This window comes from Lathyrus oleraceus, chromosome 1 (genome assembly GCF_024323335.1).
Source record: "Lathyrus oleraceus cultivar Zhongwan6 chromosome 1, CAAS_Psat_ZW6_1.0, whole genome shotgun sequence".
NCBI classification, from domain to species: domain Eukaryota; kingdom Viridiplantae; phylum Streptophyta; class Magnoliopsida; order Fabales; family Fabaceae; genus Lathyrus; species Lathyrus oleraceus.
Window position 1 is genome coordinate 427574627 of NC_066579.1, and position 69938 is coordinate 427644564.

Consider the following 69938-nt stretch of genomic DNA (forward strand, 5'->3'; position numbering starts at 1 on the left):
CTACATTTCAGAATGTACCGTACGCTAGGTAGTATCTGAGGGGATGAATATCCAAATGGGTCGTACGCTAGACCGTATTGGAACAGTTGAAGGAACCATACGTTAGGCTAAATTAGAATGAGTCGTACGTTAGGCTATATCTGATAATATTTGTATATGTTGTATTTGCAATAAATGTCTGGGATGAGCTAAAAGATGCCATCATTAGGAGGATATCAGAATGCTTGTCAGAATGAATATTCATGTGGATTATATCTGAAAGATGTATCTGAATCTTGAATGTAATCTATAAAGATATTCGTCTGAACAAATCTTTATTTTGACTGTATCAGGAGGATAATTAACCTGGAAAAAAAAAGAGTTAGCCTCATGCCATGTCATGATGCATGAGATGTTTTATGCTCTTGAAAATAAATGCGAACATTGCATGCATGTATATGCTGTGAAATGATGCATGAATGAATTATGCGTCTGAAAATTTCTGCCATGGGAAAATAAATCCCGATATTCTGGTTGGAGATATTTGTATTGATGACCCTTTCTTAGCTGGGGATATTTGATTTCTGTCTGATGGTAGAAATATTCAACAGAACCTGGTTGGGGATAAAAGAGATTATGACCAGTCTGTCTAGTAGTGCCAATTTCTTCTGGGAATAACTGGTTTTGCTGGGGAATAAGATTTGAAACCGGATTTGTTAGAACGCATGGTTAAACCTTATCCTTGATCCTAAAGTCTTTTAGTAATTGTTATTTCTATTTTATGCATGTATTTTCGGTAAACATCAATCATATTCAAATGCATATGTTAATTCGAATTAAATCAATGGACGTTTATGCAAACAAAACGGAGAAAGTAAAACAAAAGTATCTTTTTGGAAATAAAATTGTATTGATTTTGAAAGAGGGCCTATAAACAAGCAATTTTAATACAAGGAGACAGAAATCCTAGTAAGAGGAAATTATCAAGAAAGCAAAGAAAAAACAACTATGAAAAAAAGTCCTATTGATTTTAATTCTACTACTGCTATTATGTCTTCAAGCATCTCATCTCTTGTTGTCGGATAGAAGTGATTGGCTTGTTCAGTCTCTTTGACTTTGGTGAAGCTGACCGAGAACGGGACATAGTCATACGCTTTAATCCCTAATTTTTGCCTGGATCGCCTTTTCAGGTTTTCAGTCCACCAGGATACCCTTTTTTGCCCAAGCCGCCTTTTCAGGTTTTCGACTTGCCGGGTGTACATTTTTATATGTTTATCCCTAATTTTTGCCCGAACCCTTTTGGTTCGCCGGGATGCCCTTACTTTTGCCTAGATATGTCGACCTAGCGGGTCTCTTTTATGCGTAGTATTTTTTAACTATGTCCGCGTTCACGGGATGCGGGAAATCTTCGCCATCCATTGTAGCAAGCAACATGGCTCCACCAGAGAATACCTTCTTAACTACAAATGGCCTTTCGTATGTGGGAGTCCATTTGCCTCTAGGATCACCTTGTGGTAGAATGATACGCTTTATCACCAAGTCGCCAATTTGATACACCTATCTCTTGACTTTTTTATTAAATGCCTGGGTCATGCGCTTCTGATATATCTGCCCATGACAAACAGCCGCAAGTCGTTTTTCATCAATCAAATTTATCTGATCGAGTCGAGTATGAATCCATTCATCTTCATCTAAGCCTGCATCTTTCATAATTCTTATAGAGGGAATCTGAACTTCCACTGGTAAAACAACTTCCATTCCGTAGACTAAAGAGAAAGGAGTTGCCCCTGTCGAAGTGCGTACTGAAGTGCGATAACCATGAAGAGCAAATGGTAACATCTCATGCCAGTCTTTGTATGTTACTGTCATCTTTTGTATAATCTTCTTAATATTCTTATTAGCAGCTTCTACGGTGCCATTCATCTTTGGCCGGTACGGAGAAGAGTTATGGTGTTTTATTTCGAACTGCGTGCAGAGTTCAGTAATCATCTTGTTGTTCAAATTAGTACCATTATCAGTGATAACTCTTTCAGGGATGCCATACCGACAAATAAGACTATTCTTGATGAACCGTGCCACCACATCCTTGGTGACAGAAGCAAATGAGGCTGCCTCTACCCACTTCGTAAAGTAATCAATAGCAACAAGAATGAAACGATGTCCATTAGAAGCAGTAGGTTTAATATCTCCAATCATATCAATGCCCCACATTGCAAAGGGCCAAGGGGCTGTCAACACGTTCAATGGAGCAGGAGGTACATGTACTTTGTCCGCATAGATCTGGCACTTGTGATAAGTTCTGGAGTGATGGTGGCAATCAGCTTCCATGGTAGACCAATAATACCCTGATCTCATAATCTTCTTGGCCATCGTATGTCCACTAGAATGAGTCCCAAAAATACCGTCATGCATGTCTTCCATAATCTTTTCTGCTTCCTTTTTATCCACACAGCGAAGCAAAGTCGAATCATGATTACGTTTGTATAATACTCCATTACTCAAAAAGAATTTAGCAGAGAACTTCCTCAGAAATTTTCTGTCATTGATGGATGCCCCTTCAGGGTATTCCTGAGTTTCTAAATATCTTTTTACTTCGTGGAACCAAGGTTTCTCTTCTACTTCATCAGCATTAAGTTCATAACAATATGCTGGTTCATCTAATTGTTCAATGGTGATCATGGGAGCTTCATTGTCCCATCTGACTCTGAACATAGATGACATGGTAGCCAATGTGTCTGCCAACTGATTCTCTTCTCATGGAATATGTTCAAATGTAATCTCTTCAAAGTATGGGATTAATGTCAACACCCGCTCTCGATAAGGGATGAGATTCGGATGTTTAGTGTCCCATTCTCCTTTAATCTGACTGATTACTAAGGCTGAGTCTCCGTACACACTCAAAAACTTGATTCTCAAGTCTATAGCAGCTCTGAGTCCCAAAATACATGCTTCATACTCAGCCATATTATTGGTACAATCAAAACATAGTCTAGCAGTGAAAGGCGTATGGCAACCCTTAGGAGAAATAATTATAACACCAACACCATTGCCCAATGCATTAGAAGATCCATCAAAAACCATAGTCCATCGGGATCCCAGTTCAGGTCCTTCATCCGGTCCAGGTTCTTCATAATCAGTAACAAGCATAACATCCTCATCAGGGAACTCAAAATTCATAGATTGGTAATCATCAACTGCTTGATGAGCCAAATGATCAGCTAACACGCTTCCTTTGATTGCTTTCTGGGTAGTATACTTGATATCATACTCTGTTAAAATCATTTGCCATCTTGCTATTCTTCCGGAGAGAGCAGGTTTCTCAAATATATATTTGATAGGATCCATCTTAGAAATCAATAAAGTGGTATGATTCAACATATACTGTCTTAGTCGTCGAGCAGCCCAAGCCAAAGCACAACAAGTTTTCTCAAGCAGTGAGTATCTTGTTTCACAGTCGGTAAACTTTTTGCTAAGGTAGTATATTGCATGCTCTTTTCGACCAGACTCGTCATGTTGCCCCAGCACACACCCCATCGAATTTTCTAACACAGTCAAATACATTATTAGAGGTCTTCCTTCAACTGGTGGCATCAGAATTGGAGGTTCTTGGAGATACTTCTTGATTTTGTCAAAAGCTTCTTGACATTCATCATTCCATATTATCTCTTGATTTTTCCTCAGTAATTTGAAGATGGGTTTGCAAGTAGCAGTCAAATGGGAGATAAATCGGGCAATGTAATTCAAGCGTCCCAAGAAACCTCTGACTTCTTTATCTGTACAGGGAACTAGCATTTCTTGAATAGCTCTCACCTTAGCCGGGTCAACCTCAATTCCTTTACCACTAACAATAAAGCCCAAGAGTTTACCGGATCTTACTCCAAAGGTGCATTTGTTCGGGTTCAATCTCAATTTGTATTTCTTCAACCTCTCAAACAGTTTGTATAAATGATCGAGATGTTCTTCTTCAATATGAGATCTGGCTATCATGTCATCCACATATACCTCTATTTCATGATGGATCATATCATGGAACAAAACCACCATAGCACGCTGGTATGTTGCCCCTTCATTCTTTAAACCGAATGGCATTACTTTGTAACAGAAAGTGCCCCATTGCGTCACAAACGTAGTTTTCTCCATGTCTTCAGGTGCCATCTTAATCTGGTTATAACCTGAGAATCCATCCATGAATGAGAATACCTTGTGTTGAGCGGTGTTATCTACCAGAATATCAATGTGCGGAAGTGGAAAGTCATCTTTGGGACTTGCTTTATTCAAATCTCTGTAATCTACACACATTCGCACCTTACCATCCTTCTTTGGCACTGGTACCACATTAGCAACCCATTGAGGATAAGAAGTAACAGCTAGAAAACCTGCATTAAATTGTTTCATAACCTCGACTTTGATTTTCTTAGACATTTCAGGATGCATGCGACGAACCTTTTGCTTAACAGGATGATAATCTTCCTTCATCGGTAAACGATGTACTACTATATCAGTATCCAGTCCTGGCATGTCTTCATAAGACCAAGCAAAAATCTCTACATAGTCATGTAACATCTGAATCAATCTTTCTTTGACACTGTTTTCCAAGCCTGCTCCTATTTTGACTTCTTTCTTGTCTACTTCAGTACCCAGATCTACAATTTCAATTGATTCCTCATGCGGCTGTATAGTCTTTTCTTCTTGCAGTAACAGTCTGGCAAGCTCTCCAGGCACTTCGCAATCTTCCTCACTTCCATCCTCGACTTGGTAGATCGGATTTTTAAAGCCATAATTAACAGTAGCAGAATTATTATCAACAGGATCCAAAGTGGATATGGATCTGCAATTTGTTACGTGAGTGTGTGTAAGAAAACATAGCTTATTTGAAAGATGACAGGAAAGATAAAGAGCACAATATTTAAATGCAAAAAGTCCATTGATTTATTGAATGTGAATATGCTTATGAAAATGACAAAACCCTTAACAAATTAGCTATCGTGCCCCGGGCATAGACACAATGCTTTAAGAAGTTCAAAAATTACAAAATTTGAAACACTAAAATAAGCAATAACAATTACTCCTGACTAAAGGAAATCGGGATAGTGTCTTCAGCCTTCCAATTATTGAGTTTGTCACCAATTGTTGGGAAAATCCAGATATCCAAGTCGCAATCGCTATCAGCATCTTCTACAGCACTAATCTGATCTTTGACTATCTTTTCAGAGCTAAACCCCAGGCCAAATTTATCAGACTTGTACGGTACCTCGATCAGTTGACCCCAGCCAGTACGGCCACCATCTTCAACCACGGCTTGAGCATATTTCAGAGAAATCATAGCAGGAGGAGCACGAATAACCTTGGGCACACGGGAAGTTGGCTTAAGGACAGGACTGGTCGGAGGAACTACTTCAAATGACTGAGAAGGAGTCTCAAAGAATTCACCATCCATCTCGACGTATCTAAAGGTATGCACACTACTGACAATATACTCTTCTTCTCCACACACAGTGACAATCTTGCCCTCTATTGGATACCTCAGCTTTTGATGGAGAGACGAAGCTACAACACTTGCCCCATGGATCCAAGGGCGTCCCAGCAAGCAGGAATAGGCAGGACGAATGTTCATTACGTAACAGGTAGTGTTGAAGACTTGAGGTCCTATCTTGATAGGGAGAACCACTTCACCATGGACAACACTCTTCGCACCATCGTAAGCACGCACCACAACGTTACTAGGTTTCAGTTCAATGCTTTTACAGTCAAGCTTATCGAGCACAGCTTTCGGTAGCACATTCAAAGAAGAGCCATTGTCGATCAACACATGAGACAAGGTGATCCCCTTACACTCAATGGAGATATGCAGAGCTTTATTATGATTCTTTCCTGCTGGTGTCAGGTCAGCATCAGAAAAGCCTATGCCATTATCAACAGCCAAGTTAGCAACATAATTTTCTAACTGATCGACAGATGTCTCCTGAGGTACATGAGCGGTCTTCAAGAATTTTATCAATACATTGGCATGAGATTCAGAAGATAACAACAAGGATAACATCGAAATTTTAGACGGAGTATGCCCCAGTTATTCTACCACATCAAAATCACTCTTACAGATGATTTTTAGCATTTCTTCCATTTCCTGCTTGGCAACATCTTCGGTAGTAACTTCGACTGGTGTCTTTGACTGAGAAGGATTGATTACTGGTCCCTTTCCTCGAGTTTCAGGGGCGGGAGGTGAGATTTCTGGAGAGAATATCCTTCCACTTCGAGTAATTTTACCAGTCCCAACAATGTCAACGTCATTAGGATTAGCATAATTATCATCTTGCTTTATGTCGTGGATGTAAACATCACCTCCATAATTCTACGGAATGGCTTTGCTTGAGGAATACGGTACTGGGCCAGGTGCAGTAATAATTAGGGGAGCTACCTTGGGCTCAGCAGTAATCTTCACAGGCACTCTAGTAGCGGTAATTTTCATTGGAACTTTGGACCTAGCAATCTCAGATATTTCTTCAATAGGGTTTTCCACCTTAGGAATCTTTTCAAAGAGAATTGTACAATCATCCATCAGCCGTTGAATACCATTCCTTAACTTCAACCAATCATTGGGTCGGAGTATACAGAGATCACAATTTTCAACACAACCTGGAAATAAACCAGCTTGCAATAAATTCTTCTTGATGATCAGGAGAGGAGATGCTAAGTTAGCTACATTAGTAATGTGAGAATTGTCATCCACAACATTAACAGTCTTGTCATGATTAGGCATAGGAGCAGTGATGACATTAGGAGTCTCCGGAGGATCAAATTCAATTTCTCCAGCGTCGATCATATCCTGAATCTTATTCTTCAACAACCAACAATCGTTTGTATCATGCCCGGGGCTATCGGAGTGATATGCACACCTGGTATTGGGATTATAACGAGGAGAAGTAGTGTTGGGATTTGCAGGAGGATCTCTGAGGGTAATTAAATTTGCTTTTAGCATACCCTGCAGTGCTTATGCTAAAGTCATATTGATCTTGGTAAACTGCCTTCTTGGCCTGTCTTATCTGTGTTGGAAGTTTTGAGATGGCGGTGCTGCAATCGTAACTGCTCCAACAGTATGGTCACGATTTTTCTTGTTATGACCCCTTTGACCGTACACAGCATTTGATTCATTCTTCCCCTGATAGGACTTTTTGGTGCTTGCAGAGGTAGCCGCCTGTATCTTTCCACTTCGAATGCCGTTTTCAACACGTTCACCCATCAATATAAGTTCAGTGAAACTCGATGAGGAACTTCCCAATAGATGGCTGTAGAATGGGCCAGTCAGTGTACCCGTGAACATGTCCACTAATTCTCGATCAGTCATAGGGGGTTTGACTCTGCCAGCCAAGTCTCTCCATTTTTGAGCATATTCTTTGAAGCTTTCTTGAGAGCCCATAGTCATATTCTGCAGCTGTAGCCGAGTAGGCGCTAATTCAGAATTATACTGGTAGTACTTGTAGAAAGTTGTCGCTAAATCAGTCCAGGTGCAGATGTTAGAGCTCTCGAGCTGATAATACCACTCTAACTGTGTGCCATACAGACTCTCTTGGAAGAAATGGATCCATAGCTTCCTATCAGTGGTATACGGCTGGATCTTTCTCACATAAGCTCTCAGATGCATCTGAGGACAAGACGCACCATCATACTTAGTGAAAGCGGGGACCTTGAATTTGCGAGGAATGACCACATCAGAGACCAGACCTAAGCTTTCGAAATCCAGATCGGGCGCCTTCTGACCCTCCATAGCTAGCATGCGTTCTTCCAGCAACTTATACTTATCATCTTTCGGAGAGTACTGTTCATTTTCATAATTTTCATAGTCGTCCTCAGGGTTGAAGGGATCAGCATTCTCATCTTCCGAATCATTTTCTGTCTCATCTTTTTTATCCTTCGGAATTCCAATCTTGACTCCTGGAGCCTGTCCTTTAAGCCTTCTTCCTGGGTTAATGTAACTCACAGATTTCTTGTCCTTCTTCTTCTCGAGCAATAGAGTCTTCAGTTCCTCCTGCCCCTTGGATAAGTTCAAGATCATCTCCTGGAATTGAGCATTCTGAGCCTGGAGATCCTTGACAGTTTGTTCGAGGGCCATCTTTCTGTTTGAGAGGAAGACCGTGAGAACATTGATCCTTTAGAGTACCTGTTATGCAATGTTATGTTATGCTATGCAATGTATGAAATGTTTTCAAGGACTTTTGGAATTTAACTTTGCGTAAACCACCAAAAAGGGGAACTTTTATTAATAATTTCTTTAATCAATGTTCATTACAAGAAAAAATGAAAGCTCAAGTCTCCCAGGGACGGCTTCTTTTTGGGCGGAGATATGCATTGAGACTTCGTTCCTCATTAAGCTGGCTGGTGAGCTCTAATACTTTCTTCCTTTCGGCACAGAACTGAGCTTCAAAAGTATCCCTTTCCTCTCACAACTGGATCCAAGATTTCTTCAATTCTTCAACATTGGTAGGCATATCTGGATAAGGAATGATCTGAGGGGTACCTCCTTCAACTTTTGGTTCAACAATCAGAGGTCTGATTGCAAGATATGGCATGATAAGCTCACGAGCTCTGGCGCGTACCCATCTGAGATAAGGTTCCATAGGAATAGAGTTTTTCTGTCCTAAAGTACTTCTTTTCACCATGCCCCAAGCTCGTACAAACCTTTGACATAGACCTTGAGAATCGTTGTCATAGTCAAACACAGTGCCTTGGATAATTATTTCATGTGGACCATCTCTTCGAGCATAACCAAACTGACGTAGGGCTAAAGCAGGATTATCAGTAATACCTCCTCTTATCCCCAGGAGTGGTACGTTAGAGAATTCTCCACAACGGTCAATGATGATAACATTTTCTTTGGGTTGGGGACACCAATGGATGTCCGAATGGGAGAGCGACATTATCCTTTGAGACCATTTCAAATTTTGCTCATTCTTCAAGACTGATTGAGGAAGGTGCGAAATAAACCACCTAGATAATAAAGGTACGCAGCACATGAGAGTCCCTTGCCTTTTCATAGTACGAGTGTGAAGGGAATGCAAAATGTCTCCAAGCAAGGTGGGCACAGGATTATGAGTGAGAAATATCTTAACAGCATTCATGTATATGAATTGATCCGGATTAGGAAATAGCACCAAACCATAGATTAGTAATGCTAGAACATCTTCGAAAGCGTGGACACTCATAGCTTTTAGGAATTCTCGGGCCTTATTTATCAGAAATTTGGCAAGTAAACCCTTAACTTCACTTCTTGTTACCCAATTAGTTTCAATGTCGGACTTTGTCATGTGTAAAGTCGCGGCAACCTCTTCAGACCTCAGAATCTTTTCTAAACCACTGAAAGGTGTTTGGTCAAGGATAGGTATCCCAAGCAACCTGGAAAATTCTTTTAATGTGGGTACCAACTAATAATCTGGGAAGGTGAAGCAATGATGTTTAGGATCGAAGAACTGGAATAGAACTCTCATCATATCTTCCTTGAAACCGGTGGTAACTAAATTGAGGAGATAACCATGTTGCTTGATGAATTAAGCATGATCGGGAAGTTCCGACACTAAATCCTTGAGTTGAGGAGAGGTCGCTACAAAATTGATCCGGATGGTCTTCCTGGAAGCCATAGCCCTACAAAACAGAGCAAAGTTAAATCCCTAAGTCCTCGAAATGGTTAGTACAATGCCATGATGTCATGATGTTATGATGTTATGATGTCAAGTAAGTAACAAGCACAAACAAGTCACACCACAATCATTCCTAGGTTTTAAGGCTTGCATGAGTTCCATAGGTAAGTACCCTCCCCACTGAAGTTTGGTTGGTTCAACCTGTCCTAGAATAGTAACCGGGTTCTAGAAGGATCTCAAATCATTGACCTTTCCTTAAGTCCACTTCAGTGCAACACCAAGCGGTTGACCAAAATTTCCTTAAAGTCCAATCTCAAAGAGTGTAGTATCGAGTATCAACCAACCCCAGTCGGAACCGAAGTCAGTTATCTCACTACTTTCTAATGGCTACGATGAGTCAATTAGGGTTCTAAAGGTCTGGTTAATGCTTTAATGACACCACGCAGACGCCAAATTTTTCCTCAAGTAAACATGAGGAACATCAGGACATCCAAAGTGTCACATTAACCGTAGCCATCATTTTAACCATTCCAGTATACGCCGGACAGTCACGATGATCTCTTGCTACTTACCTAAGGTACACTAGATCCGGGTGTAGGATCTTTCACTCAAGCATAGAATACCAAAACAATCCCTTAAAAGTAAATCAGACAAAGAAACAATTTGAAAACATAAGTGATCTTATCTTTAAGGTAACCTCTCTTTTTAAGATTCCCCAGCAGAGTCGCCAGTTATGTGATACGGTGAACTGACTTTGTGTTTTTGCTTTGAAAAGCAATGTTGCGGATAGCAAGAGTCGCCACCGACTTTTCTTTTATCCAATAAGGAAAGGTGGAAAATAACAGGAAAGACCTTGATTAGATTTTGAGTTCGGGAGGTACATTATACAAAGGGAAGGTGTTAGCACCCTTTGTATCCATGGTTATCCATTGGCTCTTAATTGCTTAACTCACTTATGTTTTCCTTGTTTGAGAAAGTGTTCGAGAAATGTGGTGTGTTTAGAAAATATTTTGAAAGGAGATTTTAACTTTGTAATGATTCTTGTACGAATGTATACTAAGTGTTTATCTCGTTTGATTTTGAAAGATGTTTAGAAAAATATAACTCGGCGATGATTCTGGTGCAAATGTATACTAAGTGGTGATTTTCTAAAAGATGTTTTGAAAAATGTGAGGTGTGAAAAGTATTTTAAGCTGTGAGCAAGCATTTAAGAGTTATCCCTAACCAAGGTCTTTATAGGTATTTCTTATCCTTATGAGGGTAAAACTGTCCTTACTATTGAGAAGTAAGTAGTCTTATCCTTTGGATGTAAAGGGACGTTGTGGGGTCGTCGATTGGTCATTGAAGGCAACATTCATAAGGATACCTTAGCATTCGAAGAGACGATCATCATTTAATCATAGGCTACAACGAAGGGTCATCGAGGGACAGAGTCATATATTCGAAGGCAACGTTCGAGGGACAAGGTCATATATTCGAAGGCAACGTTCGAGGGACTATGATTCATCTTGTAGGGATATTAACCTTTTGATCGAAGGGACTATGACTTATCTGTTTAGAGATGATGATGATTTAATCGAAAGGGTCTTTGCTAAGGGTATCCCCACATTCGCGGAACATGACCATAATATCGTAAGGCAACAAAGAGAGGGTTACCCTGGAGGTGCAAGTGTGGAAATGATTGGATTCAGATATATTATCTTGAATTAATTTATCTAAGTTCGATTATTTATCTTTCCATGCAATCCTATTAGCATACATGTAGACAGTTATATTCACGGTATGGAAAAATTAAAGTGCGAAAAATAAGACTACGCTATTACATGGCTTCGGGATGGGGGTACATAATTTAAAAGGGGATATAAAATATCTAAATCTTAATTAACGAGTACAAAATTAAAAGGGCATACAAACTAATAAAACCTAATTAAACTAAAAAAAAATAGATTTTTATTATTCAAAATAGCCCATTTTAATTAATTAAGTGATATATGAAAATTTAATTAATAAACTAGATTAAATTATATCCTAGTTTAAATAACTAATATAATATATTAATTAGAAAATTAATTAATGGGTTTTATTTTAATAATAGAAAAATAGTGGTGAATTAATTATAGTGGAAAGGGAGTAAACATAGTAAAAACACTGAAAAGCTAAAAAATAGGTCATGGGGCTCGAACGAGGGGGGAGCTACCAACGAGCCATGTTGGTCCATTCGTTATTTATTCGCCTTCATTAAAATATATATTAATTCTACATGGATTTTTCCCTTTTGACACAACACCACCATGCATGTTACAGCTTTCTCTCTTACGGCAAACTACTTTATTTTTTCTCATGTTGTTTCTTTCATGTGAATATAACAAACTTGTAACTTCATCTTATATTAAACCACACACATAAAATAAGATCATATATAATCATCATGCAATAATAAAAATAGCCATGCACAAATCAAGAAGTTTATATTATTTTACTCATGTATTAGTTCTCTTTACTGCAAGTGATAATGATAAAACAAACTTTACACATACATGTTAAAGACAACCAAGGATTTATATTATCACCATTATATCATCATCATCATTATTATGTAATAACAACATGTGAAATAAACATAATCATGCTAGAAACAACACTCATATAATAATAATTAAATGGCAGATATAATTCTTTAATCATGCAAACAGAATTTCTCCAACATGCTATGACATATCAAGAACAGATGCATACTTGAATAAAGCAATATCAACATCCACCAAACCATGAATACATCATCTCAATGTATATATATTAAACCAATATTATTCATACATGAATTAAGGAGTATTGCAAGGTAATCATGATGGATGCAAATTCCCTAATGAACACTTATTGGGGATTTGATTCTTCTAGCTTGCTCACTGTATGTGTGTTGTTCTTATTCAGGCTATGAGTGCTTTATGGTTGCTTCTCTTTTTCCTGCCCGTGAACCTTCTTGCTTCTGCCTTGCCTTGTGTATCTTCTTCTGCTGTATCTCTCCTCTTTTCCGTCTCTCCTCTCGTTGCAGCCATATGAAATATTTATAATGGTGTGGATTAGGGTTTAACCTTGCTAAATATTTGGATCCCTTCCTATACTTTAGGGTTTAACCTTGCTAAATATTTGGATCCCTTCCTATACTCTAGGAGAGTTAGGGTTTAACCTTGCTAAATAATTGGATCCCTTCCTATACTTTAGGAGAGTTAGGGTTTAACCATGCTAAATATTTATTAAATACAAATATTATTATAAATAATGAATAAATGGAACATGAGTCACTAAATTATAAAAAATAGTTATTATAATTTATTGAGCTTTAACAAATAAAATTAATTTAAAATTTTAATTATACAATTAAAATTCAAATCTATTTTTATTTATCATTAAATTAAAACTATTTTATTTATATATATAAAATTTATTTATATCATACGGATAACCAAAATTATTATTATTTTTTATATCTGTATCACATAATAAATAAATTAAAATTTATAATTTATATGAGAATGTATGCTAATGAATGAATGCAAATGTGAAATGAATGCCATGCATGAATCAATTTATCATAAAAATTAACAGGCAAATTTTGGGGTATGACAGGTTGAAACGATCATATACCAATTTAGACGATCTCGACTTAACTTACTACACACGAAAGTTATTAGTAATCAACAATAAGAATGTCATAAACTTAACATACAATCAATAATACACTAATTAGATACAATTCCTCTTGCACGTCTAAAGAATACTATCAGTCTCTTCTTCATAAGGCTTCAGATGAACTTAAACGATGATGGTTTGTTTATCACTAATTGACACAACTTGTCAATCCTGAATAACTGATTCAACTCATTGACAATCATTACCCCTTCAATAAACACATTTATATCCTTGAATCTTTTGTAACTGTTGAAACTTCGGAGAATCATTGCCAATAGTCACAATCTTCCTTCATCTTCTTTTTACGATAACCTTGGAAGAATAGGTCACTAGAAAATGTTTTTGGTTTCTTTCTTCTATCTCTAAAAAACTTCAAGCACGTGGTTGTGTAAATGCATGTCCATCTTTAATTAGTATCAATAAAGAGAAAAATCTATGACATAATTTTAGATTTTCGACTATACTGCACATACCTCAAAATATTATTAGTTCAATCCTGGATGAATCAAAACTTAGAGAATATCTAAAATACAATTAATGTTTAAAGAATAACTAGTAAGGTTTTACTTTAAGTTAACCTATGTAATGTATGCAATAAATGATTAGACATTAAGAAATTATTGTAATATAATTGGAATTCATTAAATTGCTTAAGCTTCCAAACAGATAGAAAAACTCGTATAGTATCAAAGACCCGTATCCTCGACTTTGGAGTCACAAGACTTTGATCAAAAGTTCTCTATGGTACCAATTTTTTGGTGAGAGTATGTTCACAAATAGATCTAGAAGGGGGAGTTGAATAGGCATATTCCCTAAAAGACAATTTCAAAAATATTTTAGGTTCCATAAACGAAATCAAAGATTTTAAGAAATGCGGAAGCAAAACACAATACTAAGAGAGCTTGGAAGCATGTCAATGAAAAAAAACTGAGTGAAATATTACAAGATATTACTAAGGATTTGATTACTTTTAATGCAAGTCAATTACAAGATAACCAAATTCGCTTTAAACAAAGATATTTAAAACATTTTAAATATATGTCCATTCAATACATAATTGAACTTATGATGATCCAATAAGATTGATGCATCGCAAACCTAAGCTTACACATTAAATCCTTATAATCATGGTCAAACCTAAATGACATACAAACGATGAAATAATGCACTATCGCAATAGAAATATTAATAAATGCTGGAGAATTAAAGAGATAAGGGAAGAAAGAAAGATACACAAAGATATATAGTGGTTCGGAGTTCATCCTCGCTTTTCCTACTCCACTCTCCAACGGTGTTAAAGAATCATTGAAAAATAATCACAATTTTCCACTATTTTGATAAGTTTGATACAAGCATTTTGATTACAATAAAATATCACACGATAATTCCCTATGTTGATGAAGACACTCAAACTACTCACAAAAAATAAGATCCCTAAAGATCTTGTCCAATAACCTTGTTATCCACAATAACTCTGCTCCAAGTCTTCGTATGTGGCAATCCATCTTGATCCCACTAATTTTTTGTCTGAGCAATTGTCATATCTAAGCGTTGATTGGACAACTCTCAAATTTGTCTGCGACCAACCTTTGCACAATCTCACCAAAGTTGGACATCTTCCCACTCTAACTTGCGAATAATTTATATTGGGTTTTTCCAAAGTCTTCCATGGAGTATAATGAAACTCTTTTCTTGATAGATACTAATAAGAACCAAACAACATTCAAGAAATGATACTTGCACCTGTTATAGACAACAAACTTCACACAAAAACATTAGATACCCTAATGTACCACTAGTCTCCAACACTCAATCTTTAGAGATTTGAAGGTCCACAATAATGGAAAAAGATTTCAGATGAAGATGATAAATGGTGCCAAAGAAATCTCACAAACACTCTAATTCACAAGGTGTTAGTCACAAAAATCGATGTAGATAAATAAAACACACACACACAAAGTTCCATCAAATTTCTGGATAAATGGATCTTGGATCTTAATGGATATCATGAGCTTGACCAACCATCACTATAAGATTGATCAACTCACTCTCTCAAATTTATTCAAAACAACAACAAATTGCACCAGAATAAAGTGCAACAAAAAGAAGTGAATATGGCATGTATTCACACTCAAGAGGTTATTCTTAAAGCAAGAGAAAGGTTGAAGATGTTAGGAGTAGACACACTAAATAAGATAATACAAATTGACATTTTGTCTCTAAATGGATTTCACCCACATAATTTTACACACTTATATCTTTCATCAAAAAACAACTATTTAAATCTAAGATGAAAAATTGGATTTGTGAAGCCATGATTCGAGTCAAGAAGAAAGCATGATTCGAGTCAAGTTAAATTCATGATTCGGGTCAATTTAAATAGAGTCAAATCCTAGCTCTGTGGAGACTTGTGATTTGAGTCAGAATTATAACACGATTCGAGTCACATGAGGTTGTGATTCGAGTCAAATTCATTTTGTTATTCAAATCAAATCATCCAAGACAAATCCTAATTTTCACAAGGTTCCTAATTCAATTCACACTTACCACTTGATTCGAAAGAAATCACTTGACATATTGATCTAAGAGTTCTAACTTGTGATTCAAGCAAGACGTGATGAAACGATAAAAAGCAATTTACTAGGCTCATAAATGAACACTATCATGAATCAACTCTTTAATTTTATTGAGTAATGAATGATCTTAATAGTACAACGTTAAATAGCCGAAGCGGATACAATACAACTCAAATGCGGATGAAATACAAACACGTGAATAATTGAATGACAAACAAATTACAAATAAGCGAACAAACTATAACATATACACTTAAATTGACAAAAACATCAAAACAAATAAAATGATACCATACAATAACGTGACTGCACTTCCAAATATATACAAAGGACTCTTTTCGGATGGTTATAAGGTGGGAACGTTCTAGATGCCATCATTGGGGAGACACTGTAATACAGAATGCAGCGTAGGAACATGGGGCCCAAGTCTGTCATACACTGTAGTATATAATTTTTGTATTATGAGCACTATTATCGATTGTATTTTATTTTGACTTCATTGTGTATTCCAGATTTATTAATTTATATAATGCATTTTCTTATTATTTCAAAAGTTTACGGTTTAATTTATATAAATTTGAATATGATAGTATAGCTATAATACATCGCCAATTTCATCAAGACATCTCTAAAACAAAGTAAAAAATTATTGTTTGGGTGAATGCACAAATGCATCTCGAAATTAATTTATATCAAAAAATGGTGTTTAATAATACATGGGATATACATACACGGGTTCTGAAGAAGTATCTTCTGAATAAATTTTAGAAAAAATATGATATAAATTTCAAGTGAAGCGTAATTTAGTGAAACTCAAGATGCATCCGAAAATGCATGTCCGCATGTCCGGAGTCAGAAGGACATTTTAAAAAATTTCATTAGGTATTTTTTCATAAACAAGTCCCTTTTTACATCTGTCCACTTCTCAATAAAAAAAATTGCATTGACATTTTTTGTTTAAGAAAAATCATAACGTTGAAGAGGGAAATAATTGTGTTTAGAGTTTGCCATATAAGAAGAGCATCGATAACAAAATCCAGATGTTAAAATTACTCGTGCACCATGCCCCCACATGTCACGTGTGAACTTTATTGTTAGGTAAAAAAAATTAGGAATAGATACATATTTCTATTATTTGGATGTATCACTCGTTAAAGAACTTGAAATTCTGGAGCATATACTACTATTATTTTCTAAACATGTCTAACAAATAATGAAAAACTCAAACTCTATTTCACTTTTTGAGCCCCTCTATACTTTGTAATTGGTTTTGCAATGACATAAATTAATATAGAATAAATTGATTTTGTAAAACTAATTGTGATTAAAAGTGAATAGAAGATAAAATGATTTATGTTTAAATATATTCATGAAAAACTGAGTTGAACAATAAATTTCACCATAGAACTCACATTTTAAACTCAAGTTGCAAATCATAATTTCAAGTATAATCAATTCCAAAGAGTATAATCAATTATATATTTGAAGAACCAAACAAATCGAAATTAATTTTGCACCTCTAGAATTACTTCCCTTTCAAAAATATACACTATGTGTTGCAAATGAAGTGCTGCAACAGAAATGAGAAGCATAATACTTTACTTTCAACATCTAAAAAGTATACTTCTACCCAAAACTCAGTATATTTCTAAACCCTGCTAAACTCAATATCCTATCCCATTTTCTATTGGTATCTATCTATGTATTGATCACTAGCAAAAATATGGTTAGAACCCATGATCTTGATGTGATCATGCAAGGCACCTTGAAAGTGTACTTTCAATCAAAGATTTTTCTTTGCTTTTTTTTTTAAAGTAAGGTGAAAGTTGTATAGAATTGAGCGGGTGTAAAACAACTTCTCTTGTATTGGTTGGTGTTCTAGACCAACTGAGGATAAATGCTGCTTTTTTTTTAAGACATGATATATGCTTCTATGATATCAAGAATGAGAAGTTTCACACCACTCAGAAGTTATTAAGCTGAAATTAGTCCCACGTATCCGCCAAGTAAAGCCAATACAGATGAAATCAGATATGCACCTAGTACGATATTTGGTTCCCTGAACCTGAGCAAATGGAGGCGACGATGCAAGGGTGGCATTCTTAAAAAGGCCCAACTTGGTCCCAGCAAACCCTTAGTTATCTTCAAGTGCAATACCTGAAATAGAAAAGAAAGCAACAAGCTATCAAAATAAGGATCCACCAATAATGAGTACATATTTAGTACTATTGCTTAATGAGTAAAGTAACCACATTGGGAATGCTCTTAACAGTTTAAGACCATATATCATCTCATATGAAAAAAACTCTACAAATTAGATTTGAACCGTGATACTCAATAAAAAATATATAATTTTTTTTAGAACAGATATCAAACCTACATCATACAAACCCTGCGGAAAATATTAGAAACAAAAAGCTAACAGATCCAGTACAACAAAAAAAAACAAAGTTGAAATGAGGTTAATAAAGCTAATTTTGAAAAGATAGCAAGAATGCCTTTGAGCATATTTCTCAAAAGGACACTTGAGAACATTTAACTCATGAAATAAAAAGGAAAAAGAAAAATCAGATAACATAAATGTAGCCATCATTACAAGCATGGAACAAACCTGAAGAATAACTGATGATGACTCGACTATGAAAATTCCAGAAGAAATTAAAAGTGGGAAGAACATTCCGGTACATGCAGCCATTGCAGTTAATGCACCACCGAGAGCCAAAGATCCTGTATTACCCATATAAACAGATGCTTTGTGTCTGTTGTATAGAAGAAATCCAACACAAGATCCAGCCATTGAAGCTCCAAAAATAGCAAGCTCTGATTTGACATATTTACAAATCAATAACAAAAATATCAAACAGAATTCAAGTTATTGTTAAGGATTCATTGTCTTTACTCTATTAGTACTAAAATTGACCATTTTCCATATCCTAGTAAAATAACATAGGATTCTATGATGCATAGGCACGGGTACGGTACCCGGTGCGGGTGCTGGTACCGGTACGGGATACGGCATTTACAAAAAAATCAAGATACGGGTATGTTAATAAGAAATAAGATTTTTTTTTTAAAATGTATGAGTAAAGAACTAAATTTATAAGTTCATAACAAAACTTCACTATAAAAATTTGAAAAAATCAAAAATAATATTAAGATACAATAACAAAAATATTAAAACACATAAATATATTATATTGATATTTGAGAAAACTAAAAATTTCATTCAAAACCGAATCATGAGATAAAATGAAGTACCACGAGTACCCGGTACGGGTGCGTACCCGGTACCGGTATTTTACTATTTTAAAAGTACCCATGCTTCAGATGATAGGATGCAATATAATATTGTTGAGTCTTAAAAATGAACAGAGGTTTCTCATTCTGACTAGTGACAACAGTCATGGAGTACAAAATGAAAAATCATGGTGACATATTTAGATCCAGATTTTGATGAGAGATAGTGGTCAGGGTGCAATAAAAAATACCAAAGCAGAGAGATCTCAATAGTATGAAGGTCATTACTGTCGTTTTACAAAGCTCAACATGAAGTGTGGAGAGCTTACACACCTATAATGAATTAAGGTCTTAAGAAGACCAACTTTATTAAGTCATATACATTCATCCCTGTTGCATTATCATGTTCAAGTGCAAGGTTGCAAGACAACAACATGCTAGCCAAAATTACATTATTTACTATGTATAATAATTGGAATATAGAACTAGAATAATTAAAAAAGGAATATCTTCCCTAGAGATGCTAGATTTCCAAGTCTATGGTTGACTAGACATGCTACTAACCTGAACATATTGGCAGCACAGCTATTGACATTCCAATAAAAGCCAATGCAGCAGTGCCTCCAGCAAGTCCATCAAGAGCATCTGCTAATTTAACACCATGGCCCATGGAAACAAAACAATACGAGGTCAAGAGATGGTAATATCGCCCCAAATACACAAGGCCTACTGGTAGGGGAAGCAATGTCTTCCTGCACGCATGTAAGTGAGGGAAAGTAAGAGAATGGATGTTTTCAAAGCAAAGTACACTGTCTTAAATTTTTTCCAATTACACTCCTGACATTGGGTAGAATTTTCAGATCCATCAATGGACTGCTGAAGATTTATACTGAATGTTGCTGATATGAGAGATTAAAACTAGTCTAGTGTGTGTTTAACTGAAAACAGAAAAAATATTCATATAGTTTATTTTTTAATTATTTGTATGACTCAAGAACAGTAGGGGGAAAATGTCACATTTGCAACTGCCAATGCCTTTTGTGAGAACAGGTATGTGAGCTACCACCAGAAAATATTTATCAGATTAGTTATATGTGAGTTACTATCAGAAAAATGTTGATCAGATTAGTTACAAGAAGGTATACATGCCATAGGGTGAAGATATACTGGTGATGTTCAACCAAAACGAAAAGCACGTTCCGACAGCTACCTGTGTGGTATCAAAATGCAGATTTATTAAATAGAAATGGATGTAAGCAATGTATTTTTTTTAAAACAGGCAACTTATTTTAGTCTTTTTTTTCCCCAAATCTAGAGTCCTTGCATATAATTTTTTATTTTTCAATTTGAATGTTTTTATGAGGCGGATTTGGATTACAAACTTGGAGTCTTGGACTGATGAGGGATTAGATTGCAAACACTGATATGTAAAGGGATAGAAATATTATCCATGAGAGACCATAGTATAATATTTTTTGGGTTTCAAAGAACAATAGTTCAACACATCAAAACCCCACAAATAATGCTTTAAATTAATAAAAGTAAATAGAGTAATAGAGTAATCACCTCCAAGCAAACTTCTGTCAATGCTGGTAAACCTCTCCAATGATTCTTGGTGAGGTTTAATATGTCACTGAGTAAACCGACTGCTGCAAATGCAATTGTTACACCACATACCCCGGACACTTCTATGGATGAGGAATCAGCAATAACATGAGCAACAATTACACCAATTGGTACAAAAAGTAAACCACCCAACGTAGGTGTCCTCCTTTTCAAGTGATGTCTAAGAGGTCCTTGTTGCTTGATAACATGGATAGCTTTCAAATGACGAAAAATTGGGACACAAACATAGCCAGCAAAAGAAACCAGAATGGCTGATATGAGAAATGGGCGGGTCAAGTAAAAAGGTGCTAACGGGAGTCTAACAATTTTCCACATACACCAATCAACATATAAAAGCAGTACTGTCAAGACGATTATAAGCCCCATGGTGATGAAAAGGCCAAGTTTGATCCTGGAAATAATTAAAACAAAACTGGGTTAATGTAACATCAAACAGAAATAGGAAATGCAATTTATAATCATGAGTTACTTAATTAAATACTAGTCTGCCACGAAATGAGATCCTCTGCATTTAAGGAAACTCATTCATACAATCTCTCACTCCGCCATCATTGAATTTTCTTCTTACACTCTCAACTTCCAATTAAATTAATTTAAAAACAAAATAAAGTAGCAAGGAAGTGATACCGATGGGTGACTATTGGAAATCTGCATCTATCTAGCGCACAATTTGAAATGGATTGAATATAGTAAAATTTACTGCAGTATCCATCTCCACCTTCTAAAAAATGAATGGTTTTAATTTTAAATACATTTTTACTGAAGTTACAAGATCAGCCATTTGATCTCGATCCAATAGCTTCAAAGCTGATAGAAAAGGCAATCACACACCAACCATAAAGATGCAAATCTAGCTCTAACAAAAAACTTACGGAATTTCAATTCATTTAGGTCACCTACACCTTAGATGTCAATTAATATCCAAATTTTCATCTTGGCTGTGCTTTTTTGCAAATTATCAGTGACAGTACTATACATTAATATAATATATGAAGCAGAACTCCCATTATATTTCTAATAAACTGCTTAGAGACAAAACATGATAAAATTAAACCAAACATCTAGATACCATATAAATGCTATGAAATAATAGTTTAATTTTTCAGCATATGAAATGTTCTCTTTGACAAATAAGGGTATCCCAAACATAACCATTTGCACAAGTTCTACAACATACTTGCCTATGTTTCTTCTGTCCCCGCCCAATGGTTGCAAGCCGATGAGCAGCCACTGTTAAAGCATCATTGTTTGAAGCAGAAGCAGAAGGCAAATCAACATCATTTACTGGGATAAGAAAGATTTCGTCATCAGAGTCTTCTTCGCCGTCACTCGATGAGGGCACATATGAAGAACTCTCTTCAGGATCCCAATCATCAAGTATTGGAAAGTCAAAGGAATCCTGCAACACATAACAGATGTCACGACAATGAAACAACAATACTATAGATAAATCACAGCTCGTGACAAGAAATGACTTGTTAGAGCCTTCAAGGGATTCATTGAGTTAAATCCCAGGTATAAACTTATAAATTTAGTCGAATAATCAAAATAACTTGTTTGCTAAATGCCTTTAAATAAATTTCTCAACAACAACAACCAAGTCTTATCCCGCTAAGTGGAGTCGGCAACATGAATCAAATTTCGTCATAATGTTCTGTTCAATACCATGTTTCTATCCAATTCGTTTATCTCGAGGTTTTTCTTAATAGGTTCTCTTACAATTGTTTTAATAGTTTGACTCATCTTCATTTGATCTACTCTCCTTACAATAGAGTTTACAGATCTTCTCTCTACATGTTCAAACTACTTAAGTCCATTTTTCACCATTTTTTCTACTATAGGTTGTTACCCCGACACTCTCTCTAATATTGTCATTTCTGATCTTTTCGTCTAGTCTTACCACACATCCAATGCAACATCCTCATCTTTGTTAACCTTGCTTTATTCTCATGTTGATTCTTAACCGCTCACTATTTTGTCTCGTACACATCGCAGGTTTTTACTCATGTCCAGTCAAATATCCCTATCAACTTGAAAGGTACTTTTGTGTCACATAAAACTCCTAAGATCTCCTTCATTTCTACCACCCAGCTTGAATCTGATGGTTTACATCTCCTTCTATTTCTCCATCATGTTGTATTACGGATCCAAGATATTTAAACCGTGTGATTTGTTGGGTGACATGGTCTCCAACTTTCATCTCTAGGTTAAAAACGCTTCTCCTTTCACTAAACTTATATTCCATATACTCCGTCTTACTTCTCCTTAGGTGAAAGTCATGCGTTTCTAAGACTCGTTTCCAAGTCTCCAACCTCTCATTTAAATTCTACTTCGACTCTCCAAATAGGACTCTATCATCCGCAAAAATCATATATCTTGGTACTACCTCTTGGATGTGTTTTCAAATGTACATCCATGAATAAAGTGAAAAGGTAGGGGTTTAGTATTGAACCTCTTGGATGTGTTTCCTGAGTACTTCCATTATTAAACTAAAAAGGCAGGGATTTAGTATTTAACCTTTGTGCAATCCTATTGTAGCAGAGAAATTGTCAAACTAGTTCGTGAGATGCATTTTAATTTAAAATTGATAAACAATTCCCTCTCAAAACTCAATATTAGAAAACAAAGTATGGTTTCAGAGATTTATCTTTTTGGTACAAGTTTTATTTAGAATTTTCACACTAAAACCGGAGTAAAACTTATAAAGAAGGAATGTAATAAGCGAAAAGATCATTTATATTCTTAGAGTGAGAGGAGAAAAATTCAACCTAGATCATAACAATCAATATTAAACGTTATTTAATGTTCATAATCAACTCTAAAATGTTACTTAATCTCAAACACTTGATCACCAATGCAACTTGATCATCAATGCAGAGATCCAACGATGTTATCACCTAATGATCTAAAAAAGGAGAGTAGCTATGCTGCAGATTCTTTTGTTTAAACCTAAGCCTCAGTTATGATCATCACTCATTTTGACATATATTGAAACAAGATGCACCTCGTCGAAGGCTCTAGTAGAAATGGCATTACGTCGAACACATAACCTGTATTGTTGAATAATTAACGGACGTAACTGCAGAAAATTGAAGGAGAAATCAATTAAAGAATGAATGAGTAAGATAAAACACTTCACGGTCACGCAAGATAAATAATAGTGAATAAAGATTGAAATCGGTAGAAGCTTACCTTGAGAGTGGAGCGATCAAAATGATAAGGGGGAGAGAGGTGGTTAATCCGGGAGAGACGGAGAGGGAGATTTCGGTGGTTGAGTAGACCAGAATGAGAAGCCATTGATGCGTTGCAAGAGAGAGAGAGGAGAGAGAAAGTAGATCTGAGGAGAGAATGAAGAAGAAGATGAAGAAGAAAGAAAAGGCGATGAAATAAAATTGAATGGAATGGCGCCAGTATATACCGTTCCGAGAAAGGAAATTTTCATTTTTTACATATTTGAGAGAGGGAAAGTGTCAAATAGCGGTAGTTAATAGCGACATTTTGTTTGCTTCTACTTTGATATCATCGCGTAGCCGAAACCGTTTGCTCTCATTTTTATCTGTCACGTGAATTCTTGTTGTCACCACGTGCTTTCTACTCTGTTTGTTTGCTTCTATTTTAGATTTGTAACAAACTTTGTTGAGTGTAACTAACTTTCATATTTTAGAATTATCAATACTTTCTTCAATTCTCTCTTCTAATATGGTATCAAAAGCTTAAAAAGATCTTCAACCATGTTTGAAAGGGATTCAAGGCAAATTGCATTGAGTATCAGCTTAAAGAACATCATCAAGATGCCTACATAGAAAATCCCACTCAAACTAGACGAAGATAATTTATCTTCTTGAAAAAATATCAAAGATATCATACGCACGCCACACAAGGATATGCTTTATCGCTACGTGATAAATTCAATGATCCTCTATGATATGTCACATAATGACGTAGAAATATTGCATATATCACATGGGAGCAACATGATCTGTTCATCTATATGTGGCTTTTCACAACATTGTCTAACCCCGTGCTTCTTCGTGTTGTTAGGTGTGTCCATTCTCTCGGTGGATGAAATTCACAAACATATCTTTGATCATGCCAATGTGAAATCCAAGCAACTTAGATCTAAATTAAAGTCAATCTCCAAATATAGGAAAACGATTTCATAATATCTTGCTAAAATTCAAAAAATTATTGATATTCTATATTTAGTTGATGATCCTGTATCGCATCGTAATCATTTAGAAGCAACTTTAGATCGATTATCGGATGATTATAATACACTTGTATCTATTATTCAATGTCGTATTGTTATGATTCAAATCATTAAAGTTGAGTCAATGTTGCTCTCACATGAATTTAAACTTGACAAAATGAAGAAAATTGTGTTAATTAAACCTATTTCAGTTAACATTTCTCAAGACATCATCTCAATCAATAACCTCTATTGGTTCCTAATATCCAATCATTTTCAATCACCTTATAAAGCACACACATTGTTGACACTCAAGAATCTACTTCTTGTTTCTGATAATCACATGTCCACTCTGATGTTCTCTTGCAAGGATCTCTCTAGGCACTGATGGACTTTATACTTTTGGTGATTTACAAACTGCCAACATTATTGCTTCTCCCTCTGTCAACTCACTCACTTGTAACACTTATCAATCTTTTCAAAATAAAATTGCACCAACTATAGGTCTCTGTATGTTTTTGGCACAAAAGAGTGCAACATCCCTTATCATGAAGCTCTAAAGGCTATTCTATCTCTATGCAATATTTATGTACCACATAAATCTCACATAGACTTCTTAGTTGTCTATCTCACTCATTTTTTCATGTTACTTTCTATTTGTTGTTTGTTGATGTATGGGCTCCTATGATTTCTTTTTATGAATATAATTATCTACTTGTGTAGACTCTTGTACTAAATATACATGGTTATTTCCACTTAAATTAAAATTGGATGTGCTAATCAATTTCACACACTTCATTACAGTTGTTGAAGTATAATTTAATACTAAGGTGAAAGCAGTGCAAACAAATGGTGGAGAGTTCAAACACCCATCACTTCACCTTTTCACTCAAACTCTATCAAATTAAATGTGCATCAAACTCAGCAAGTTTATGGGCTGCACCTTCTTGACAAAATATCTCACCATCCACCTCACATCCCCCATCTCAAAATTCCTAATCCTTACCAAACCACACTTCAACCACATTCCAAACTTCTCAATATTCTCAAAATCCTAACTCACTTTCACCTACGTCTTCAAATTCCTAACCATCACAAAGTCACATTTCGCTTTCACCTGCATCTCCAAGCTCACGAAATTATAGTTCCACGTCTGACACCATCTCACTCGCATCTCCTACAATTCATACCCTTAAACCTACTTCTTTATGCTTTCTTTATCCTAATAACACTCATTATAGGGCCAAGAGATTGTGTAGCCTAGGTTACATCCTATACTTCTTATTGAACTTGAACTACCTCTCACAAAACTACCCTCCAAAATCCTGATTGGGTTATTTCCATGATTGGTGAACACAATGCATTACTCAAAAATAATACATGGACCTTAACTTTTCTACCACCCAATAGACATGTCATTGAATGCAAATGGATTTTCAGAGTTAAGAAAAACCCCGACGATTATCTATACAAATAAAAAAGTTAGACTAGTTGCTAAGGGTTTTCATCAGCAACATGATTTTAACTTCACATAACATTCTCTCTTGTGGTCAAACTTGTCACGTTCTGAGTGGTCCTTACCTTAGCTATATCTAAAAGATGATATATCACTCAATTGAAAGTTAATAATTCCTTCCTCAATTGCATTCTTTAGGAAAAAGTGTACATGAACCAACCCATGGGATTTGAGCACTCAGACAAACACTTGGTGTGCAAATTAAATGAAGCCATCTATGGCCTAAAACCAGCTCTAATGGCCTGGTTTAAGATACTCAACAGGGAATTAAGGAGTTTTGGCTTCATTTCTAGCATGTGTGATCCATCCTTGTTTACACTTATCACACACAGCTACTCCATTATCATGCTAGTCTATGTGGATGATATCATTGTACATACAACTCATCTACACATATTCATGTCCTCATTTCCAAATCAAACAATTAGTTTGCATTCAAACATTTGGTCAATCTATAATGTTCTCTAGGCATAGAGGTTAGTCAACAATCAAGTGACCCTCTATTCCTCTCACAAGCTAAGTACATAAAGAACTTACTCACAAAAGCAATTTTGGATGAGGCCAAAGGAATGCCTCTCACATGGTTCAGACTTTTACAAGTCAATATTGGGGGTAATGCAGCATGCTTCTATTACATGATCTAAAATAAGTTTTGATGTCAATAAGGCTTGTCAATTTCTAACTCAACCACTGGACTGTCGTTAGGAGGATCCTCAAATATCTCAAAGTTCATTTTACGATGGTTTCTTACTTAAGTTAACTTCTACTTAGGTTCTCCTCTCTCAAAGCATTCTCAAATGTTGGTTGGAGTAAATCTTGATGATAGAAAATCAACATCCAGATCATGCATTAACTGGTTCCTCCTAATACAGTGCCCTAGTGATCCCAAAAGCAATAATTGGTGGCCAAACCTAGCACTAAAGCATAACACATTAGCTTGGCCAACACAACATCTGATATTTTGTAATCATTCCAAGTTGAACTCCAGCTCCATGCAATACACCCATTTTGTTATGTTATAATCTGTGTAACTATGTCTGAGTCAAAAAGGCTTAATTGCACTAAATAAACTCACGTTCACAAATTAACTAACTTTCATATTACAGAATTATCAAATAACATAAATGCAAACACACTCTCTCTCATCTTCAATTTCTCTTTCTAATAATTAGATACTTGAATAATTTGTATAAAGATCAAAACTTCAAAACATCATTAACTAAATAAAATGGAAGTACATCTCATTCAAAACATCATATAGATTTCAAGCCGAAAGAATTTAGAATAGAGAGAACTGAATGTTTTATTTGGAAAACATTAAATAGTGAACTGAATGTTTTACTTGGAAAAAGTATTGAACTAAACTTACAAAGCATAAAAAATTATTTGAAGTAGCTCTTAAATCTGCAACAAATAACAGCCTGAACTCAATTCTTTTCTTAGTTCAAGTGTTCAAAAGGGTTAAAGCAACCAAATTTTCAACGAACCATAACAGAGGATTCTTAGTTCAGATGTCCGAAAGGGATCAAAAACAACTAAATTATCAATGAACCAGTTCGAGTAAAGAAAAAACAACTTTTCCAATATACTCAATCCTCAAAATAACCTAGGAAAACAACTTTAGAGATGACTTAGGGCACTTCACCACTGTGTAGTAAACTCTACTTTAGAGATTACTTAAAGCCCTCCAGTTTAAGCATCTGTGAAAATGTCAACCTAGATCATTTCTATCAATATCAAACATGTAGATTTCATCCCCTCCAACAGATTTCTCATTATGAAATATTGCTACAAAGATTCCTCTAATGATGAGGATTACCACAAGAAAAAAAGTTCCATATTCCACAGACTAAAAATCTTACAATGTTGAGATCCGCCAACACTAACTTTCAACAGATTTACACAACAAAATTTAACAGTTCAACAAAACTTTGAGCTTTAACTCAAGCAAACACACAAAAGGACCCAAGTTAAAACTTGTACATCACTTGTACAACTGAAAATACAATAAAATACAGTCAATTGTCTGGCCTCAATCTCTTGCTAAATCGATGCAGGGACAAGAGGCCGACCTCGTCCGATTGCAAAACCCCGTGTTCCATCAGGCATTCTTGGCCCAGGAGGCGGTTTTGATGCTTCAGCGGTATGGATAAATGATGTACCTCCATGGCCTGGAACAATGCAAGAAGTTATTAAAAGAGAAGGGATTCAAAATAATAATATAATGAATAGAACTCCCAAATAATTACAGAATAGAAGATAGATACCATACCCATTCCATTTGTAGCACGATATTTGTGCTTTCTCGATCTTGCCTGTTTAGGGTACCTCTGCCCACCTTTATCCTTTGACAAATGCTCCCCATCCTATAATAATGACAGGTAAGCACCAGAGACATATGTAAGCTAAATATACCGAACCTGTCTTAGCCTATTTATGAGAAAACAATTCAAACAAAAAATTGAAAATCACGGATTACAATGCACTTATTCCCAAAGCAACACATTTGGTGCTTCCACCATAGTTGATTCTGCAGGCTTCAGAATCTTAAATAAACAGGCTAATGCTGGTTTTGCCAAAAACATGAGCATGTGCAACACATAGGCAGACAAGGAGACATGATATAAGCACTAATACAAATCAAGGCTTGGAATTTTAGCTTTAAGAATGCAAGCAGTGATTATAGCTGCTCTCCAAAACAGAACTAATGTACCCTAATGCTCCATTAAATACAAACAACAGAACTGTAGGTATTGCCTAGTGCCGGCCCTAAAGTGATAGATGTAGTGCCTATCAATTTGTATGATTTCATAACATCTAGATAATTGGCACATGCTTGGTCAAAAGAAATTGTGATTTCTCACATATGAAAATATGAAAATATAAAAATAATATGATTTTATCCTGAAACCAAGGAACCATTTGAGCTTAAAATTACTAGCTTGGAGCTGCCAGGGTGAAAAACAAATGCAACACGCACCTTTTCCTCAAGAATATCTTCATGATGCTCATGTGAGACGTGATTCTCCTCGTCTCTAGCTTTCTCAGATACATGACTTGAGCTATTCTTCTCTGAGTTAGATCCCTTCCAAGCTTGGTTTTTGTGGGCATGTGAGACATGATTCTCCTCATCTCTAGTTTTCTCAGATGCATGACTTGAGCTATTCTTCTCAGAGTTAGATCCCTTCCAAGCTTGTTTTTTGTGGGCATACTTATCCTAGAGCATAAAACCAGCATCAACACCAATTACTGTCAATTTTTTCAATTGAGAAAAGATAACTACAACTAACCATCCGATTGAGAAATTTAACTCGCATCCCATTTCTCCAGTCTTGTTCATTATTTAACAGTGCCACCTAAATCAGCATTGGCACCACAGATATTAAGCAAATTGGCCAGATATAAAGGTCTAAGAAGAGTTCTAGCACTACACTCTTTAACATACATTTTTCAACACTCACCCTTTTATTGTTTAAAATTCTTATGGGACTCACGTGGATGTTAACCAATAAAAAATAGTGTTGAAAATGTGAGTGTGTGTGTGTGTGTTGCTAGCAATATTCAAAGGCCTAATGATAATATGAAAGCATATAAACCGGAACTTACAGCTTTCTCAGCAGCCTCGACAGTCTCATATTCTACAAGAGCGTGCAACTACAGATAGAAAAAATAAAATGATGTGAAAACATTAGATAAGAATATAAAGGCATGCATCATAGGCAGAGAAGAATTTAGCAGGTAGGAGCTGACACAAGATGTTACTGTATATCTATCCAAGAGCATTTTAAACAAAGAGCAGAAAAGCTACAAAATTAACCCAAGAGTAGTCTCTCTTTAATGTGAGAAATCTGTTTTTTTATACGAATGTCAGCCATTTCCATATGAAATAAAAAAGTTAAAAGGAAAAATGTATTAAAAAATTCGTACTGTCAATTCATTGCTGTACATTTCACATCTTCAAAATGGAATTTCAAGTAAAAGTAACAATGCGATGAAAAATTAAGAACACTCCATATTATGGTTAACTATCAACATAAGTTGGGTATGTATGTACCTTGCTACCAAGAAACTTGTCTTGCTTGATATGTTTAGCAGATGCTGCAGTAGAACGCGGGTCATTTATAGTTACCTTTTTTACACTGCATATTAGAAGATAATGTCACATAATTAGAAATTTGGGAGAATAAATATAACATCTTTCATGAGACGAGGAAAAATGATAAGTTAAGGAAGACATCTTACTTTCCAGCTTTTTGGAATATTTGCCGAATGTTCTCCTTTGAATGGTCCTCTGGCAAATTCTCTGCCAAAACAGTAAATAACTGGAGTACAAAGAATAAGACTCGGGATAACACATAACAGATTAAAATAAGTACCATGTTTTAAGTAAATACCTTATGATCTTTCACTTCATTGAGACGAAGTGGATTGAGCCGCTTAACCCTTTTCTCATCACCACTAACAACCTACAGCACCCAAAAGAAGAATTCTTAGGACTAAAAGTAAGAGGATTACAATGCACTACATGTTAACAAAACAAGGAAGGAAGAGTCATACAAGCAGTGAAGATTCCTTCAGTGCAGCAGCAATAAGTAATTGGTCCCGAGTGAGCTTCTTTGTTTTTCTAAAAGAAGCAATCACTTGTATAGGAACTGCATGAACAGTTTTACTAGGAATTACATGAAAGAGTAAACAATAACTCTACAATTAAAAAAGTAGCAAAGACAGCATAGATGATTCACTATAGTAAAAATCCAACAATAAACACGCATGCAGATATAAGTGTCCATTACTTAGATATTGCTTTTAAATAAATTAAATAACAATTATCATTCTGCCAAAACTTGATTCCAGGTTTTTATATAATGAAGACTGTTGAGTATAATTCTAGAAAAAGAACTACATAGTTAATATTATTAGAGTAAGGATATTATCATTGTTTATATCACACAGGGTCTATACACTGAAATTGCTCTGCCACCATCAAAGCATCCCATTCAATTCAAATCACTAATCACCTTTCCTATTATGAACTATAACAAATGTTTTGAAAAAAGCTGCATTTTAAAAATGGAAATAAGCCCAATTCCATTGATAAATGATCTCTTCCTCTATCATCTCTCAAAATGCTGAAATATGATTATCTGTTATCCTCCAGAAGTATACTTGAATAACCCATACATGATACATCAGATAATAGAATTGCAAGATGTAATTTATCACTAGAAATGAATATCTAAACAATGACCATGCTGCCAATTCAGCTTTGTTATCAGTAACTCACAACAATGGGTTCTTCACAACCTCATTCATATAAGCAAAATTAAAAAGTCCAGGAATCTAGAAAGAGGAATATCTAACATTTACCTTCAACTAGGATCTCCTATAAAACATAACATCACCCAAATTATTCCATATTTCATTCTAGGCTTGGATAAAAACTCGTAAATGAAAATATCTCTAGGAAGGTAACCCAATAACAGCACGATGCAAAATGAACTCAGACAATACACTTTCATAGCAAACTACAATACTAGACACTAAGAAAACTTATCACTTACCAAACCCTTCCTTGTTCCTTCTGACGAGACTCAGCAAATACTTATCAGTGGGCAGATTTTCATCACTGAAATAATACTCCACCTTCAAAATCAACACAGACAATTTACTAACTTATCCAAAAGAATCAGCCAAGAACATAAAGAAAAATTAATCAGTTAACAGAAGCAGAAAAAATATTCAACCATAAACCCTAGAAATTCGAAAACACAAAATTACAAGATTTTCAATCAAATTACAGTTTCGAAAAGTTTCAAGATAATTCAACAAGCATTTTCTCCCAATTTATTCAACTCCAGTCAATTCAAATTCACAAGACAGCGCCAACAAAGGCAATTACAGTTTCTGAGACGAGGTCTTACCTGCTTAATTATCTTGAGCTTGAGATCCTCCAATGAGACACCAGTCTCAGCCACGTGATCGGGTTCCTGGCCTTCATCATGGTGGTCATGCTCGTGCTCATGGTCGAAATCGTGATTGAGTCCATGTTCATGAACATGATCACGCTCTTCGTCTGAAATCAAAGCATGAACTTCAGCCTCAGCAACGTAATCAAAGTCAACAGGTGGATCGGGAGTAATAACAGCATCACCGAGCGGAGGAGGAGGCGAGGCGGTGGGATCGCCGGCGGTTGGAGCGGTGACGATGGCTGAAGGTCGGCCTTGTTCACCGGTTTCCATTGAGGAGAGAGAGGATGGTGTGTTCGCTCTCTCTCTCTAGAAATTTCACCACCCCTTTTCTTTTCTGTTCTTTCTCTCTCCGCGGTCTTTCATTTTCGCAGATCACATCGTTTTATAGTGTGAGACATTTTTCCCTTGTTCGTGTTTCGCTTCGCTCTCGAACACGCTCAAATCAACGGATTTTTTTTCTTTTCTTATTTTGGTAAAAAATAATTCATATATTTTATTTTATGCTTTTACCTATTTTTCAATTAAATTTAAACTTCGCAGTTATAAGTTGAAATGATAAAAATAGTCATGATATTTTTTATCGATTAATATTAATTTGATATTTTTTATAAGATTTTAAATTCATTCCTTTTTGTAAAAAAGCTAAATTCATTTAACCAATAATTCAAATCAATCTAAATATCTAATTTCGGAATCATTATAATTATAATGTTAGTCAAAATACTATGTTTTTATCTATTTTTTCATTTAAATTTAAACTTTATAATTATTTGGTTGAAATGATAATATAGTTATGATGTTTTTATAGATTAATATTAATTTGATTTTTTTATAACAATTTAAATTCCTTCCTTTTTATATAAAAAAAATAGATTCATTTAATCAAACTAAATATCTAATGTTAATCAAAATAGTATGTTTTTTTTTATCTAGACAACCTGATCCATTAGATTAAAAATATTGGGTTTATATTCTGTATAATAATATGGACAATGGATCTAATATTTAACATATTAAGGGTCATGTCAACCGAAATTCTAGCAATATTATGAGTTGTTTCATTACTCCTTCTATTTAAAGCTGACATCGCTGAGATCTTTCATTTTTCTTTTTAACGTACCACGCAAAACCCCAACATGATTTTTGGGTAACTTTCCTTCCTTCATCTTCATCATTGTTATTAGTTATGTGTTGTCTAATTCAAACATAATCTCCTTGTGACCTTTAATTATCGCTCTCTCAATCGTTAACTTTATAGTCATATCTTCAACTGTTAGCACATCATCTCCCCCGCTCTAATCAAACTGATTTCCTCAATTATCTCACTTATGTGAGTATAGAACACTACTCATAAAACCCATAGCCTATTTGCCTTCAAGCTCGCATTCGTAGCACAAATCAAGCGGTTGCTACTCTCCAAATAAGTATTATTCTTCTGCATGTTCAAATTAGTCATGTTATCCATCACTTTTCCTTTTTGATCTTGTACTTTTTATCCCTGTAGATGTTCTTCTTACACTGTAGATCCTTGGCTTTGCTCAACACATCGAATTTGTAGGTATTCTCAGGGTTTATCCCTTTTTTTTAAGGCTTAATACCTTTTTTTGTCTCTTATGTTTTGTGTGAGGTTCATTTTGGTCCCTTAATTTTAAAAAGTATCATTTTGATCCATCAGTTATTCAAAGTGGTTCACGTTTATCCTTACCGTCCAAAACGTTAGTCAAAGTCAATTAAGATGCAAAGGTGACACACACGTGTATTAGCTTATGATGATATGGCAATGTAATACATAAAGGGCAAAATAGCCTTTTTCGTTATCACACGTTTATCCTCACATGTCTCTCGAACCTAGATTTCTCATCTTTCTCACAATTCTCTAAAGTTCTCTCAAACCTAGATTTCTCATCTTTCTTAAACCCGAAACAAAGAACGAAGAACGAAGAAAGCATGAAGAAAAGGGATTTCTAAAGAGAGTACTGGTAATGTTCGCTTTCTTCTTTTTAATATTCTCCCAATTCTATTTTAGGGTTCACCTGGGTTTGCATTTTAGGATTTTGTGCCCCTGATTCAAAATGTTGTAATTTTTAGGTATATTATGGATGAATATGTGCATGTAGTTATACACCATAGGTTTTTTTCCCGAAGGTGATGATGAGTCAAGTTATGGGGGTTCAGTTGCTGAGGTGAAATGTGATGTTGATAAGTGGTGTTATTTTGAGGTGTTAGGGATTGTTAAAGAACTGGGATATGATGAATCTAGAACAGTAGTATACAAGGACCAACAATTGTTTTGTTTACTTTGAGTGATGATAAAAGTGCCCAAGAGATGGTTGATTTATGTAAGGTACATAAGAGTGTTCATTTGTATGTGCAATATTCAGTTTCTCAACTTGATTATTATGATGGACCTATAGAGGATGGAATTGACAACATAGCTAGGGTTGTAGTTAATGTTTATGAAACTGAAGATGTCATTCAAAAACTGGTTGAAGATGTTCTCAATGGTAAAGCAGGTCGTGTAGGTGAATTGAATAAGGCTAAGGTTGAAGACACATATGTTGATGTTAATGGGGCTGAGCATATGAGTGAGGGTGAGGTAGGAGATATTATTAAAGCAAGAGCTAAGCCAATAATGACAATGGTAGAAGATATTAGAACATACATAATGAAAAGGTGGGCAAAAATAGAATGAGATTTGTAAACCTTATTGATGATGACATCTTGCTCAACATTATGAAGAGGTCATTTACAATCAGCTACATTTTGATACTTTATAAACTTCTATGCTTTGTATACTCATAATGTAATGTTTTGGTTATTAGGATTGCAAAGATGAGTTAATACACCAACATGTGGATTATAAGGTATACTCATAATGTTATGTTATGTATACTCATACTGTAATGTTTGCTGAGATTATCTCTTGGTTTGCAGAATGTTTGTTGATTGTATCTTTGAGGTTAGGCACCTTGAAAATGATGGAGATAAGTTCAATGTCAACTTGCAAGATCAAAGTTGTACATGTAGGAAATGGCACCGGACAACCTTGCAATGTGTGCATACAATTTCTTCCATGAAAAGCAGAAATTTCAAGGTAGAGAGTTACATAGCATATGTGTACAAAAAAGGAAAATATCAAGAGGTATACAACCATGTCATTTACCCTATTAATGGCTCCAACCTATGGGAAAGGACAACCAATAATGATGTGCAACCACCAGTATTTAGAAAAATGCCAGGAAGACCAAAAAAGAAAAGGAATTTGGAGCAAGGTGAAGTTGATGACACTGGTCGCAAACTGAGGAGGACTAGACTACATATTAAATGCAGTAAATGCAAAAAAATTAGTCATAACAAGCTTACTTGCAAGTATCCACCAATCCAGTCTCAATCTCAGACACAATCAACTCAGTCTTAAGCTCAGGGAACTCAAGCTCAACCTCAGACACGACCAACTAGGTCTCAAGCTCATGGAACTCAAGCTTAATCTCAGACATAACCAGCTCAATCTCAGACTCAAGGAGCTCAAGCTCAACCTCAGACACAACCAGCTCAGTCTTGGACACATCAACCTCGGGCTCAGACTCAAGCTCACACAAAGGCTAAAGCAAGTGGTTCCAGGAATCCAATCAAGAAGTTAAGCATTAGGAGGCCAACAAAAAATGTGGGATCACCAGGCCCTGCAACTAGGTTATCTGCATCAAGGAATGTGGCAGGCCCTGCAACTAGGCTCACTTCATCTCAAGCAAGCAAGAAGAAAAAATAGATATTTTAGGCTCACTTTTTTTATGATATTTTAGGTCATATTTTGGTCTATAATGTCACGTATTTTGGTACTATAATTTGGTACAATGTGTTGTCTTGGGTCTGTAATGTCACGAATTTTGGTACTATATTTTGGTACAATGTGTTGCCTTAGGTCTGTAATGTCACTTATGTTTTTGTATTATGTTTTGTAACCCTTGTATGAGAATTCTGTTATGGTGTAATGAAAGATATATTTTACAAACCTTACTCTTGTGGCCAAATATACAAATTATAACAACTAAATTATACCAATTTGTCCAGTTAAGTTACAAATTATACCAGTTAAGTTATAAATTATACTAGTTAGGTTATACCAGGTTGGTAGACAAATTAAACCAGTAACTATACCAGGTGATAAACAATATTGCACAATTTCATTTCATTGATCTCATAAAATAATATTGTAGAAATACAATTCATTCATCCTATAGAACAATTAAATTCCATTTCAGTGTACAATTACATTGATAAATTGTAGATTAATACACTTAAAGCAATAAAAAATGAATTTCTCCAAAATATCTTCCACTTCATTATCGAGAGCCCCCTCAAGTTCTTCAACTATTCCTTCAAATTTAAGCAATTTATGATGTTGATCTTCATTCTCTTTTGCTAAGATTTACAACCTTTTTTTATTCTTGATAAACATGTCCCTGTCATCTTTCACTTCAGCATAAAACCAATTAAAATAATCACATCCATTACTTGTATTCCGCTGCACAGGTTACATACAACATTATCCACTATGTAAAATCGAAATTGCAGACTTAACAAGATAGATTATACCTTATAGTATGCACATCCCAAAAATTGCTTCCCAATTTTTTTGATTGTTTTTGCCCTTCTGAGTACATCAAAATCATCACACCAACAGTTAGGTCTCCATTGATTTTTCGAAGAAGGAGAATTAAACCCAAATTCGAAACGGTAACTCAGTTATCCACTGTACTCATACCCCTTTTGTAATGGAGCATAACTTTTATGAGCTATTATTCATAGATTACGGAAAGAAGATGAAGGCAATTATAACTCAGCTGAAGAAGATGGCGTCCGCGGGTGAAGAAGATGGCTTCCGCGGCTGAAGAAGATGGCGTCCGTGGGTGAAGAATATGAACCTAATTCACGGCGTCCGCGAGTGAAGAAGATTGCGGTAAATGGGAATTATGCACGGAACCCTAATTCACATGAAAAAGACATCCTACATGCAGTTGACGTGGATGTTAACACTTTCACGTTTAACATCATTATTGTGTTTTGTCTGCAAAGGATAGATATGGTACATTTAATATAGTTGAGGGACGAAAATGAGCCTTTTAAAAATTAAGGGACCAAAATGAACCCAACGCTAAGCATATGGGATGAAAAAGGCTATTTTTCCTTCTTTTTTTAACTTTGGTTGCATTCTTGTACATCTTGAGACTAATTCCTTTTGGGATTGTTGTAGATTGCTTATGACTTTATGCATTATAGAGATTGTGATGCTCTTGATTGCTCATAACCTTATCCATTTTTATGTTCACACCTTAACTCACATTATATTGGTTTGTATTATCTTCCTGGATTTTGTTGCTCTTCCTGATGTAATCTTTCGTCTGACAATTTTATTCCTTTTTCTTCATCCTTGGTTGAGACGCACAATTGTCGTGAGATCTTTTTCCCAAATAAGTCATATGTCTATCATGAGATTTAGCATAATTATCATGCTTATTTCCTTCCATGTGATTTTGCTCCTTACTTTTATTTGTCTTTTTGCAGCAACTTTGGAAAATTCTAAAACCCTGTATAGCTTTATCAACAATTTCAACCATAGGTACCATCTTGTTATCAAAGATCTTTTTATTTATAGCATACCATATTCCATATATGAGATTTATGAATATAGCTAGGTTGTTTTGATCCAACTGGTTGAGGTTAGATATGATCCAATTCCTAAGATTGTTGATCTGACTATTTTGCATATTGATATTCAAATGGGAGCTCATCTACATTTGAGTAGCTAAGACACAGCCCATAAAACTATGACTGGTGGACTTAAATCTTGAGTTGAATATGGGGCAAAAGGGATCACAATTGATCCTTATGTTAAAGAGATTCTCCTTAATAGGTAAACAATTATTAAGGATTCTCTAAACCAGAGTCTGTTGTCTTAGTATCACTCTACTACACCACATTTTCTTCCAGACCTCTTTATCAGGATTCCTTATAGAACTTTCATTTGTTTTATCATTGTTCCATCCTTAAGCCAATTGTAGCTAGTTCTGACACTGTAATTCCCATATTTCTTGGTTTTCCAACTTAGCATATCATCTTTATTTAAGTGATAGAGGGAGGAGGGCCTTAGTTATTTCCTCTCTGTCAATAGGGTAGAAAGTATGGCTAATGATATCTAAGTTCCAACAACCATTATCCATGTCTATGAAGTCCCTAACTCCAAGTTTCCTTGTTCCCAAGGGCTCTTGTGTTAGGACTTTAAACATACATATACTAGGGATCCAGTTATCTTCTCAGATATTGTTGTTATTACCATTATATACATTCCAAGTGCTACCACTATTGATTATCCAAATATTCCTTTGGATGATTCTCCATAGATAGCTAAGACTCCTACTATTTTAGCCTTCAAGATATCAAACTTAGGATAATATTTAGCTTTAAGAACTTTAGCCACCATATTCTGAGGGTTAGTGTGTAACCTCCAAACTTGCTTTGCTAAAATAGCCTTGTTAAATTCTTCAAAATTCATGAATCCCAACCCACCATTGTTTTTAGGAGTACATAAGTCCTTCCACTTCTTCCAATGAATTCTTAAACTCCCCCACCAAAAGTCAATTAAAAGACTATCTATCTTTTGGCTTAGATATTTGGGAGTACTCAAGCAATTTGAGTGTTTTAAAATAAATTTAAAAAAACAATCTTAATTTCTTCAATTTTAATAAGTTTTTTTAAAGAGTCGACTATACAAATGAGTGAAAAGTTTTATATTCAAAATAAGTTATTAAAAAAACATGATGTTGGATGAACTAGTTGATCTAGATGAAGAAAAACTAAATGCCTTGGAGTTATTAAAATAGAAAAAGAAGAGAGTAGAGAACTCTTATAACAAGAAGGTAAAAATGAAAACATTTTCGCCTGAAGACTTGGTCTGGAAAGTGGTCCTTCCAATGGATCGAAAGGATAGGACCTTAGAGAAGTGGTCTCCCAAGTGAGAAGGCCCTTTTCAAATTTTGCAAGTGTTATCTAATTGTGCCTATGAGATTGAGGAACTTAATAAAGACAAAAGAATCTTGAGAGTAAATGGGAAATATTTAAAAAAGTATAGGCCAACACTCCAGGAAATAAAAATAAGAAACGAATAATTGTGTATAAGTTAATCAGAGTCAATATGGTAAAAGGTGCCAAAATGGTTTAAATTTGATTTAAAGGCCAAAGGGATAATATTCATTACAATTAAAACTTATACTCATTACATCAAAATAGGCAAAAATGGAAAGGAGACTAAGACTAGAAAGGAAGATTGGCCTTGATCTGGAGGTACTTCACTTTGAGAAGTTCCAGATGTTTCTCACATAAAGACCTTTTCGATCGGAGAAGTTTGATTTCAGATTCAAGTTTTCACGCTTCTTCGATGAACTCCATGCCGAATTCTAGTTCTTTAGCCATCAAGGCATCATCAAACTCCAGAAGTTCACCTTTGCTTCTTTCGACTTCAGAGATTTTTGCCTGCAGTTCTTCTATTTGTTTTCTCCATAAAGTAATGTCACGATCATGGCCTTCGATCTTCTCTTTATTCTTTTGTTTCATCTTCTCCAATTCCATTGCCTTGTTGGTTGACTCAGTGGCGGCATCCCAGGCAAATGCCTCAGAACCAACTTTCTTTTCGATCTCTCCTATTAGCTGAGGTAGTAACTTATGATCTTCGACAACTTGGTCGATCATAGTGCCTATCTCCAAGATAACATTGGCCACTTCAGGAGAAGCTTATAGCAGATTGACTTGATTAAGAAGAGCCCTCAAGGTTAAGGGGGCAGAAGGATCATCCAACAACATCAGGAACAAGTCACCCTTAAAGATCTTTTCCTTAATTTTTTTAAAGCACTTCATCCGCAGGCGTACTTGAAGGTTGATCGTCAGATACCGAAGCAGTACTAAGGCTTTTCTTAGAAGAACTTTCCATGCAGATTAACATAGCTTTTAGATATTCAAGAGGTTGGCTTCGTTTCAGAATAGCCAGTTCTTCTGCAGAGAGACCCCACAGTAATACTTGTCAAAACTCTGCCTGCTGAAATAGCTGCAATGGTCGGAGTGGCAAGAGTTTGACTCTGAGCCTGTCCTTCGCATATGTCCTGCCCCCTCGTCATTATGGTCCCCTTCTTCGAAGCCTCCATCATCGTACCAACATGGAGTGGGGCCTGGTTACCTTCGTCCTCTTCCTCCATCACCGTATCTTCGCCATCATTACCCTCTTGTTGTGGATCGACTGTGCCTTCGACGTTACATGAATCGTCTCCAGGATTGTCTCCAACTTGAACTTCTTCATCCACCACCATGGTATTTTGGTTCACTCCAGTTCATCCTCTTCGTTCAAATTAGCTTCATGATCTATGTAACACCCCAAAATTTGCCCTCCTCTCTTGGGACTAGCTTAGCATATTACATTTCATTTTAGGACATTAGTCATTGCATCTTTGCATATCATGTGGAAACATAGACAAGTCATCCTCCTAAGTTTTGTTCAGAAGAATGAGAGGTCAAAAGATGCAAGCCTGAGGGTCTCATGAAGTGATCACTAATCATCTGAGGGTTTGTGATTCAATAAGGGTTTATTGGTTCTCCAAGGAGATTGGTTGCTATCTTGATTGAAATGATACATCATCATCATCATGGTCTTATCATCACCAAGAGGTTCATTGTGCTTAATCATGTTCCTTGGGATTAGGGTTTTGACCTCTGGTCAACCCTAATCATCTGCATCGTGCCAATCAGGGCTTGTCAAGGAGATGAGGTCTTCATTGAGATAAGGATCATTCTATGGTTTTAAGGAGCTTGTGCAAGCTAGGGTTTCATGTTTGAGCCATTTCATCAAAAGATTGAGGCTCAAATTCATCTGTGCATAGCCAATTCATCTATCAGTCAACAAAAGTCAACCACAAGTCAACTGTTGGATTTGGAGGTGGGAGATGGTTAGAACTACTTCATTCATGTCCAAACAAGTCTCATTTGACATTTCAAACATCAACATTGAAGAAAATAAAGTCAGGACAAAACTTTCCAAAAATAGAAAGTGACTTGTAATTCAAAATTGCCAAAAATGGAAAGGTTTTCTCCTCAAGATTACATCATCAAAAATGCTTCAAATGAAATTTTGTCCAACATGAAAGTTGAAGATCTTGCTCTCACCTTTCCAAAAAGTCCAAGAACATGAATTTCTCATGTATGGTTGGCAAGTTATGGATCAATCTTGGTCAAGATAATTTGAATTTCAAAAGTGCATAACTTTTGAACCAAAAGGCCAAATGGAGTGGGATTTTTTGCCACATTCTTGTTTTGACATGCTCTATCCAATTCAAGCATCATATATCATGAATTTTGATCACAAAAAATTTGGACTTTTCATTTGAAATTTGGAGGGAAAAGTCAAGTTCAAAAATTATTCATTGAATTCACTTCCTAACACTTGCCTTAGCTTCTGCACAGCATTTTGAAGTGAATTGAAGCATAAAACTTGCACTGTTCCATTGGTATATGCACATGAGGGTGAATTGCAAAATTGGTCATAAAACTTGGTTTTTGCTTAATCTTTTGCATTTTGGCTAATTGTGATTAGCAACATCATTAGCAAACCATATATAAATCTAATCATAACTGTTTTCTTCATTAGCATAACAGAATTCTGAAATCTAGATCTAGATCCAAAAACTCTTCATTTTTTTTCTCTCACTTTTCTCCAATTTTTTGCATAAACTTTGTTTGGTTCTTGATCTAATCATCATCTACTAGCATAATTGGAGTTATTTGAAGCAAGATCCAAGGGATTTCTTCAAGATTCGAGGACTGTTGAAGCATGTGTTCATCAATGGCAATTTGATTTTTCAGCTAGATCGTGCACAATTAATACTCAAGCCTTCATCCAAATCATCATATGAGAGCTAAGGAACTTCTGTTTTTGCTTGCCAAGGCCTGAATACACGTGTTTCACTTCTGCCATTCAATTGAGGTTAGAATTCACTCATCATGATTCTTAAAATTGATGGATGTATCTTGTAGATCTTTCTTAGGTGGTTAATCTGCAATTTGAATCACTGAAATCCATGCTGAAATGAACAAGTTACATTGATTTTAAGTTTGATGAGTGAAAATGTTTTGCTTCGAAACTTTGAACCTAGGGCGAGTTAGGGCAAATTGATTTTAGATTCATGTTGCTTGTTGAAAGATGAACACGATGGTGTAATCATTTGTTAATTCTGGTACAATTGTTCATGAGCGTATGAATCTGGGAAGAACACGATGAATGTTAGGGTTTTTAAATCCAGAAGGTGTTTGATCCGTTTGGACGCGCTGTGCATGTGTTTAGTTGTTTCCAGGCCATGCATTGGACCACGTGTCCTGGCCTTTAAATGAAACGGCGTGTTTCATCCCTTAGCGCGCGCTAGTTCAAAAATACTCCCTCACTTCGAATCCAGGCGTAGGACATTTCACATTTTCCATTTGCATTTTTCACCTTATGCTATCCATATTCATGTACATGCTTCCATGCATTTTTTATTTTTCTCTTCCATTCAAAAAATCATAACTCATTGATTAATAATCCAATTGGCCTGGGATTTTTTGCATAATGTTCCTCGTGATCCCTACTATTTTTTGATGATTTTTCCAGAAATTGTGCACGCATGGATTTTAACTTTGGCTAGGGATTGTGTGTACATGTGTTTTCTTGACATGCCTTGCCATTTTGATTGTGAAATGATGCGATTTTATCCAACACTCTTGAAATTTTGCATGCTTAAAATAGGCACCTTAATGGACATTTTGGTATAGAGTTTGCATTTTTCTCATTTTCCATTGTTGAGATATGATATGTTTAATGTAGGTGTGACAATATGTGTCACACCTTTGCTTGCTTGACTTGTTGATTTTATTTGCCATGCCAATTCAAGTTCAATTGATGAGATTCTTTGCATGATGCTACTTCTGGATGTTAGGATTGCTTGTGAGTTTTTATGGAATTTTTGAATTCAATTTGGATTTGTTTGAGTTTTTCTCTTCTGGCTTGTCATTTGTGGACTTTTGAAGAGTCATGAACTTAGATGATTTGTGAAATGCTTGATGTTTATCATATGGACTTGAAATTTTGCACATTGATTCTAGACTCTTTGAAGTTTATCTTGGCTTTGGTTTGAGTCATTTATCATGTTTGGATTCTGTTTTAGGCTTGTGTGAAGTTGATGCATGAAATTGTGCCTCATTTGAGCTTGTTTTGCATATCTTGCCTTATGGAATTTATTTGCCATGCTTCCACTTGTCCAAATGTCTTGAATTTTGGTATGATGATCATGTGATAAGTGCTGTTTAGCCATGATTTTACTTGAGATTTATTGAATCATTTTTGAGTTGATGTGGATTGGTTCATTCTGTTGTATCAATGTGGTTCCAACTTGCACACTTTGCCTTAATTGCTTTGTGAAATGAATTTGGTGCATGATGTGGACATGAGACTTTTTGGATGATGTTCTAATTTGATTAAGCCTGATTCATGCCAATTTTCATGTTCTGTTTTGAATTATTTCTCCCTCTTTGACCCTAGGCCTTGTCCTAGTGGTTAGTGCTTATGTTTGAGTTGTGTTTTCAGGACAAGAAGCATATGGCCTTGGGGAGTTTGATTCATTTGCTCATTTGGATTGATGTTTGATTGATATTGATTAACATTAAGTTGTTTTGTAGGTGGATTAGCTCCTTTGAGTTGAGCTTGTGCTTTGCACATTGTAGCTTGTTGTCTTGTGTACAGTTAGCTATTGACTTGTAACTGTCTGTTTGACTTTTTGACTTGTATACTGACTGAGTTAGATTGTTTTCAGGTACATTAGTTGCTATAGTTCTTTGAACTTGCTTTTACTGTTGCTTGGTTGCTTAACCAATTGAGGTATAACTCACTGACTTCATGTAGTCTGGAAGACCTGGCCTGTTACTTGGTCAGGCACCTGTCTGAAGCCCTCCTTAAGAGGCAATGCTTGTGTATGTTTATCTTTGTGCCAAGCAGGAAAAGACCTTTGATAAGGCAATTGGCAGATACAAGAGATGTGCAATCCATCTCCTGCTATTCAGTTGAGTCATCCCTTTGCTCACACACCTTGTGTTGATGCATTGTGGATATTAACCCAAGATCCTTGTTGAGTCAGTCATAAGTGTAGAAGGGTTCCCACTTTCTGAACCCACACTTTCCTTTGTCTGAAGCTCTCCCAGGCCAGGGATAAGAGCTGTGAGGCACACCCCTCACTTCCCATTTCATCTGCTTCACCCTAACTCTCAATGTTAGGGTTAAGAGCTAACATCACCCGATTACAGTTGGCTTGTGTTTCACAGCCTAACCCTTGTGTGAGCCCACTTTGTTTGTATATAGTGTGTGCTAATTGTGTGATTGTTTATTGTGCTTGTATGCTTTGCTTTACCTGTTTAGGATAGCTTGCTGCTTGTGCAAGTTAGATAGAAAACTCAACCTAGGACCATTGTGGAATACATGATAACTATTAGGCTCGAGTCAGTCTCCCTTCTAGTTTGTCATTTCCCAGTCTCTGGTTAGAAGAAAGTTTCTCCCCTGTTAAGGGGAACTACGTTGCCCTGATCCTCATACCAGATGAGGTACGTAGGCAAGAGGTCGTACGAGATCTCTCCGGGCACCCTTTTCTTTTTTTGAGTGTGTTGTGCTTGACAGCTATCAGGCTCGAGTTCCCGACTCCCTGTTAGTCTGTGTGTTCACCCTTTTCTTTTTGTGTGTGTTTGCTTGACAGTTGCTAGGCTCGAGTGCCAGACTCCTTAGTAACTTGTTGTCTGTTTGGTTCTTTCTTGTGTGGGTTAGGATATGGATGTAAGACCAGCGATTGGCAGTCCGTATCCTATTTGTGTTTGTCTGTGCGGAGTCTGACGTGAGTCCAGCGATTGGTAGTCGGTTTCCAGTGTGGGTTTGTTTGGTTCGGAATCTGATTTAAGTCCAGCGATTGGCATTCGGTTTCCATGTTTGCCTGTTTGTGCGTGTGTTTTGTTTCGGCGTGCGTGAGCCGAACTACGGTAGCTCTGATTCTCATTCCAGATGAGATACGTAGGCATAGGATGCGATATCCTAGCGAGCCCTTTCCCCTCTTTCCTACCTGTGTTGTTTTCAGTGTGTGTGTGATGTTTGTGAGCAGTTTGAGCAACCTTTCTTCTTTCCTTTTGAGCGTGGATCCCGTCGAGTACGACGGATGCGTAGGGGTGCTAATACCTTCCCTTCGCATAACCGACTCCCGATCCCATCTCTCTTTGGTCGCGAGACCATGTCTTTTCCAGGTTTACTTCGAGCGTTTCATTTCCCTCTTTGGGATAAATAACGCACGGTGGCGGCTCTGTTTGTTTTGTTTTAACCCGCTGGTTGTTTTTCGCGGATGCGACAATCTAAACCACTGATGTGAGAGTGTTGGGTAGTGATCTTTGGTGGTGAAGTATCAAGCTCACCAGAAATGGGCTGATTGATTTCACTCATGGAGCTTTCTTCAGATGATAGTTGATAGGTGGGTTCGCCAGTGCTATTTAGGACATCTGCTATAGAAGCTGGCTTGGAGGAAGTTGTAGGTTTGGTTCGAACGACAATGCCTGCACCATCCTGAAACCAGAACAATCGGAAAATGAGTGGTGAAAGACAGTAAATCAACTAATCAAGATAGAGGGAAGTTTGTTTTACCCATTCTCCTTCGACCCCAGGGCTGGATTTATCACTTTCACTTTGAGCCGATGCTATCTTCGCCATGTCTTCAGGGGTATGCTCTTGGATGGTGAATGCAGAAGGCCTTTTCTGTTAGACTATGGCACAAATCTAGAAGGGGGGGGGGGTTGAATAGATCCCAATTAAAATTTGAGTCGGCGCTACAAAAAAAAATTGGTTTTGAAAATTTGTTTTAAGTGCGAAAGCGGCCGAGGAAAATATAGTCTAAAACGAACTGTTATTGGAAAACCGGATATGCGTCAAGCCTATGGATTAGTGATAATGTAGAATACGAATCACTACACTAGTCACACTATCAATGATTTGTTTCACTTACTAGGATTCCTAGTTCCAATGATTCAAAGAGAAAACCAAACTAGATACACAACTATGATAATTTTGGTTTAGGCAAATTATCAAACACTTGGTGTGTGAAAACACTCCAAGTGATATTTATGTTGAGTAAGTGATTCCAATTAGTCTAGTACAATTTCTTATTATACTTTGGATTCAAAAACAGAGTTTTAACTTCTTACTCAATTAATATCAAGGTTTGATAAAGTGCTTAAACAAAAATCACTTATTTTTAAGCCAAAACAAACAAGCTGAAAAATAGAGAAAACAAAGATTTGATGAGGCAGTTCCCCCGTCGTCCTCGCTTCGGGGTACGTCTGCCCTCAATTCTAAAACTAGAATTGAGATTGCTTTAATAGATATCACTTGTTGAGTTTAACCGTTTATACAAGGATTGCAAAGCAAATATACAACAGAACTCTCAAGACGTTGAATGTTGCTTCCACTCCTTGTTCCTTGATTCAAGGTGAATCAAGTCCTTCGATTGTTGTTGATAGACCTCCGATTCCAGCCCCTTTGTTGAATAACCCTCAGTTCTTCAAACCTCGGCCCGACTGATCTCAACTACAACAAATCGAACCCGAAATCTTCCCTTCAATATCACTGAATCCGCTACTAGATTGATGAAGACTTCCTCTTCTCAATCACCTTCGCTCAGCTGAAAATTGATGAAGAATTCGTCCCCAAAACCCCCAAAAACAAACCAGTCTTGGAGGACAAAATCCTAAAGGTTTTATTCAAGAATAAACCTGTTGCAAGCTTCAACCCGAACCGGATTCCCCAATCTCGGCTTCGAACGTTATCACCTCTAACCAATCACAAAGCACTTCAAAAATGGTTGTGTGTAGTTGATGTGTTGTGAGATGTTGAAGATGAAGATGAAGAATCTTGGACACCTATTTCACTTTTTCTTGTTCTTTGAACACTTGAATTAAATTGTCAAAAAATGTTAGTTGATACAAATAACTAAACTTCTATTTATAGTAACAAACCAACCAACCCACTTAACAGCTTTTCAAACAGAGTGGGAAATACTTAAAAACTGAATTTGTGCACAAACGGTCGACCATAGCAGGTCTATGCGTCGACTCATGGCCTGCAGTTTTGGACAGACTGAAAAGCACAACAGTATGCGTCGACCATAGGTCGGCGTGCGCTGACCCGTGGTTCATGCGCTGACCCCTGCGGTCGACTCAAGCCTTTTGTGCGCTGACCCGTGGGAAATACGTTATGTTATGCGCTGACCCGTGGGAAATGCACTATGTTATGCGCCGACCCTGTGGTCGACTCAAACCCTGCAAATCTGCAAAAATTCATATTTATGTGGTTTTCATGCATTTTGTCATGACCACATTTTATCCACATGTGTTGTATAAAATATAACAGTTTAGATGAGCATAGAAAAGGATATGATAGGTGATATGTTGCATTTGTTTTGTAGAGGTGGAATCGACAATGCCGATTCATCCATGGTGGTCATTTGTCATCATCGAAACATATGATCGTATGTTGTATGACAGTTTGCCCTTACATTTTCTTAGAAAGTTTTGTTGGAGGTTGGCTCAAAGCGTCGGTGATCTTTGGTTGTTGTTTTCTCTTCCTAGAAGTTAGGTCGAGCACAGGCGACAAATCATCTTCGTCAGAATCTATTATGATAGGGGTTTCTGTGGGTTTATTTTGGATTTTTATGGGGGTTAAAGGAGGTTTTCGAGCAGCCTGAATTGAGTATTGGAGTGTCAGTACCATTAAACATAACAAAGAGTAAAAAAGGGCAATACGAAGATATACCTTTGTGGGCTTGCTTCCCCCCTCAGTCTTCGATTCAATTGGCCTTCTGATTGTTGGTTTCTTGGGTGGGACCCTGCTGGCTAAAATAAAATAACATAGAGCAATTAGTGTAAGCTAAGGGTAAATATCCTAATAGAGGAGTACGGTTCGAGAAAAACCTCCCATGTCACACCATCATATACGTCTGATTCGATGCGAACATCTTCGATCCCTATATGAAGATGCCCTTTGAAATTGTCTAGAGTATGCTTAGTCGAAACCACCTGCTGGACTTTTTTCTGGGACTGCTGTCGAAGGATCTTAATGGAGTCCCTACAGATAAACCAGTATGGAAATGGAGGGGAAATGGCCACTTTAAAGTCAACATTAGGCAGTGGAGGAAATTTTTGGGGAAACAATTCGAAAGCCATTTCGTAGTGTTTCTCATGAGGAGCGTACAAATCGATTTTCAGAGTTTCCGTTTTCTTTGGAAAAATTTCTTTGAGCGTGACAACTACTTCACAGATGGTTCGACTAAGATCATCAGGCCTATAGGCAGTTTCAAAGTAATTTTGGATTTCTTTGATAAGCGTTAAGTACTTTTTTTTGTTCTTTCCTACACAAGTAGAAAATCTTTGTCAGAATGTTGGATAAAGGAAGATACATCATAGAACTCTTCAGTATAGTATATGTTCCACCATCTCCCAAAATCTCAAGTGTAGAAGAAGTTAGGCTCGAAGTTGAGAGGAGTGAGTTGGGTCCTGCTAATATATCTAGCTATCTGCTTAAGGGTGGTGGTTTCATTATGGACCGTGTTTTAGAGAAGGAGTCTACCCTTTTTATCATACATGCACTTCGGGAGAGCCTGAATTAACCCAAATTGTCTAGCAACAAGGTTGGGTTGATAGGAAATCAGAGTAACCTGAACCTTCGAGGGGTTTAGTCGAAGGGTTAAGATCCTAGGGGTCAAAAAGGCTTCCCAAATCAACAGAGATCATGTCTCTCGTTTTTTGGAGGGAGACGGGAAAGGCCTTGTAAACCATTCTGGACCATACTTTATGGAAACAAGGGGGGCCATGCTCGAAGTAAATACATGGAGCTTGATAAACATCATTATATAGCCCATAAAAGTTGGTCGAAGGGCTTGTCCTTCGTCATTGGGAGTCAGCTGGGCCAGTCGAATGCCTCTGATCCCTCTGTTTTTTACTTCCTCAGCTTCTTCATCAATGATGCCTTTATTCGGTAGACTTGCCTCGAACGTGGTATTAAGCCAAATTTGTAATAGCCAAAAGGGACCAGAGAGGATGAGATTCCTTTTTTCACACAAGTTCTTCAATTGAGTGACACCATCACTCAATGATTCATAAAGGCTTTCCAATATCATTTCACTTAGGCAAACAATATGTCCAGCATATAATTGGTTTACCAGGGTGAGATACTTTTCAGCAACTTGTAGAGACTTCGAGCAAAATACAGAATGAGACAACCACAGAGCTAAGAAAGCTATGTGTTCCACATCAGAGATGGTATCAGTATCTTTGTCATGATAGTGTGTAATGTGAGTCGAATACGCTGCTCTAGAGGTCGAAAAAGTTATGGTATCTTCATAATCAATCTCAGGGTCGTACGGGTGTCTAGTGGGTTTTAGCCCTGTGATAGTGGCTAAGTCGAAAAGTGATGGTGTGGCCATGCCACATGGGAGGTGGAAAGTGTAATGTGTAATATCCCATAAATACAGTGAAGAAACCAACATGGATGCACTATAATCCAATCCTACCTTCAACAACATTATCAGGTCGTAAATTCCCATGTCTTTCCATTTTGGGGCTTTGGTTTTTTCTATTTTATTTAACCATTCCAGATAATTTGTTAGGTCTTTGAATGAGGGAGTAGCGCGAAAAACTCTAAATTCGTTGTTCATGAACCTCAAATCTATGGTTTCACTAGTGTTTGGGGTTTCAGTAGCGGTTAGTTCAACCCTAGGTTTTTTCGCTTGCCCTATGGGTTGCATTTATGGTAAGAGGGAAAGTATTCTTTAAGTTTGCTAAAATCAGTGTCTAAATCAGTCAAGGGCCCAGATAATGCATGAGTTTTTCCAGAAACAGAAACAGGGATAAGTACCTGGGAAACGTAGATCCTGCGTTGTTCCTCCGTTTTGGGTTCTGGGATATATTGTTGATTACCCACCATTACTGAATTAGGTAATATGGTGAAAGGAGGGAGTTCCAAAATCTTCTTGGGAGCTTTTGATTTGACAGTTGCGGTCTTGATTTCTTTACTCACTTCTTTGAGGTTTTTGCTTAAGGTTGCCATCTTTGTTGAAAGTTGGAAGAAGAAAAGATAATATGGGTTTCGGTTGAAGATTGTTTGAGGATGAATAGTAAGAGTGTTTGAAAGTTCAGAAAGCGTAAAAAGTGAAATTGGTAAGTTTGTGGCTTTTATAAGCATGGTTGGGAGAAAAAAGTCTCAAATCAACATTAATGGTTGACAAGTTAGTGGGACACGTGTCTTCCTTGGATAGTGTGATGGATATGTGGTAATTAATGTCTAAACCCATGATCTCCTAAAGTCTAGGAAACGTGATAATTGAAAAGATTCGGTTGTGGGCTGAAGAGACGTGATTAGGAAAATGTAATGATGATTCTAACGTCACCAGACAACTGAGAGAAACTGAAAAGTTTTGCAACATTGGAACATTGGACAATATGCCAGTGTTGTCCAAGGCGTCGAAGCATGTTCTCAAAAAAATGTCTTTTTCTTCTATGTGTCGAAAATAACATTTTTATGGGGCAATTTGTTAGCTCCTAATTTCGACGCTCATTTTAGAGTTACAAAATGGAAATTCCATGTGAAGACGTTTTCGACTGAATATGATATTAGGGAGATTTAGTCGAAAGTCCCTAGATGAGAAGGGCCAGTGTGCAGTTAGGACTTAGAAATATTCTTTAATATTTTGAAGACTGCTTCGACTAGAGATTCAAAAATTCAAATAAAGGAGGGAACTTTGTTCTTATCTGAAACTATTGAAGGTACACGTGGAGCATAGTGGATAGTTGCATCCATGCAAAGTGCCATTTGTCTCGATGTGATTAAGAGGCCGTTGGAAACAGTTATTTCAATTAGTATAAATATAAGGTCTTAGTGTTAGGATCAAGTGTGTGTGTCAAAGTGTGTACAAAGTCTATAAAACTTACCAAGTACCCGTGTGAAGAGGAACCGTAAATTAAGAAATGTACGTTTGTTTTACACCATTGTCAGTTACTTTGAAGTAATACCATTTATCTTTATCTTTTCCAGAAATACTTCTTTATTTCAAATATTCTTTTTTGCTGCTAGTTATCGTCATTTCTTTTACAATCTTTCTCTTTAATTTGTGTTAGTCTTTTATTGTCTAAGTAGTTTCACTAATTATTATCATCACAATACTGTTTAAGTATTCGTATTTACTAGAACCCACTTTAAACAATTAGCACATGTCCTAGGATCAATCTGATCGATCCTGTAAGTGACCAAATTTAGTAATTTGGAAGATCAGCGGTTGTTTACCAATTCTCACGATAAATAGTCAGGGGAGTTTGTTGAGCTATCCCTCTTATTTGGAGTGTCCCAAATGAATGTGGGTTAGTAGCCCATGTGTGTGTAAGCTTTTGTTACTATTTAACAAAGATAATTAGGTTAATAATTCATAAGGTGAGAAACAACAAAAGAAAAATTGAAAGAAGAGTGAAATTCCCGCAACCCCAATTCAGCACAGAGCTGTCCCACGAGATCAGAGTTTTGTCACAATCCAACCGTCGGATCGTGCTCATTTTTTGTCACGGTATTCATCACTCACAGAGGTACATTATAAACGATGGATATAAATTTTTAAGCATTCTAAGTCTGTCTGACGAGTCCACTTATGAGGTGCAGCTTTTTATGGTTGTTTTGGTTGATTGTCTTTCTTGATTCTTGTTGTATTCCAAGATTGATTGTATATATTGATGATATTGATGTATGCCTCTAACTAGTGTTAGAGAGAACCTTGATTGTATCCATTGTTTGGTTATAATGGAGATTTAAGTGGCCTATATGCTACAAGTCCCGTGGTTTTTCACTCCTAATTATAGAGGTTTTTCCATGCTAAAATTGTGTTGTGTTGTTTGATGTGTTTTGTTGATTGTTGTTGCATTTTATATTTGGGAGAGATTGTGTTGTTGGATCATTTCGTTGTGTTGTGGATTTCCTCCCAACAACTAATATCAGAGCTAAAGTTCTAATCAAAGGAGGAAGGTAGAGTCACAAAAAAATGATGATCAAGCGCAAAAGGAAGTGTAACAAAAAATTCTGATCAATGGAGGAAGAAGACAAAAAAATCGAAGTAATAATTTACAAATGTGGCTAATCATTATAACTCTAATGATTGTTTTGAAGATGAAGTTGAATACAAAGTGAAGATATATGAGACTTTAGATGAATGGGGGATTTGTTGGATCAAATAATATATTAATCCAAGTCCCACATCGGGTAGTTGAAAGAAAATAGAATTTGAGTATTAATATAAGTAGAGATAGTTAGCTTTAGTTTTCTACACAACAACAAAATGTAGTCTTTTCGGTGTATTGAGAATTTAGGTAGTTGTATGTTTAAAGAAGATTTTCTATTTTTTTTTTCAAAAATAGTTTGTTAAGAGGATTTTTTATTTTTTCGTTCAAAAATAATTTGTTGATAGAATTTACAACTTTTCCGTCTAAAAATTATAATTAAAAGAGGGTTTACAATTTTTCTGTTCAAAAATTAATTGAGACATGGTTTGCAATTTTGAAAATTATCATTTTGAGGGTTTATAATTTTCTCTTTAAAAATTACAATTGTATTTAGAGAGTTTATAATTTTATCCTTGCAAAAATTACAAGTTTATGAATTTTTTATTTTTTATTTTTTGTATAGATATGCGATTTTTTTTAAAATAATCAGTTTTTTCAATTTTTTTTAAAAATAACTAATAATTCAAAAAAATATCAAAATAAACAGTTTTACAAGAGGATGCGCCAGATGAATTGACGCACCCCCTAAGGATGAAGAGGAGGCGTCAATAACATTGACGCATGCATTAGGCTCCTCATGAGGAGGCACCAACGCTATTGGCATATGCATTTGCCCTCATGAGGAGGCGCCAATCCCTCTGGCGCCTACACCCCTTGTATTTTTTTTATAATTTTTTTTAAGTTTTAATTTTGTTTATTTAATAAATAAAAAATAATAATGGAAAAAAATAAATTTATTGATGTTGTAATAATTGATTACATTGGACTGACAATAAACTAATGACCGACCCGCTTATAACGTCCCTCTATTCTACATCCAGATGCGTTAGTTTGTGTCCGAGGTCTCTGATCAGTGCATTTTGATGCACATTCTTGTATAATTATACTGAGGTATTTCTATAATTTATTCTATTATTTTTATTATTTTAGTGTATTTTTATATTTAAGTTTATTTTTGGTTTTATTTTATTTTCGTACTTTATTTTCAGCATAAATAGTTATTCAATACCTTGTCACTATTCAGATCATAACTTGGGCTATAGGACTCGGATTGACGCATTCTAATATACGTTGGAAAGCTAAGAGAAAGAACTACGAGTTTAGTGTTAAAGTCAAAAGCATATTCAGAATGAAGAATGGTCGAATAATTCGTTAAAGTCCCAGACTTAATTAAAATAGTTAGTTTGGGCCGATTTTTGTAATTTTCGGGTCGGATCCCATAAGGGCCTGAATTTCCCTTTTATTATATTAGGTCTTCCACTGCTACATGAATATATTTCTGAATTTTGATGAGACAATATTGCTTAGAAGATTTCATGGAGAGCTAATTCCCAAAGAACCGATATGTTGTATTCGAATTGCACTTTGAGGTTTTTAATAATTTCTGTTTAGTTTCGATTTCTTTTCAATTCTCCCTATAAACTTGTTTGCTTAATTCGATTACTTTCGTTTGCTTAATTTGATTGTTTCTTATAGGATAGAGTTGATTAAATTTGATTGTTTGTATGATCCTTAACTATAATCACGTTAGCGTAGCTTTTTCGTTATCATGTTTGATTAAGTCGCGTTTGCTTAATTCGCGTTTGCTTAAATCCGTTTGCTTAATTCGGAAATTAGGAACATACATCATATAATACCAATTTGCGCTTGTCAGTGGGTATTGTAATCGAATGGGATTGAATCCTCTAGGGAATTGAAATTATAAGAATCGATGATAAGTCGGAAATCGATACAATAGATTAGCTTATTTATCAATTTTGCTTTTACCTTTAATTATCTTCGATTTAAGTTTTAAACCTTTAAAACCCCTTTTTTCCATTCGTTTGGTTATAACATTCAAGAGTCCTTGTGATACAATACTCGAGGTGTCGCTTCCCGTTTACTATATTTTATTACTCGTTTTTGACCCGTGTGCGACAGCGGATCAAATTGGCGCCGTTGCCGGGGACTCCTGTAGATTTTAACTATTATTATAGTCTAACCATTATTATAGTCATAGGTGTTATTTTTTTTTAGCATTTTTTTGCCTTAACTTTCTTGCGTTCGGGTCTTTTTGCGGTTTAGGAAAAAAATTCTATTTTTAAGAAAATCGTCTCAGAATATTCCGATTATTTATCTATTTATTATAAAAAAATCAAGGATCGAAAGCCTCTAAATTGTGGACGCCACCCTAAAAAATCGAAATTCCTTATTTTTCTATTTTTTATGATTTATTTTCTGTTTTGGTAGTTTCAAAAAATTCAGAAAAAATTCTCAAAATTCTTAATTGACGTTATTAGATTAATTTTTGTGTTTTTGTATTTTTTTGTATTTTATTTTAATCGTTTTTTTTCGTATTTCAATTGTTTTTACTTAATAGGGACATTGTCGGTATTTTTCTATTTGTTGCTGCATTGCTGAGTTAGTTGTGTTTTCTCACTATTTGTTGGTTTTTTTTCTTTTCTATTGAGTTTAACATGGCTGACCAAAGAACCCTCAGAGAACTTGTCGCCCCTGATGTTAATTATAATGCTTTATGTATTGAATTTCTTGTTGCTGTTGTACCTTTCAAATTGAAATATGGTTTAATACACTTGTTGCCAAGGTTTAATGGTTTTGCAGGTGAGGATCCGCATAGGCATCTAAAAGAATTTCAGATTGTGTGTTCTACATCATTGAGGCCTCAAGGAATTACTGAAGATCATGTTAATCTTAGAGCATTTTCATTCTCACTACAAGGTGCTGCAAAAGATTGGTTATATTATATTGAGTCAAATTCTATTACAAGTTGGAATAATATGAAGAAAATATTCTTAGAAAGATTTTTCCCTACTTCAAGAGCTTCTTCAATCAGAAAAGAAATATGTGGTATTAGACAGGTTGACATGGAATCATTGGCTGAATATTGGGAGAGATTCAAGCAGTTAGTGTCGAGTTGTCCTCACCACCAGATTTTTGAACAATTACTAATACAATACTTTTATGAGAGATTGCTACTAATGGAAAGAAACATTTTAGATGCTGCTAGTGGTGGAGCACTTGTTGATAAGACTCCAGCTGCTGCCAAATCCTTTATTGAGAAGATGTCACTTAACTCCCAACAGTTCATAACAAGGGATACTTTTATGGTCCAAGCAAAAGGTGCGAATGAGATTCAGGTTTCTTCTTCCAACAAAGCTCTAGAAATCAGAATTGATGAACTTACCTCTTTAGTGAAACAATTGATGTTACCCTTTCCACCACCACCACCATATAACCCTCCACAAGTAACCACCTTTTCACCTTCTGAACCTTCACTAGAGGAACTTGTCAAGCAAATGGTTATAAAGAGTCTCCAATTTCAGCAACGAACAGATTATAGTATTTAGACTTTGCAAACATAAGTTGGACAACTTGCCACTTCAATGAGTGCCATGCAACAAGCTCAAGGATTAAACCAACTACATACCCAAACAGTAGTTAATCCAAAAGGCTCTAATGTGAGTGTAATTTTCTTGAGATCCGAAAAAGTTACCGAACCAATCCCAGAAAAAAATAAAAACATTATTAGTGTAACATTCAGAAAAAAGACATTATTAATTATTTTTGAATATTTTTTGAAAAAACTGATTATTTAAAAAAAAAATCTAGATATGCTTCCGCTTCTATAGAAATTATTTTTGTTTTTAAATTTTCATTTTTAACTATACAAACAAAAACGCATTCCAATAACCTCTCATGACCCATACCATCACCCAATGACAATGACAATACAATAAAAAATTCTCCTTACTTTTCACCAAAACCACAACTCTATCTTATGTTTTATTTTAAACACATTTATGAGATTTTATGTTTTATTTTACACATTTATGGGATTTTGTTCTTATCAAGTGTGCCACTATGTTGGTAACTACTATGCCATTATAAATAAAATTAATTACAAATGATACATACAACTACACATTTTAATTTTTAACTTTAAATATAGCATAAACTATAAACTTAACATTAGTTCACAATACAACAATTTTGGAGAATGTGACTTCACCTACCCCAAAATACAAAAGAACCTATCAAGCTTAGTAGTAATAACATTAAATAAACCAAAACATAATCAACCCCTTTTAAACAAGAACCAAAACTAAACCCAAAATCCCAAGCCCAAGTCTTACAAAGCCCAGCCCACGAAGCCCGTTAGACCTAGAAAACCAAACCCTCACATCATCCACAACAGGCCCACAAAGAGAGCTCATATCATCACTTCTAGTATTGTAGTAAACACTATAGAAAGCAATTCTAGTCATATCAGCTTTGGCAGTGAAATTCAGATTAGAAACTTGAAAAGTAGAATTCGAATTTGGTGTGTAATGAATGTTCTGAGTTTGGTCACCAGCAAAGGCCATAACAGCAAGAGGCTCTTTGCATTTGTCATCAGCATGACCTAATGAGAAAGTTAAGGTATACGCCTTTTCAGGTTTGGTTTCAACCATTTGAGATATGATACCTTCTTTTCCAGAGAGAAGCTCAATGGCTCTCCTCCCTTGCGGAACCGCATAATGATCAGAATCAATATAACGAACGGCTCGGTTCGATTCAACTATCCAACCAGGAAGCGATGAAGTCTCTTCGTCTAGGTTTGTCGGAAGTAACACTCCCATTGACGTGTTTCGAAACATCCATGGACCTTCTTCAAAATCACCATTGATTACTGCATTATCTGCAAATCCCAACATAGTGCATTAAAAATTTGAATGAACTTGTAGAAAAACATTAAAAGAGCTCCCAACCACTTCGTATACTGAGACAAAATAATTATAAATATTAAATACATACCTTTGGGCTTGTCAGGAGTGAAAAGCTTCTTGATAGCAATGTTATCAATAATGGGCCCACAAGTAGGATCATCCTCCATACCAGGATTCTTAAAAACCAACTTAAAACTATCTTCATCCGCATTAAAAGAAACCGCATAAGGGTTCCAACCTTGAACATTATACAGTGTCTGCAAGTCTATCGTCTGTGATGCGGACGACACTGACACGTTAATAGATTCAAATTGCGCGCACGTGCGAGCCGCGCAGAATGTTACCGAGTAAATCGAGCCTTTTTCCACAGGTAATTCTTGGCTTATTTCAGCGTCATTACCGATTCTTACCGCGTGTCTACCTTGTGGTACAATGAGGATCATCCCACCTTGTTTTTGGCCTGATTCGACTAGCTCAACGGTTCCATTTGATTTCCAGCTCGGGACTTCACTGGGTCCCTCTACTATTGCTTCGTTAGGAAAGCCGTTGGATGGACTTGCCTCAAAATCTCCATTTGGTACTAAACCTGTAAATAATAAAATAAAATTTAGAAAATTTTATTAACTCGTTATAACCATTTTTTCTAATCTATTATTTGATCCTTTTTGACCACCTAGTGAAATTTAGATTATCTTATCCAAATGATGGGTCTCAAAGGCCACACTGGAGCAATAAATTATGGAACAAAATAAACAATAGTTCAAAAGTGTCTCAATACATGACAACTTGCGAAGAACAAAATAAGGTGGCATTGAAAAATGACATACGGGAAGAAACCAAACAGAAAATAGGTGGAAAAGATTCGAATGAAGAAAAACAGGACAAAAAATGATTATGATAGAAAACAAATTTAAGTCTTGTACGATCCCGCGTTCCCCGCGTGGGTCCCAACACATGCCCTCACTCCTCTTCTTTGACCAAGCACAACTATAAAAAAAAAACAAAACTATTTAGGGTTAAATCTCAGAACCCTTAAACTATTTAGGATGTCCTAACTGATACTTTTTTAATTTGGTTTTGATTAACATATACTTTAATTAACAAGATTATGGGTTGAGTTTGTATGGGAATAGGGTTTAGTGACATAAAGGACAATAATGGTAAAAGTATTATGAGGGTTTGGGTTATTTACGAAAAGGACCTTGCACTTTTCTCAAAACTGGAGGGAAAAAGCAAGTATGGAGAAGCGGGAACACTGTGGCAAGAAGGTCATTTTACCATTTTCATATCCCTAGGATGCGAAAAAGTCTTTGGTTTGGGACCCATATGTTTACGGCTTACCAACCATATGCTTTCTTTTACATCTTTAGGTTAAGATTTTCTTCTCTTATTAGTCCTACAATACTATACTATATACTATACTATGACCATCCTATAATAATCTACTTGACTATTTTGATCACCATGTTTTTAGGGTAAAGTTTTTATCCTTTCACTTTATCAATTATTGTAGGATAGCGATGTTTTTTGCGGTGATTTCAGATTTAGATAACTTTTTTATCTAACGAAAAACTTATATAAAAACCTTTTTCTTTTACACTTATCTAAGAAGTTAGTTAACTCTACGTCTATTTAAGCTCGCACAAAAGGTAAAGACCGAAAAATACATAAAATTATTATGTTAATGTCCTTAATTCAAAACTCAAAAAAAAAACAGAGTAGAATGTAAAGGACACATTAGAAGATGAGACATAAATTATTGGTTTATCCCGTATTAAAGTGCGGGTAAAACAGACAATGCCCAAAGACTAGGTTGGACCGGTTTTGCCAGCTTAGTTAATTCTATTCAAATTTTGTATATAATAAAAAAAAAGGTAGTTATATTATCTGAACTGCTCTTTCAGTTAATTAAATTTGTTATAATAATATATTTTATACTAACAAATATTACATTTTTGTGTCTTAGTGTATATTTTACTCTAGAGATAGTAAGTTTGTTAGATATATCACTGTCATCTACAGTTTTGTACACAAAATCAATGTGGGTCATATACAATTAGGACCTGGAGTTTGGTCATATTAAGAAGATTAGTTGCATAATATATTTTTTTTATCAGAGCTTAGAAGTACTAAATGTGAAAAACTACAACCCTAGTACCAATTTTTCAATTCTTTTGCCCATCATCATAGTATCCTTAATTTTTATTTTAGTCATTTTCTAGGAACATTTTTTAACTCCACTCCTGACATTGGTTCAAGGAGAAATGAAATTGAAAACAAAACAGCACAAATGGGATAACCAAAAACAAGTGAAAATCATTGAATTAAAGAAAACAAAGATAGTGTTGGTTAATTGGTTTCACTTCATATGGAAGCGTGAAACCTTAAATAAAGTCGAACAGAACAACCTAGACAGAACATTTATAATGATTTGAAGGCTTCACAAATTAAACAACATTATTCTAAGCTACTAGAAACAAAACCCAAAGATATGCAAAAGAAGCAATTTTGATGTCAGATCTCAGCAGACAAAGAAAGAAGAAGAGAAACATTACCATCTTCTGCGGTTGTTGAGAAAGCCAGATGGAGTAAGAACAGAGGCACCAACATGAAGACCCATTTCATTCTTGTGGAGCTCCAAGCCATTTTCACACACAGTGCTGCTTATCTGATGCTCTGTTTTTGAGGAGCACAAAGGCAAAGAGAGTAAGAGGAGTGAGTGTCCTTTTATTTAAGATTCTTTCACTCACAAGGAGCTAGCACTAGTAGTATAGTACTAGTACTATTCTCTTTTTCTTCTTGTGTAGCTTAGGGTAAAATCACTTTATTGAAATAAAGTGATTTTAAAATTCTTGTGATCTACAGAGTGGGGACACTTTTTTGTTTTGCTATTATTATAGAAAGAGTGACATTGGCATAATAAATTTTGTATATAGATAGAAATCATAAAAAATTTAAGGGTATAGTAATATTAAAGGCATTCAATTGTTTTTTGATGTTACCTATTTAATTGTGTAGTACAAAAATTTATATTTATTTGATGGGCAAACTAAATTTAAGGTTCTGTGATTTTGGTCTCACGGCAGGCCCACTCCAGCGCCGTATCAGTTAGGACATACTGCGTTACAGTGTTCACATTATATGTTTCTTCGGTATCATATACTAACCTTCTAGATATATGTTTAAATTTTTTTTAGGGTTAATAAAGTCCCTGCCATATAGTGTTTTTCGTTTTATCCACATTTCAAATTTGGCATATAAAATTAAGGCCGGACATTAATCGGTCAAAATGAATTGATTTGTTATGTCAATTGATCTTTAAATGTAACAAATTAAATAAAAACTCTGGGCCTTCAAATATAACAAATAATCTAATTTAATATTTTTACTGAAAATTTTATCTCATACCCCTACAATAGATTTTTGGACCAAAATACCCTTGTATAAATAGGATATATTTTTCAAAAAATTGGATTTTATTTCATTTTCGCTTTAAGACTTCCGAATCAGTCTTTTTGTCATTGTAAACCGAAACACTAAGAGTAAGTCTTCCGGTTCACAAACAACATAGCAGAACACTTTCCAGAAGACTTCCGGTTCGCTGCAAATTTTAGACGTTGAATCGGAACTCTTTAATAAAGACTCCCGGTTTGGAAGAGTGGTTACCGGAACTCTTCGTAAAAGACTTCCGGTTTTCATTCAATTAACCGAAAGTCTTTTGAAAAGTGTTTCGGAAGTGTAACTGAGTTTTCGTAACACTAGAACTCTTTTTAATAGTGTTCCGGTGTATATATATTTTTTATAATTTTTTTATAGTGGTTCGAAGACGAGGTGCCGACGGTAGGATTCCATACCGTAGTTTAGGACGGGGCCCATCTACATCTGCAGCAGAGCCGACTGGCTATCCAGGAGGGTCGTACGATACATCTCTTTTGGTAAAGTACGAGTATCATGTTGCTCGCCATTTATGGTTTGGTGAGGTAAATAAACGACGTATATTTGAAATTGAATAATATTTGAATATTTTATATTGTGTTTTATAATATGTGTTTTAATTATTTTTAGGAAAGAGGTCCGAAGAAAGAGTTGAAGGTTGCTGGACACAGACTTAAGCTGACATCAAGGGTTCCACTAGCTCTTCCATAATAGGTGGAGAGTTGGGTTTCTAGGTCTGAGTTATCTTCACTTTAGAGAATTAGTTTGAACAAGATATACACAAATCTGGTATCCGCATTTGTGGAAAGATGGCATCCAGAGACATCTTTATTTCACATGTTGTTTGGTGAGTTGAGCATTACTTTGGATGACGTCTTTTGTCTGCTTCACTTGCCCATCATGGGTGTGTTCTGGAGTCCTCAAGATGTCACTAAAGAGGTTGTTGTTGAACTTGCTGTTGACTACTTAGGAGTGTCACATATTGAGACACAAACACATGTTCGTAGCTGCATGGTTTTTTATTATAAATTGGAGTGGTTATACGATTTATTCGTACAACATAGAGCTGCTTGTAGCTGGGCATATGCGACTAGAGCATGCTTGTTGATGTTGGTGGGTTCCATATTTTTTGTCGACAAGACCTTTACACTTGTCGAGGCACGATATCTCTTACTGTTTACAGACTTAGATAGATGTTGGGATATAATTGGAGAGCAGCTGCATTGGTTACCCTATACAAATACCTTGGAGATGCGTCCATGTTCAGTTGCAAGCAGCTCGATGAATATCCTACTCTCCTACAGGTATATAATTTAATTTTGTTTATTAAGTGTTGGATTCACTTTATAAATTATGTTAATTTAATTTATTTTATTTTTATATTGTAACAGTGTTGGATTCACGAGTACTTTCCAATTGTTGAAAAAAGAGGAGAGAATTGGAAACCAGCTGATAATTGTGGTCTTCCTCGAGCGATGAGATGATCCTATAGGCAAGGAGTCCTGAAGATGAATGATTTGCGACCTACTTTGGACGAGCTGACACCTGCCGACGTCATATGGCCTTCATTTGAGGATCATAAAGGATGGCACCAATTTGATGAGTTATGTCTGTACAGGGCGTATTTGAAGTGGGGTGACACAGTTGTTTCATACTTGCCTGACAGATGTATACGTCAGTTCGGGTACAGGCAATATGTTCCATCCACACCTCTTTATTGTATTATGGCTAATGATATTGATGTTGATTAGATTGGTTACCATCAGAGCGTTCTTGTTGTGATCCGTCCAACAACATTGGCCACCACTCTATCTGATATAAAAGATGGATACCTGGAGTGGTATTATTGTGTTTCACATCCTCGTTTGGTCCCGCCCCATCGTGATGAACCAAGAGAGGTGTCAGTTTCTGTTTATGAAGCAAGACCATCTGATCCTAATTGGGCTTGTGTTTCTACATCGATTCATCGTTATCTAAGACAAGTTAATGTCAAAGAGGAAGATCTGAAGTTTGCTGATTTATTTGAAACTTTGCATATTTCTCGTTCACATTGATTTATGTATTAACTTTTAGAACTGAACGCAATAAAATAGACATAATATAATATTCATGTTTTTATTAAATATTCATGCTAATATAAGCGTAAGTAATTGCCAATGTTGTAGACGTCCTGCAAATCCTAACATTTAAGACGTTGTTGCTGGAAAATGAAACTTCTTCCAATCTAATGTGACTGGTGGAAACGAAAACTCCTCTTTCATGTTTACCTGATAACAATAATTAAAACATATATTTAATAAAGTAAAATAAATAAAATAATTATTACAGTAAGTCATATAAAATAAAATACGTACCTGAACCCAATGATTTTGGTTAACAAAACCAATGCAATAAATGAAGACATTTGGTGAATGTGAACTTGTCATAGGAAAGAAAGTCATGCATAGATTGCCTAAACAGACAAATACAACATTATAGCGATTTTCTATCAAGTAACCCATATCTGGTAGAGTCAACCATTTTTGTGGTGGCTGTGAATCAAAGGATTCTATCATCAAAGATTTTCTCACTTCTGCCAACCGATTACAAAATAACTTGTCATTCAAAGTTGACATTTCCTTGTCTATTATTTCTAACTCCAAGTCTCGGTGAACCATTAACCAACCATCCTCACCATATGTGCGCGTGCTCAACTTTGTAAAAACTTTTTTTGAAAAGAAGCTCTAATGTTACTTAATTGTAACCTCAAGTTATTATTCACAGCTTCCCAACATTTGACCATGTCACCTATACTGTTTCGCTAACATCTGCTTTAACTTCCAATGAGCAGATTCAACCCTAAAAATAACATATTGAAAATATTAAAAATATCACATATAAAAAAAGTACATAGTAAAAAATATAACACATACCGATTAGTTGTCGTGTTATCCAAATGTAGCACTCGATTAATCCATGTTCCAACAAATCTCTATCTATGTGGAGTCAATCATGTGTCTTTCACATAATTAATAAATCCACTATAATCAACACATGTCTGCTCAAGTTGATGCAACCGTTGACCATACTTAACCTCATCACTAGCCCAAACAACTTCCATCCATAATGCGTCTATCGTCTTTTGCATGTCATTCACAACATATTGTTTGCATTTTGCACTAATATTTTTGTTAATGTGAAATCTACATAGCAAATTAATCGACATGGGAAACACAATTTCAATTGCTTTCATCAAAATAAGATCTCTATCTATCAAAATCATTTGTGGACACAAATCTTTCTTCACAAACAATTCTTTAAGTTTCTCCAATACCTAGCAAAAATTCTTTGTTTGCTCAGACTCCATATACGCAAATGCCAACAATTTCAAACAAAGGTTGTCTATATTTGTTTATCTTGTAGGTACTCTCCATAACTAACACACTATCAGTATCCTTATGGACGCACTTTGGATTCCACTATCAGTATCCTTATGTTTCTCACATTTATCACAACCAAATATTAATTTGTTACTTCTCTCTCTTGCCTGTTTCAGTATCTGGACGATTGATAATAACAGTTACTTTATTATCGATTCCAACCTCTTTAATTCATTTGATCACCTCTTCTCGTGTACCAAATTTTTGAGTGGTTAAAAACGCATCAGAAGTATCTACACATATTTGGGGGAAATTTTCCATACCTGCACAATAAAAAAAAGTAAAAAAAAAAATAATCTAAAAATGCAAACCGGAAGTCTTCAAGGAAGAGTTCCGAATCACAGAAATAGAACACCAGAAGTCTTCAAGGAAGAGTTCCGGATCACAGAAATAGAACACCGGAAGTCTTTAGAAAAGACTTTCGGTGTATGTTACTTTGTTAACCGAAACACATATGATAAGTGTTCCAGAATATTTTTTTAAAAAAAGAATCGGAACTCTTCAAGTAACTCTTCTGATATATGTTTTGCAGTGTTCCAGATGTCTTTCACAAAGTCTTCCGGTTTGAAAAAAAAATACCGAATGTCTTTTTCAATGAGTTCCGGTACGAGGGTGGATAGTGTAATTTTCGGAAGTATCAATTGAATGGTTAAAAATAAAATGGTAAATTGGTTAAAAACAATTAAGGATAAAATTGATATATTTTTTTTAAAATGTAGGGGTATTGGTATAAGTGTAGGAGTATGAAGTAAAATTTCCAACAAATAAATGGGGGCCTTCAAATATTACAAATGACCTACAAAGAATCAGAGCATTTAACTTGACACCCCCATATATTTTCATAATTTCTCAAACTGTCCATAGAAAAATTTGAGTCAAAAGTGTGAATGAAATTTCTGATACAAAATTTGTATCATTTTTTTTAAAAGTGATGTAATTTATCTGATACATAATTTCGATAGTGTAAAAAAAAATTCAAAATTTTTTCTCAAAAATTTCCATAAATTATTGATTTTTTACCAAAAATTTTCGATATTTTTTTAAAATTTCCTATAAACAATTGTCTAATAGTATCTCTTGCAACAAACATATCACAATACAGCCTATCGATATATTTCCGTCATCCAAATTTAAAGATTCAAATGTTTTACAACAAACTCATCGATGAACACCATGTTTGATTCTTTTCATATTTGTAGTTTAACTACTTTTTACTATACAGACTCAAAATTTACAGTAGTGAAAACAACTCCTAGGAGTTCTTCAACTACCAAAGTTGTGGCATGTGCTTCACCGGCAAGACTGTAGAATTGGATGCATCATTATCTAGACTTCATTCAATGCCTACATGAATACCCTATATTTTGTTATCATAGATCATTTACACATCTCAATATCAAATGGTACTAATCTCAAAAAATTAAGGCATGAAGAAGAAGACGTGTAACTATATGAGTATTTATTAGTCAGAGGAAAGAATTGTGTTATAATAGTCAGCCATATCAAATATATTATGCAATACAGATTAATATTTCTTTTAAAGTGAATTACAACCATTCTAATTTAAATTAAGGAACATTTTTTAATTGAAAAAATATAGCCTGGTATACATCAATGTCAAATTCTTTATTGCTTGATGCACCCTGTTTGATGTTGCAATGACATCACCAAACTAATTAAATTGCTTCGACGCTTTAAAGAACTCACGGTGAGATACCTCCATTAAGCAGCAAGTATACCTCCCATAAGAACCTAGTTTCAATAAGTCATAAACAAATTCAGAAAGATTATGTTGAAAATTCACCACAATCTAGAAAGAATTTCTATCAATTTTGATGAATAAGATTGTTATCACTCACCCAATGACAATAATAGAAAAGAACAATGGAGAAAGAAAAGAAAGAATGATGGAGAAGAAAAACATTTTCTGCAGAGTTTCTCTCTACCCACAACATGTGGAAAACTTCTTATTCACTTTGCAACTGTAAAATTCTGTGAATACAATGTTATGAATACAACATTACAAGAATAAAGATTACTCCCCCTATTTATAGATTTATGTTAGCTTGCTCACTAAGCCAAATCCCAAAATAGATAACACAACTAAAATATGCCTAAGTCGAATTCCTGTGTGAGGCAACATACTTCGACACTACACACTAGTACAACTCGACACACTAGGTGATTCGACACTTCGACACACTAGGTGATTCGATATTTCATTGCTTCTGTCGAGCAACCTACTTCGACACAAGGAATTACAATTCAACACACCACCTAATTCATTGTGTCAAAGTTATCTACATTCATCATAGCTCTTAGTCTTATGAACACTTCGATCTGCACTCCCTTCGTCATGATGTCTGCAATCTGATTCTCAGTTCTGCAGTGTTCCAAATTCATCTTCTCGTCTGCTACCTGCTCTCGAAGATAATGGAACCTCATTTCGATGTGCTTGCTTCAATCATGTGTTATCGAATTCTTTGCCAGATTGATAGCTGACATGTTGTCGATCTTTATGGTAATTGCTCAATGACTCTTTGCTATTATCTCTTCGACCAGGTTCACCATCCATGTTGTTTGACATGCACCACCTAACATAAACACAAAACCAACTGTGGACTTTCGACCCTCGACATCACTACACCAACTTGAGTCGGTTTATCCCACTAATTTGCATTATTTTCCTTCATCAGCTGCAGGAAACAAAATGTCATATTCGAGAGTTCCTTTTAGATACCTTAGTATCCTCTTTGCCGCTGCTAGATGTGATACATTTGGCTTTTGCATGAGTCTACTCACCACACCTATACTATATGCTAAGTCAGACCTTGTGTGACAAAGGTATCGAAGTGACCCAATAAGTCTTCTATATTGAGTTGGATCAACATCATCTAAATCTGAATCTTTCGACAGTTGTAATCTGGACTCAACTGGAGTCGAAGTTAGGTTGCAATCTTGCATCTCAAATCTCTTGAGTATTTCACCTGCATAACCTTCTTTGATGCATCATCAATCCTATACCACTCTTGTAGAATTTGATGCCAAGGAAATATGAAATATCACCCATATCTGACATTTTGTATTCCTTGTTGAGATCACCTTTAAAGTCTTCGATCTCCTTCTTGCAGCTACCTGTTATCAACAAGTCATCGACATAGAGATATAGTATAAGCAATTCACTCTTACTTCTTCTTACATATACTCCATGTTCAGTTTTACACTTTACAAATTCCTTCTCCCTTAGAAAGTTATTTATCATCTTGTTCCAAGCTCTTGGAGCTTGTTTAAGTCTGTATAGGGATTTATGCAGCCTGTACACATTTCTTTCTTCACCTTGTTTCATAAACCTAATTGGTTGTGCAACATAAACTTCTTCTTCTAAGGGGTAATTCAGGAATGCACATTTCACATCCATCTGACACATCTGCCAGTTGTTCATGTTTGCTAGACCAACAACCAACCTGATTCTTTTGATCCTAGCAACAGGTGCAAAAACTTCGTCGAAGTCGATTCCTTCTTTCTGAATAAATCCTTTTGCCACAAGTATCACCTTGTGTCGAGTCACTTCTCCTTTAGGATTCAACTTCACCTTGTATACCCACTTCACATCGATTGCCTTCTTGTCTTGGGGAAATTCGACAAGTGACAAAGTGTTGTTGACTTCGATTGAATTCAGTTCTTCGTTCATTGCTTTCACCCACTTCGAATCTTTCAATGCCTCAACTACATTGACTGGTTCAACATTTGTGTAGAAAGAATAATGTACCAGCTCACTTTCTTCATTGACCACATCATCTGATGTAATCACACATTCTTGCAACCTTGCAGACATGTGTCTTGTTCTTTGAGGTCTGCTTGGGCCTGCTTCACCTCTGACTTCTTATCGAAATTCTCTTTCGACGTCACTAGTTGGCCATCACATAAGATTCTCACTGAATCCTTCTTAACATTCTCAGTCCAATCCCATTCCTTAAGTCCATCTATGATCACGTCCCTGCTGATCACCACTTGCTTGTTCATTGGGTCGAACAACTTGTATCCCCCAGTCGAATGATATCCTATCAGGATCAGTTGACTCAATTTATCATCAAGTTTTCTTCTTAACTGATCTGGCACATGTCTATGCGCCATAGATCTAAACACCTTCAGATGACTCAAGCTAGGATTGACATCAGACCAACATTCTTCTGGCGTGATTCCTTTTAGCTTCTTCGTCGGACATCTGTTTAGGATATATGTTGCAGTCGACATAACTTCTCCCTATAATTTTTTGGTAGATGCTTTCTTTTCAACATACTTCTCACCATATTCATGATGGTTCTATTCTTCCTTTCCGTGATTCCATTCTGCTGTAGAGTGTAGGGTGACACCACCTCATGCATAATCCCTTCTTTCACACATAATGCGTCGAAGTCTTTCGACACATATTCTCCACCACCATCAGTCCTCAGAATCTTGATCTTTCGACCGCTTTGTCTTTCGACCATATATTTAAACTTGGGAAATACCTCTATCACTTAACTTTTCTTCTTGATCAGGTAAGCCCACAATTTTTGACTGAAATCATCTACGAATGTAACAAAGTATTCGTTACCTCCAATCGATTCTACCTGGAGAGGACCACATACATCATAGTATATGACTTCAAGAATTACCTTCGACCTGCTTCCTACATCCTTACTGAAGTTGTTCTTGTAATGCTTTACCTGCACACATTCTTCACACACTTCATTTGGAATATCGATTTCTGGTAATTCTGAAACCATATTTCTTCTCTTCAAATCTTTGATGTCTTTGAAATTGAGATGGCCAAGTCTATAATGCCATCTCCATTCATCTCTGTTGGATGTTATTGCAAGGCGCTTATGCTCTATCACATTAAGCTCAATCTTGAAGATTCTATTATGAGAATTGGAGCCTTCAAGATCAACCTTCCATTTGAGTCGAGAACTTTCATCATCTTATCTTTGATTGACACCTTGTAGTTCTTTTTGACTAACTGCCCTATGCTGAGCAAATTGCTCTTCATGCCTGGTATGTACACCACATTTGAAATTATGCACCTCTTACCATCTTTCCTCATAATCTGAACATCCCTAACACCTTCACTTGCTAGCATGTTGTCATTTGCAAATTTCACCATGTTCTTCATTTAGGGATTTATGTTGACAAACCAATCTTTACTTCCAGACATGTGTGATGAGCATCCTGAGTCCAAGTACCACTGGTCCTTGATTCTCTCTTTATCTCTCGTTGTAACCATCAGCAACGTCTCTTCTTCTTCATGTTTCGTCAGCTTTGCATAAGTTTCTTGATTCTTCTGCTTTTTTGGATAATCACTAGAATAATGACCATACTTCTGACAATTGTAACACTGAATGTGACTCTTGTCTGGCTTTTGACCACCACCTATTCCTCTCTGCAACACTACCTCTTTGGTTGCCTTGGTTCCAGGGTTTTCTCTGATTCGACCAGTTTCCTTCTTGCTGATTGTGACCAGTCGAATCGTGGTAGCCTCCTCTATCTTTGTTGCCATTCCAGATTCCTTTGCCTTTCTTTTC

At 35.8% G+C, this 69938-nt stretch overlaps 3 protein-coding genes across 4 annotated transcripts; all 3 read right to left on the bottom strand.

Moving 5' to 3' along the window:
- Window positions 1–17329: 17329 nt before the first annotated feature.
- LOC127079483 (phospho-N-acetylmuramoyl-pentapeptide-transferase homolog) lies at window positions 17330–24222 on the bottom strand. The gene is made up of 8 exons (XM_051019861.1): window positions 23930–24222; window positions 23742–23816; window positions 21919–22136; window positions 20678–21128; window positions 20257–20321; window positions 19676–19863; window positions 18486–18694; window positions 17330–18031 (listed from the first exon to the last, which is right to left on the bottom strand). Exons 1-8 carry the CDS (start codon window positions 24032–24034, stop codon window positions 17849–17851), a joined length of 1494 nt encoding a protein of 497 aa, XP_050875818.1. The 5' UTR covers window positions 24035–24222; the 3' UTR covers window positions 17330–17848.
- Window positions 24223–28257: 4035 nt separating this feature from the next.
- Window positions 28258–32819, bottom strand: LOC127079491 (la-related protein 6A). Of its 2 annotated transcripts, XM_051019872.1 has the most exons (11): window positions 32364–32819; window positions 32004–32085; window positions 31000–31094; window positions 30837–30908; window positions 30685–30764; window positions 30497–30581; window positions 30049–30096; window positions 29733–29798; window positions 29423–29659; window positions 28715–28808; window positions 28258–28613 (listed from the first exon to the last, which is right to left on the bottom strand). In XM_051019872.1, exons 1-11 carry the CDS (start codon window positions 32679–32681, stop codon window positions 28486–28488), a joined length of 1305 nt encoding a protein of 434 aa, XP_050875829.1. In that variant the 5' UTR covers window positions 32682–32819; the 3' UTR covers window positions 28258–28485. The 2 variants fall into 2 exon arrangements, with proteins under 2 accessions (XP_050875829.1, XP_050875836.1); XM_051019879.1 differs by lacking the exon at window positions 29733–29798.
- Window positions 32820–56722: 23903 nt separating this feature from the next.
- On the bottom strand, window positions 56723–60334 carry LOC127079501 (uncharacterized). Its single transcript, XM_051019889.1, has 3 exons — window positions 60076–60334; window positions 57609–58106; window positions 56723–57492 (listed from the first exon to the last, which is right to left on the bottom strand). The coding sequence occupies exons 1-3, from the start codon at window positions 60164–60166 to the stop codon at window positions 56900–56902; spliced, it is 1182 nt and encodes a 393-aa protein (XP_050875846.1). The 5' UTR covers window positions 60167–60334; the 3' UTR covers window positions 56723–56899.
- Window positions 60335–69938: the final 9604 nt, after the last annotated feature.

Excerpts from the sequence above, each read along its gene's own strand:
- LOC127079501 (XM_051019889.1), bottom strand. The coding sequence starts at position 60,166 with ATGGCTTGGAGCTCCACAAGAATGAAATGGGTCTTCATGTTGGTGCCT. Across the intron at positions 58,107-60,075 it reads CTCAACAACCGCAGAAGATG|GTTTAGTACCAAATGGAGAT; the intron begins GTAATGTTTCTC and ends TATTATTTACAG. Across the intron at positions 57,493-57,608 it reads CACTCCTGACAAGCCCAAAG|ATAATGCAGTAATCAATGGT; the intron begins GTATGTATTTAA and ends TGGGATTTGCAG.
- LOC127079483 (XM_051019861.1), bottom strand. The coding sequence starts at position 24,034 with ATGGCTTCTCATTCTGGTCTACTCAACCACCGAAATCTCCCTCTCCGT. Across the intron at positions 19,864-20,256 it reads ATATCTTCACCCTATGGCAT|GAAGACATTGCTTCCCCTAC; the intron begins GTATACCTTCTT and ends ACATGCGTGCAG. Across the intron at positions 18,695-19,675 it reads TGTGCTGCCAATATGTTCAG|AGCTTGCTATTTTTGGAGCT; the intron begins GTTAGTAGCATG and ends ATGTCAAATCAG.
- LOC127079491 (XM_051019872.1), bottom strand. The coding sequence starts at position 32,681 with ATGGAAACCGGTGAACAAGGCCGACCTTCAGCCATCGTCACCGCTCCA. Across the intron at positions 31,095-32,003 it reads AAGGAACAAGGAAGGGTTTG|TTCCTATACAAGTGATTGCT; the intron begins GTAAGTGATAAG and ends CTGTTCATGCAG. Across the intron at positions 28,809-29,422 it reads AAGATATTCTTGAGGAAAAG|GATGGGGAGCATTTGTCAAA; the intron begins GTGCGTGTTGCA and ends TCATTATTATAG.